The 56,527-nt window shown below is 51.7% G+C and overlaps 3 protein-coding genes and 1 pseudogene across 3 annotated transcripts in view; 3 read left to right on the top strand and 1 right to left on the bottom strand.

The window, feature by feature from the left end:
- Positions 1–5,876: 5,876 nt before the first annotated feature.
- Positions 5,877–17,003, top strand: LOC117436259 (endothelin receptor type B-like; annotated as a pseudogene).
- LOC115946097 (trimethyllysine dioxygenase, mitochondrial-like) lies at positions 16,689–29,778 on the top strand. Its single transcript, XM_034063845.1, has 4 exons — positions 16,689–16,881; positions 19,620–19,963; positions 20,767–20,905; positions 29,161–29,778. The coding sequence occupies exons 2-4, from the start codon at positions 19,902–19,904 to the stop codon at positions 29,302–29,304; spliced, it is 345 nt and encodes a 114-aa protein (XP_033919736.1). The 5' UTR covers positions 16,689–16,881; positions 19,620–19,901; the 3' UTR covers positions 29,305–29,778.
- Positions 29,779–35,980: 6,202 nt separating this feature from the next.
- On the top strand, positions 35,981–41,481 carry LOC117435854 (DNA-directed RNA polymerases I and III subunit RPAC2-like). The gene is made up of 4 exons (XM_034063846.1): positions 35,981–36,078; positions 37,210–37,298; positions 39,804–39,880; positions 41,156–41,481. Exons 1-4 carry the CDS (start codon positions 35,995–35,997, stop codon positions 41,200–41,202), a joined length of 297 nt encoding a protein of 98 aa, XP_033919737.1. The 5' UTR covers positions 35,981–35,994; the 3' UTR covers positions 41,203–41,481.
- Positions 41,482–52,872: 11,391 nt separating this feature from the next.
- LOC117436258 (uncharacterized) overlaps positions 52,873–56,527 on the bottom strand; it is a 16,200-nt gene continuing 12,545 nt past the window's right edge. Inside the window, exon 3 of the mRNA XM_034063790.1 lies at positions 52,873–52,977. Within this exon, the coding sequence (XP_033919681.1) occupies positions 52,873–52,977 (105 nt within the window). The remainder of the gene's footprint in view (positions 52,978–56,527) is intronic.

Below are 56,527 nucleotides of genomic sequence, written 5' to 3'. Positions count from 1 at the left end.
GCACGCCTTGGGCAGAGGCTGGGGAAATGCTTGTGAGTTTGTCTTTAAAGTGTGCAGTTTCAGATGCTCCTTTGCAGGAGCTCAGCTCTTGAGCACCTTGGCGCAGTTTGGTGAAAGCTTGGGATCCTACTGGGTACATGGATATCCCTGAGTGAGGAACTATGGCCCAGGATCCTAGTCCATTCCAATCTGAGACAAGTCAATCAGCAGTCTCGGTGGCTGACTCATCCCAGCTCTCCCATTTGACTTTACTGAGGAGCACCTCTTAAATAATGGTGTGATTTCAGACTCGAGTGAATAAGACTTGATAAAGGTGTCACTCTAGGATTTATGGATTTAAGTGCAAGCTTAACTGCTGCTTTAGTCATTGTCTAAAGGGCAACAGCAAAATACAAAGTCTAAGGCAGCAAGAGACCTGCTACAAAACTCCTCTTCCATTTCATTGCTGCTCACAGAGCTTCACGGCCATGTCTCCATGCTAAATCAGAGCAGTCTGAAATCTCCTGTATCATTATTAACCCTTAGCATGTTCCTCTACACATAGAAAGTCCTTTTGCAAGAGGTAGGATGAAGCCTAGAGAAAAAAGCCACCCTGTGTTCAGCAAGGGAATTCTCTCTGCTAATGTCAGAGCCTTGTTGCTCAAAGGCCCAGTGTGAGGCCAGTTTTTTTCCACGAGGTAGGAGCTGCCATCACTGGAGAGAGCAGAGATTCACCTGACCTGGAGAAGTTGTTTCCATCAGTGCTGCCTGCACCTGCCTGTGCAAAACCCACTTTGAAGTTACAAGCAGGGAGAGCAGGAAGGAACTGAGTTCCATTTCTGGTAGAGTGTGTACCTACACCCTCACCCTGCTGCTTGCTTTATTCTGCTTTGCATTCATTCCTGTGCTTTGCAGGCACAAAACTCAGGTTTCAGGAAGCATCTCATTACATTTTCCATATTTTGAAATGTAGTGACTCACTTCAGCTGAGCCAGCCACTGCTTTGTCCTTACCCTGTGTGCTAAAGCAAGCACATGGCTCCCTCTTACCCCATGACTGGCCCCCGGAGTGCAGGGACCTGGGGGTCCAGTCAGCAGCCAACGCTCATCACCTTCCCCCTCAAAAAATGTCCCTTTGTGCCTTTTAGACACAAACGTGAAGGTACATGAAAGGGCAGTGGGTGGGGGCTTGGGCTGAATAGTAAGCAGCAGACAAACAAGTCGAGCAGGTCTGTGGAAGAAATTCAAGGCGGGCAAGCCAAAAAGATCAGCAAGGTGAGACGTAATTATAATCCCTCTAAGCTGGGACACGAGGAGCCAACGGATGCATGACACAAACATCAGCCGTGCAGCCCTGTTACACCAAGGGGAATTAGGCCCCAAGTAACAACATGTTTACAACTTCACATTTATCCCAACCAAGCCAGCCCTGTGATAATGTAACTGTCAGCACGTTGTACCTTGGCCAGGCTAAAATAGAATCATAGAATCATAAAATAGTTAGGGTTGGAAAGGACCTTAAGATCATCTAGCTCCAACCCTCCTGCCATGGGCAGGGACACCTCACATAAAATCTTTTTGTGTGCAAGATGAAATGAGGAAGAGTGACACAGGGACATAGGGCAACTTCTATTTAATTTTCCTGTCTTGTGTCCTGTCCTGAAAATATTGTACTGGAGAGTGATTTATTCAGGATTTTCCCCCTATTTTCCATTGCGTGTCATGTGCTTTGCTGGTGTATTGATGATGAAAGGAGTGCAGAGCAACAGCTCACATCCAGCAAAAGTAAAATGAAGATTCAGAGACCAGGTGAACGGTCCCTAAACCTCCGCTACACTGTTGGATAACAGAGAGGCTGAAAGGTACTTTGGTTTTCACCAGAAAATAGCTTATGGAAGCATCCTGCTCATTAAGCTATCCCTCATTTTTTTTCCTCTCTTTAGCTGTATGAAGTTTGCAGTCTTCCCAGCATGAAAGATGAAAGGATGAAAGATGGATATTGGAGCCAATTGCCCAGACAAAAGCTACAAGGAAACTCTATGCTATATGCTAAGACAAAGCTTAAACTAAATGAGCATCATCATCAGAGTGAATTAGTGAAAGAAAGCGGGAGAGTTTCAAATTTTCCACTCGCTTCAGATAAGATCTGTTTTTCCACAGCTGAAAAGGGAAATCAAATCAAATGGGAAGAAAAAAAAAATAAAAAAAGAAGAAAAAAAAGAAACTGGGTAAATGCTGAAAGCTTTCAGGCTTTGTTCTTTCATTACAACGAAAAAAAAAACCAAAAACAAACAGGGACACATCTGCCTCTTTATAAGTTATATTTAAGAGCTAGACCCTTCTTCATTTTGAGTCAAGGGAATTGTTGCTTTTGAGCTTGAAAAAAAGCAGAATCAGGGTCATGATTTTAAAAAAGCTTAAATCCCAGGCATGTTTTAGAAACAGATTCAAAAGCACATGCTCACTGCAATTATCTACGCCTGCGGTGTTTTCGGACATGTGGACTTCAGGAAAACAATAGCCAGCCCTGTTATCAGCACAAAGGAGGATCAGTTTGGAATTACTGTACCTGTAATGTCACAGCCATCAGCTCTGAGGGTTTCCATTCCCACTGTTGTTCAGCTGTGAATTTACTTACAACATTCCTGAAATTAAAAAAAAAAAAGGGGGGGAGGGGAAATGGCATTCCTGGCTGAAGTGTGGAGCTGGCACTGTCTAAATGGTAATTCTTAGCACAGCTCTTGCCTAAAACCAGGGGGATATTCTGCCAGTTTAAACTGGTGGCTTTTGGATCAAGAAAATAAAGTCAGTTGGGGAGGACATCTGAGGGTGCTCCAGCTTGAATCTGTGCACTGCCCAAGGATGACAGAGGTGATGGATAAATCTCCATCTGCAATATTCCCATCACTGTTTCCATCTGTTTAAAATACAGGACCATGATGAACCACTGCAGCTCCAGAAGATGGATTAATAGAAAGTTTTGGAGAAAATGGCAAATATCCTGATGCTACCTGGTGTGATCACTCATAAGGCACTCATATCTTGGGTAGCTGGGTTGGGCTGGTGAGGAAGTATCTCTTGGAAGCCCTGAGCTTGTTATTTAGGTTAACTACTTGTGACTCTTATGTATTAGAGTTCAAACACTCCCAAGGATAATATTGTTGAATCTCAGAAAGTTGGGTGGGACACGGCTAGGCATGGGCGGTCAAGCCTTAAGGATTGGGGGAGGGAGGGTAAAGGTACTGGTGGATATTTGGTGAGGTTTAGCAGGTTTTGGCTCCCCAGAGCAGGAGGCTCCATAGGAAGCAGTCCCTCTGTGTTGTTTGCACTGCAAACTATGCTGTGCAGGTGGTAACCTTGCTTAACCAAAGTGCCAGAAACCTCTTAAAAACATCTTTGAGATGTTGGGTCTCTGTTGCAAGGGCTGCAGATCCTCAGTGCCCCAGGCCTCTGTGCGTGACTGCTGCTGTGGAGGCAGAGCACAGGGCAGCTGGTTGGGGGGGGGGGGGGGGGGGGGGGACGACGACGACGACAGGCACAACAGCGGTATCTGCAGCAGCCATCTCGGCTCCTTTCATCATCGATTGGGAGAAACTGGGAGGAAGACATGATTCACCTGACCTGCCTGAGCACCAGAGGGTCGTAGCCCTTCTGCCTGAAAATTGCCCTGCCAGGCTCTGTTTCCACTGCTCTGCCTGTCCCAGCTCACTGCCACTCCTGGCTTTGGCTGGTGGTCCTTGACACCCAGACCAAGGCAGAACACTGGCACATCCCTGCTGGCAGCTTGTGCTGTGAGTGCTGCAATGGGACAGAAGCAGCAATGCAAGACAGCACCCCCAAACCAACACCCTTCCTCCCACATGGGTGATCCCTTGGCACCTTGTCACCTTTATCCACACAATCTCAGCATGCATTTAATTTCTCTTATCTTCCAGAGGAGGAGCTGAAATCTGCACCAGATGCGATTCATGTGCCATCACGGTGGATAAGCCCCATGCTGGTAACAATTAACAGTCACTTACGTAAAACACCAGATTTCTAGGGTCTTGAGAACCCATGAACTCATAAATCACATGCAGAGTGCTCAGGAGCTCCTGGACCCTGATGTCAGGCTTTCTATTGCCCCAGGCTAACCAAAATTGTGACATAGAGTGGCAGAGAGCTAAGGTAACAGTCCTGCCAGCGGGCTTTCCACTGTGTGTGCAGAAGATACTCATACCTTCATGGCAGGCTTATTTTGAGAGAGAACTAAGCCAGTAACACAGGACTTGGGATAGGGAGGAGTTGGGGGGACAGGGGTGTGTATGTGTGATCCTGGAAGGGAGGAGGCAGGACATACTGTACAGAAAGGGGGATTTGGAAAGAGGGAGTGTTTGGAGGCTTGACTGGGGAGGAGAGGCTGTTGTAGGGCGAGAAGGTGACAGTGGAACGTGGAGACTGAGAGATCAACCTCACTGGGCTGATGGGCTGGAGCTGGGGGAAGAGCCAGCAGAGGAAAGAAAACCTGGCAGGCAGTTTCCCAGCTTTCAGTCGCAAATGAGCAGAGGAGGGAGGGGCTCTAAAGACAGATATGCAGATCCACTAACCTCTATCAAGTTAACCCTTCTCTAAAGACCTACAGGAGCCAGCTCTGACGCTTCATCCTTTTGTGCCTGGTGGAAACACACTGCTCATTGCTAACTTGGCATGTGCAGGGACCAAGTGAATAAAGCCTGATGTCAGTGGGAAGAGGGTGCCCGGTGCCAGGCTTACTACCCTGGGGCTCCTGGCAGGGACAACACTGAGTCTTGATGAACCTGGATAACAGGGTCCAGGTGAACCAGTCCTGCAGGGAGCCCAGCAACGCCAAAAAGCCATCTTGTGCCTAGCAACTATGCACTCGTTAAAGTCAGCTTAGTTCTCAGCCAGAAAGACCCCTCTGATAAGTAAGTCAGCCAGCTTCATATTTACCTTCCAAGGCCATCCAGCACTGACATGCTTTGCAGAGCCAGGCCCCGCTCCAGTGAGAGTGGGAGTGCCCGGGAATGCTGTGGTGGGGAAGCAACAGGATTTATAGCTGTTTGCAGCAGGGGTCGGGTGGGTCACCTGAGGGAAGGGGGCCTCCCAGGTCCTTTTTTCCTTTTCCAAGAAAGGCGTTCCTTGTGTAGCCTCCCGGATAGTTGGATCCTGCAGCCCCCTCCCAGCCAGTGGGATAATTTCAGAGCAGCTGAGCCTGGGAAATGGACCCATGGGTCGGGCTCGCATCTCACTGGAGGCAGGATCCTGGGGGTTGCAGGGAGCTCGACAGGGAAATAAGCCAGACTCTGAATGAGTTCTGTATCACAGAGCATTTCCCTCTTGCCAGCTGATCATCTCTTTGCACACCCCCACCTTCCTGGCTGCTCTCACACTAAACAACAAGAAGAAAAAGGGACTTCTTTTTTTTTCTGGTGAAATAGGGCGGATGCCCAACCCGGGAGGGGTGCATAGGGATGGGCTATTTTCTGGGTGCAGTGGCTTAGAGAGACTGTTTTACCACCCAGCGGAGAGCGTTCTGTATCACCCTGATGTCACCCTCCCCGGACTGATAATTAGATCATTCCCCACTTCTACTCAGACCACCATCACATCTACCCACTTACTGGTGTGGGGTTTTGTTTTGGCTCTTTTCTGTACCAGGAACGCGAGAACCTGCTGCTCCTGGACGGCTCTGAGTTTCCGCTTCAGGCACTCTCCCTTCTCTTGCTTCCAAATCAGAGCTGAGAGTGCAGCCAGTCGGGCCGCCGGAGAACTGCACTGATCCAGAGATACTGCTGGAAGCACCCCAAGGCCTGACGGCTACCCCTGCGCCGGGAAAGGACGTGGAGTTGGAAGGGGAAATATGCAGAGACTCCTGCGTCCTTCTTGTGCTGTGCTACGCTACAGGAACCCGGGAGACGTTGCCCTAGCCACTGCTTCAGCTGAGGCTTTGTGGTAGGAGATAGCTCATGGCAGCGCTTTTCCACAAAACCAGAAAACTTTGCAGAATGTTTCATGGCAGTATGTGGCATTTAGGTTTTCCATTGATAATACTTTAATGCTTTGGGAAGGAGGTTTTGCAGAAAGAGATAGAAACATGAGGAGGTTCTAGTATGAACTTCTGCTGCCAGACCCGAAGGACAGGGTCAGTCTTTCTGCATCAGTGAGTACTGAATTTTTATGCTAAAGCCTGGCAAGGTGAAGGCTGCCTCTACGGCCGTGTGTGGTAGTAGTACATCCCTGTCTTAAACTGCGTAGAAGCAAATTTTAGCCTGTTTCCTAAGTGAATGTCCTGACATTTGGGTTAGTGGATGTTGATCTGGGTACTTCTGCTGTTGGCAGGGTTTTATTTTCCCCCCATCTCTGGGATTTCTTGCTTTTTCAATTTCTCCAGTTAGGAGACTGGTCACAGAGTGTCACCAGATTCCTCCAAACATAAAGACTGTTTCCCAGCCTGCTAAGCCCCGACCTTTCCGTGCCAAAGTGCGTGGCCAGGTGAGGGTCTGTGCTCCCCTCCACCCCTGCCTTGCCGCCTGCCTCACCTCACCCAACGGCCCCGCCGTTCTTTGCAGGCGGGAGATGCTGGCTGCTACTTCGCCGTTTCCGCAGCTCCACCTGCAGGTCCTCCCCCAGGCTGTGCCTGCGCACAGCTCCGCTGCCCGGAGCTTGGGTTTCCAGCCAGGTTACGTTGGTCTTCCCGGCTTTGCACAGCCTGTTGCTGTCTGGCCCTTTCCGTCAGGTTCCTGCCCTTGGGTGTGACACCGGGGTGCCGCTCCTCCCGGCTGTCCTGCTGTCAGCCCCATCGCGTCATGCGTTCTCACGCTTCACTCTCCAGTCTCTTTGAACCGGTCTGCAAGATTCTTCTTATCCTCTTTCAGATCTTCCCTCGAGACAGGATTTCGTAGGACACTGAGGAGAAAGTCATCGTCTAGCTATGAGGAGAGGAAGGGTGGGTGGTGGTATCCTCAGCTTCTGTCCCTGATGGGACACCGGCTCCTAGGGTGATGTGAAACATTTGCTGACATACACATTTTAAAACTAGCAGTTTTTCTGCTTGCTAAAGGGTTTCCCTGGAGAACAGAATCACAAAGTCTTGGGAAAGGTGGTCTAAGGAGTGTACAGATTGTCTGTCCCCATCTACCCACACTACCTGCTGCCACATGCAGCTGACCCTGGAGGAGGCAGGAAGGTGTATTTGACCTTGGTACAAAGTCCAGCAGCAGTTAAACCCTAGGCTGTAACAACATTTCATCATCCTGGTGTCCCTTTTCACTGTGTGCTCTTCAGGACATGCAGTGGCTTGTGGCATCCTGCTCCCAGCTTCACACAGAGTTGTAGCTGGTTCCTCTGGACCGTGGCAGTCTCTCTCTTCCAGAAAGCCCATATCATCCACAGACCATCCCATTGCTCCTTTAGTGGCTGCAACAGTTGTGATGGTGGTTCTTGTATACCTTCGAAACCATTGCTATAGGGTTACTGCATTGACTCAGATGGTGGATGCTCAGATTAGCACTCTACAAGGAGAGGATATGAGGATTCAGAAGATCTTAAACACTCTCATCTCCAGCTAAAATTGATATGCCAGGAGCCACCATGACTGAGGAGGTGCCTTCTTGCCTTGCATTATTAAAAACAGCAATGCAAGCGCATTAATAGCAATCCTACAAAACCTACTGTGGGTCTTACATATACCATTCAGATCCTCTTTGCTGTGCTTTGTGAAAGGCACCTGCTCTGAAAGGTCTGTGGACAGGGCTCAGCAAATTCTCCATGGATGAGAATGTTCAGATACTGGAGCAGACTCTGGAAAACTACCTGTGAAGAAAGAGACTCTTCAGCTCACAGCTGACTCACTGTCAGGTAAGGTTTCATGGTGTCTGCTGCTGTTGTGCAAACTTACAAGATAAACAGGAGCACTAGCCTTCAAGGCTTTTAACTTGACAATTTTCCTTGGCACATGAAAACAAAGCTGATAAAATGAGCCAGAGATGGTTGGTCCATCAGGCTTCCAACTCTGTTTGAAGCAAAGTATTCAGGCTGGATTGCTCATGGGATGTGTGTTGATCCTATTATCCTAAGAGAACATGAGCATGGTCCTTCCTGTTGGCCAGATGAGCACTTTGCACCCTGTCTCTTGTGTCTACATGCACAGACCTTGCTCATCCATCCCTGGGGAGAAGATGGCAGCAGGAACAATTAGGCTTAGCACCAGCCCAGAGTCTGGGAACTACTGCCTCTGAATTATAGGCTTGGAGAAAGCTCATCACCTGTCATATATAAAATGGGGGATAATGATGCCTCAGCAAAGGTTGTTTAGAGCTGTTATGGGGATTAATTTGTTAATCCCTGCAAAGTGCTGTAGATATCTGAAATATGATGTTGATGTTACTGCCCTTCACAAAGGCAAACTTCTCTCATCTCTGCATTTGAGAGAATTTAAAGTAGATGACTCTCATTAAGACTCCCAGAAGAGGTTTAGAGGTTTTGCAACCTTTTGGGCATATGACCTTGTCAGGGCTAATGTGACCAGTCTGTGTGAAATAAACCCCTGTGATTCTGTTCACTTCTTTAGCAATCAAACAAGGTTCTTTCATCAGCTCATTTGTGTGATGCGGAGACCAACATATGAGATTTCAGGCCCCAGGACCATGCCTGCTGCCTTTCTTGGCACATCTGGGCTGCTGTTAGCTTGGCTTCACCCACAGGTGTGCAAGCTTTCCATACAAAGTAAGCTGGGAAGAAGTACATAGGTAGCATCAATCCACGTGCATTTTCACAAATGGTAAGTCCAAGCAGTGCAGTCAGGAGTGGAACACGCCTTGATTGCTTCAAAACTAAAAGAGGGCAATTAGGAAGGTACATGTGATGGGAAAACTGCTGTTGCACACAGCTGGGAAAGCCAGCAGAATAAAGATGGTCTCTGTCTCTGAGAAACCCCAGGGGTGTGGAGCTGCTTACCATCCATCTGGGTCTGCTCTGTGCAGTCGGTAGCGGGCTCTGTTGGCACTGCTGCGGGGCCGGGAGGATGCCTCTGACTGCCTCGGAAGCTGGGCCGGGCTGCCGCAGCTGTGCGGCGAGGACAGGCCAGCAGATGGTGGTGTGACCCTGGCATCGCTTCCCTACAGGGCTGCTGCAGCGAGGATGGATCGTGGCGAGGGGAGCCCGAGCTGTTGACCGTATTACGGGGCTCTCAGCCCAAAGTCCTGCCATGCAGAACCCTGTGTCCTCAACTACAAGACGCTCAGAGTTCCAAAAGTCAACCATATCCCAAACAACCCTGTGTGTGTTGCTTACAACTGGTCCTTGTTCTGCTGGGTCCTAGCGTTTGTTAGCCAGCCGCTAGCAGAGTGACCATGTGGAGGAAGAAGGGAGGAATTCGTCTATAAACCAGCTGATTCTGACCTTCCTACCATTGCCCCTTTCTCCCCTGCTTGAATGCAGGGGTGGCTGCTTATCCGCCTTGCAGGGAAAGAAAGGCAGGGGAGTGAACCAGAAAGAAAGCATTGTACACTGCTTAATGCCTATGAGCCAGCACTTGTCAAGAAAAGGCATGACTTTGTTCTCAAAGTTTTCTGCCTCTTCCATACAATCAGGCGATTTTGTCCCCAAAATGCTGACTGGCCTCTTCAAGAGGCTGCCAGCTATAGCTTCAGATGTCAAAATAGGATGACTCAAGTCCTTTCTGCTTCTCCTGTGCTATCGCTCCTCTTTTCCCTGGGTTTTATTTGCATTATACAGCTTCTATATCTGTTATGCAAGAATTATGTGAACTTAACCCTTAACCTTCTACCAATTTAACTTTCCTTTTTCTATTCCCCTATTTAACTGAGATGCTTCCCGGGTGTCATCTTACTTGTCCAACAGGAGATGAATTCAGTGGTGAGGTATTGCTGCATTTTGTGGAAGTGGATGAGATACTGGGTGTTGGTGCAAGAGGCAGCAAAATGTCTCCTGGACATGATACTACTCCGTCGGGATGAGGCAGTGCTGACTGGGACAAGGGCATGGGAAAAGAAAGGGTGGGACTTCCTACCATGGGCTGGTATTTTTTTTTATCTTGTATTTTGGAGGCTTGAATTCTCCAAAATGGGGGCCTGGGCAAGCACTCCCACACCTAGGAGTGGGGAGGTCTCCCTCATGCTCATCTCCTGACTGTTTATCTTCATCCTGCTCAGTTTGTCTGCACCCAACATGAGCCTCACACCCTCCTCTTGACCATCCTAGTCCCTAGCACTCCAGCCCCAGAGAAAGAGTTGGAGGGAGGACAACAGTGTCCTGAGACAAGGGCCTAGGGTAGGAGTTATGGTAGAGAAAGACCAGGGAGACTGTATCTTCTCTCCAGTGGTTCATTCTCCTGCTGTTCCCCCCACTATCACTGCATCTCACTGCATCCCAAATTTCTTCTGCAATACAGACCTCTGGCTTGCTTGCCATTCGCATCAAGCCTCCCCAGCTTCCTCCTGTGCTTGTGGAGCAGCAGTTTAGCTAGTCCTGCCAGAAGGTACTGGCTGAGATTTACAAAGCAGAACCCACTCTAGTGATAATTTTTAACAGTGCTCCAGCCTTGGTGAGCTTGGGTGACTTTTTACTGTGCTCAGAAGTCAAAGCTGCAAATAGCACAGGGAGATTTATATCCCTGAGTATTGAGTTGAATGGACACAGTGGATTTGGAAAGGAAGTGGTTCAACTAACAATGATGATGATGGGGAAAGAGGGACTCTACTGCTTGCACATAAATTGGAGCAAGATGTCAGGTATCAACAGGGCGTTTCTGGAAAATCCCTTGTAGTGTTTTCCCATCACAGTTCCCAGCAAGGCTGTGCTGGGTCTTTCCACTTTGCACTGGAAGGTGGCCTGTGGTAGCCCATGGACTCTGCTGAAGAGAGGGATGTTATTGTGGCTCCAGACTTCCCATGACACGAACTGGAAGGAAAGGTTCTGCTGGGTCTGTGCACCCTGGGATTGGTTTGTGGAATTGCCCAGATGTGTCAGTGTTGACAGGTCGGGTGCCCCAGAACTGCTGCTTCAGACAGTCAGAACTGAACAAGAAGTGTGGGGTGGTCATAAAAGAGAAGCCAGATTTGCCATGTGAGCACCAATATCAAGATCAGAAGGTGCAGGAGCTGATTTTAGAAAAGGCAGGTGCCCTCATCTGCTGAAATACTGAGTAAGAGTCATAGAAGACTGTTTTCCTTGTAGTTTGTTTTACTGAGCAGGTATGTTTAGTTTTAGGAGCAAAGACTCCCACATGCAGGGCTCTGGCTTTGCCCAGATGGGATCTAATCTGGAGTTATTTCTGCTCATTGTGATGACGGACATTCTCATCTCATTGCTCCTTCCCTTGCTCATCCTGTTCTCTTTGTTGTCCCTCTCTCCATCTGCAGATCCAATTGACACCCATGCAGAGGCATCTCACAAGCATTATGAGGACTCTTGCAGCCAGCTTTGATGTTCAGTCCTCAATGGCAAAAATCCCAGCTCCCACCACTCTGGCCATTTTTCTGGCTTGCCTCTTCTCTGGGGCACACAGACCCCAAGGGCTTTCCAGGAGAGCATCATCCCCTTTGAGGTACTTAGCCAGGAGCAGGTTTACATCCTGGTCCAGCCAAGCCTGTTCCAGGATAACAGGCAGTCGAACCACTCGGAGATTGGCTCTGGGAGCACCAGCTCTGAGCCACCTCTGCTGCCTGTATGTGTGAAGCCCACAGATATCAGACACATCTTCAAATACATCAACACCATCGTGTCCTGCACCATCTTCATAGTGGGGATCATTGGCAACTCCACACTCCTGAGGATCATTTACAAGAACAAGTGCATGAGGAATGGGCCAAATGTCCTCATTGCCAGCTTGGCACTTGGAGACCTGCTCTACATCCTCATTGCTCTACCCATCAATGTGTATAAGGTAGGTTCCATGTGGCATGAGTGCTGCAGCAGCCTGGCAATCGCAGCAGAGGCGTCTGGCAGAGGTTGCTCTGAGAAGCTGTTGCTCCCCCATCCCTAGCAATGTTCAAGGCCAGGCTGGACACAGGGGCTTGGAGAAAGCTGCTCTAATGGAAGGTGTCCCCGCCCGTGGCAGGGGTTGGAGCTGGATGAGCTTTAAGGTCCTCTCCATTACAAACCAGTCTGTGATTCTATGATCTGCTCCCACCCGCCTCTGTGCTCTGGAGACAGAGGCATCAAAATGAGCCTGCTCCTTATTGCATTGCATTTTGGCAAGAGAGGCAGGAAGGGTGTTTCTGCTCTCCAAAAGGATGAGAAAAACATAAACAGACAAAAATCTCAGAGTACGTTCCTGGGAAAGCAGAGGTGTTCCCAGCTACAGCTGTGTTATGCAGACACACACACAAGCATACAACCTTCCAGATCTTTTAAGTCTCATCTAAAATTACAAGAAAAGAATCACTTGCACTCTTCTGACATCACACCGCAATGTTAATTTCAGCTGAGCAAAATTCTTGTTCTTGTGCACTGGACACACCTCTCAACGTACAGCTCAGTTAATCAGCCTCAAGCAAATACAGTTTTTATTTTAGGTCAATGTGGAGACTCTTCCTGAAACAAAGAAGAGAGCTGTATTATAAACCAAGGGCTTCTTGCAGGAGCACTGCCTCCTAAACTTGAGAGAAGAGGTACAAAATAGAAGCAGGGGAACCTGAGCTCTGCAGTAGACCTGAACAAGACCTCAGTATAGAGCAGAAGTCGTGTTACAATATCTGTGAGATGCATCTGAGCTATTACAGCTCTTTCTCACCCACTGCTTGAGTTTTTGGAGCCGTAGATTTCTATGAAGGGTTGGAGGGGATGCTGTGAGATGGAGATGGAGCTCCACATTGGCCTTGAAAGTGGAAGCAGAGTGCCAGAGGAGTTCTGGATTGAGCTGGCTGGATGCTTGGGGGAGAAGGCAGAGAAATTTGAAGTAGGAGGAAGTTGAGAACAATCAGATGTGGCTGTCAGAGGGTCTGAAATCACTCTGAGTAAATACCCTTCAAGTGAAAATGGACTGAAAGCTATATAGGTATTTTAGCTCGAAACAGCCATATTCTCCTGATTGATTTGTCTTGCTGCTAAGGCCAAACTAAAGAGCTTGGTTCTGAGTAGGGATAACCTTGGGGTGGGCTCCAGGTATCAGGTTGTGAACCCAGGCTCACTCTCACCCTTATGATGGAGTGCCCTGTATTTCTTTTGCCTTCAGAACATCTTGTCCCCACTGACACCCACGGCTTGCCCCAGCTCAGCCTGGGGCCCCAGCATGTGTTCTATAAGGAATCTAAGTGTGGTAGATGGCCAGAGTATGGTAAGAGTGGCTTTGAAAGCCAACCAAAAGAAGCTGTCCTTGCAAGCCAAAGCCCATTGCAGCATTTAGGATTCAGATCCATTCAGAGTCTGGGGTCAGGTCCTGGTGTCTGGAGACCATCCTTCTGTCTGTCTACACACCTCACAATGAGCCCTTGCGGAAATGAATGGTTCCCAGTTCAACACAAAACACTGGACAGCACACACTGAGTAATCCCGGTGAGGGAACCTCAGAGGGCTTTCAGCTGTTCTTTGTGGGCTTCTCACATCTTGTGGGTAATCACCTGCTCAGCCAGAAAGCCGGACGTGCTTTCCTGAAGCAGCTTGCTAATGCCGTGGTTCTTCCCCAGCTCTTGGCTCTTGGCAAAGGACTGGCCCTTTGGCGTGCAGGTGTGCAAGCTGGTCCCCTTCATCCAAAAGGCTTCAGTGGGCATTAGGGTCCTCGAGGAGCCTTTGTGCTCTCAGCATCGACAGGTGAGAAGCACTTCTACAGCTGCACTGCCCAGCCTGACCCATATTTGACTTACAGCAGGTACCCTCTCTGTAACTAAAAGGCGGAGTGGAGGGCAGCTTTGTCCCGGGAGGTGGGCACAAAGTGCTATCATGTAGAGTTGAAATCCAACAGGAACTGTCTCTGGTGACAGTTTATATCCTGCTGGAAAAGGTTGAGGGGAAGGTCATGATCTGCTGGAACAATTGCTGGGGTGGGGGGGAAGGGTGGCATCTACTCCTGCTGTGTTTCCCCACGCTGGGCAGGTACTGAGCAGTGGCATCCTGGAGTCGGATCCAGGGGAGAGGAATCCCCATGTGGAAGGCAGTGGAGGTGATGCTGATCTAGGCAGTGGCCATTGTGCTTGCAGTGCCTGAAGCCATAGCCTTCGACATGGTGGAGCTCAGCTACTGGGAACAACACCTGCGGGTGTGCATGCTTGCCTCCGAACAGAAATTCAGCTTCATGATGGTATGTACTTTGTTGCACCCCAGCTGCAGTGCGAGGGGGAGAGAAACACAGGCAACAGAAGCACCTTCTCTCCTTGGTTAGAGGATCAGATGCTTCTGCAGATGGCTTCTTCTAGCCATCAGGGTGAGCACAGGGAGAGCAGTATCAGACAAAGGACTGTAGTGGCAAGGGGCAGTCTTGCTTTGAATATCGGGCCAGAAAACAGACCTTATCATCCTTAAGCTATAACATGTCTTCACCATTATCCTGGTTTCAGCAGTAGCAATCATTTTTTCTCCTTCTTGGTAGCTGGTGCAGTGCTGTGTTTTGACTTTCGGGCTGAGAACGGTTGCTGATAGCAAGTATGTTTTGAGTTACTGCTCAAATGTTTGGTTTGTCCAAGGCCTTTTCTAAGCTCATGCTCTGCCAGGGAGGAGGGGAGGCTGGGAGGAGGGAGAGATAGGGTGCCTGGCCTGGGCTAGCCGGGGAGGTATTCCATACTACAGCACATCATGCTTGGGGAGGTAACCGGAAGTTGGCCAGAAGGGGGGGAGTTAGCTCTCTTCCGGGTTGGGCTAATTTCGGCGGGTGGTATCGTATTCTCTCTCCTTGTTTATTTTCTCTATAATTGTTTTTATTAGTGGTAGCAGTAGTGATTTGTGTTATACCTTAATTACTGGATTGGTTTTTATCTCAACCCGTGGGAGTTACATTCCTTTGGTTCTCCTCCCCATCCCTCCGGGAGTGGGGAGGTGGGGGGAAAAGGGGTGTGTGGTACTGCAGGAGACTGAGGTGAGGTTTTAAACCACGCAAGCTGTGTGGATTGGTTTTAAACCACGACAACCATCCACATCAGGAGGTCCTGATACATCTCAAGAAGCTTCAGAACCTGTTTCATTGCCCCAGCAGGGCAAAAAGGGTCTCCACAACCAGTCTGCATGGGTAACCTTTATCACAGGACCACCTAAGGGCAAGCAAGGGAATGAAAACCCTTATACACAAAAGCTCCTTGCAACTGGTTCTCGCAACAAGAGTGCTAAATGGGACTATCAGCCAGATGTAAACCAGCCTTTACTGCTTTATGTTAGAAAACATGCCTTGCGAGAAGATATGTGCACTTAGCACAGGAGCCGACACACTTCCACACATCAGAAGTGTCTGATTTGGGCCAGCATCACCATCAGGGCCTGGGTCATCTCATGCCTCATTTATCTCCCCACCTTTCCCCACTTTCCAGTTGCTTTTTCCTTTGCCTGTAGTTCTATCGTGATGTGAAGGACTGGTGGCTTTTTGGCTTCTATTTCTGCCTCCCTTTGGTATGCACTGGCATCTTCTACACCCTCATGTCATGCGAGATGTTGAGCAAGAGAAACTGCATGAGAACTGCTCTGAATGACCACATGAAACAGGTAAGAAATCCAAGAAGGCAGAAACTGGTATCTTCCAAAGAGGAGGGAGAGCTATTGAAGGGAACATGTGCCTGTGAAGGACATGTATGAGCACAGAGAAGCTGTGGCTGCCTCCTCCCTGGCAATGTTCAAGGCCAGGTTGGACGGGACTTGGAGCAAGCTGCTTGAGTGGAAGGTGTCCCTGCCCATGGCAGGGGCTTGGAAATGGAGGAGCTTTAAGGTCCCTTCTAATCCAAACCATTCTGTGATTCTATGGTTCTATAAGCTAACGTAGCCTGAGGGTGGTCAACAGATACCAGCACACTAGATTAAGGGAGATAGGCCTTCAGCTTTACAGGGCCCAGCTTCAAGGACATCGCAAACCACTAACCTTATGATCATAGACCAGCTTGATTTCCAGCTTCTTATGGTCATTTATCTTTGGCTATGCTATGCCAGCCCAGATCACACCAAACTGGACTGATTGCTTTGACTGATTGGACTGACTGGCTGAATATGCCTTATCACAGAAAAGGGGTACAGGGAAAAAGAGTAGTCTACTGTCCCTTCCTGCCCTTTGCAGAGTGATCCCTTGAGGAAGACGAGCTGGTTGTCACAGTAATATAGAGTGAAGAGTGAATGGATGATGGATATTCCCCTGGATTATGATATACTCCCCATGTTCTGGGAAGTATCACCCCAGCAAAGTCACCAAGAGCAACCGTGTGAGTCTGGTCCATATTGTGCTGCTCATACCCTACACACTACTGCAGCCTGGATCTCAGAGTCTTCTTCATGGTACAGGATTTGGAACCTGCAGATTGTTCTTTGGACTCAACAGGGTACCCAGCATCATTAGACTACAGAAATTACATGAAGGGCCCTTGCTCAGCACGGGGAGATGGTGCTGTGCTCCTGCTCCTGCTCCCTCTCCCTGCCACTGGATCGGCTACTGTAGTGTGACCAAGGGAGCAGCAGCCAAGACACGGCAAACAAGCATCTGAGCCCGGGCTTGCTTGTTTCCTTCTTTTGAATAACCAGATTAAAAAGAGACACAGGGAGAGCCCGCATTGCCAGCACAGCTCCCAGCTCGCAGCTACGTGCGGCTCTAGGGCCGGCTCTGGGGTACACGTGACGCTCTGGCCGCCGCCGTGCGTCTCTGTAGTGGAAGGTGAGCGGCGCGTCCGCTCCGGTGGCGCCGTGACCGAGGCCGGGAGGATCCGCGGAGCGCCCCTGGGACCGCTGCAGCCTCCGTCCACCTCTCCCCGCCGCAGCGCAGGTAACAGCCGTGCCCCGGGCGCACGCGGGGCTCGGGGCTTCAGCCCCTGTCGGGCAGGACCGCAGCTTTCGGCCGCGGCAGCTCCGGCGGAGCCGCTGCGCTCCCGCCAGCAGCAAAGATAACCCCTGCGGGGCAGGGCCGGGAGGGGGCAGTGGCCGCGAACGGGAGCGAGCTGCGGGAGGTGTCCCGAGAGTCGGCTCTTTGCGGGGCAGGAAGTGGAGGTTGCTCTCGTTCGGCTGCGCCTACGAAGGCTTCGCTGGGAGCAGCGGAGGAGCTCCGAGTAGGAGGCTGCGGGAAGCGGCGTCTGGAGCCGGCGCTCGCTGCTGAGCGTCGGGCGAGCAGGTTCTTCCCTTCGCTGCCAGGGCAGCGTAGCGGCTGTGGATGGAGCTGCCGGTTCTGCGGTGCCTTTAACGGCTTCTGAGTTTCTGAGCGGTGCCCACGGGGGAAGGCTGGAAGGGTCTCTGGGTCCTGAGAGCTCAGCTCTAACGCCGTGGCTGCATCAGCGTGCGGAGGGGGCAGGGAGCCTCTCTCAGCGGAGCACAGCGGAGCGCAACTGGGTTGAGGTGTCTTTTGGGTACATCTGGCAAAGCACAGCTTCCCCTGCAGCAAGCGCCTCATGAGCTGTTTTACAAAGTCGCTGCTGGAAAAGGTTTGCTTTGCCTTACCCCTGCCTATTGGGGCGAACCCTCCTCACCCTCATCGGGCCAGCTCTGTCAGCTGAGGAGCTTCAGGAGAGGAGGAAGAGCAGCTCCATTTGGCACAGCGTGGAGAGGTACCTCACAGGCCCTGCTCACCTTTCTCTGCACCAGTTCACGCAGGTTGGGGGGGCTGCATTTTGGCAGGGGTGCAACCCTGCAGGTAGGCAGAAGCCAGGCTTCCCCAGCTCACACCTTTCTGTGCTTTAAAAAGCTTTTTTGTAGCTGCAGCATTGATTCGCAAATGCTGTTCTGCAAACTGCTCTTCTGGTACAGCCTCTAGGGTGTGAGTTTGATACCCAGCTGAAGGTGGAAAGGCAGCAGATCACGGCTCGGGGGAAGTGCAAGAGACTTTAGGCTTAATTTCTAGCCTAAGTAGTGGTTTTGTCTGTTTTTACCTCAGTCAAGAGGGGAAATAGCCTGGGGGAGATGTGTGGAGGTACTGTGATCTGCAAATGAGGCTACAAAGAGAAGTCACTCAGTCGACACCTCCTGTCCCGGGGCAGGATCAGCTCTTCCCAAGTGAGGCTGTAACTTGCTAAACACCTGAATGGGAAAGGTCTGCAGTGCAGAGCTGGAAAAGCAGAGGGGAACTAAAGGGGGAGATCTGTTGACTGCAGGTGGATCTCGGAGGAGCCTGAGCCCTGTCTGTGCCCAGGAAGCTTTTGGGAAGCAGCTCGACGTCAGGAGCAAAGTCAGTGGATTTGACTGCGCGCTGTTGCAGCTGAAGTACAAAGAGCACAGGTCCTGCCCCGCACAGGATGTAGTTGGCTTCTTTGTTTTCACTTAACAGCTGAGTGCAGAACTCATGGTTTGCAGTGACCTGCCTGATGTGACCTGCTTGGCTGACTTGGTTTAGGAGCTCACAAAAATCTCCCCCAATATCAAAAAAGATCAGAACTTTAGCCTTCAAAAGGGCTTTAATGTAACTGCTCGGTGCCAGAACTATAGATCTCATTAGCTCTTTTTGTATCTTTCTTTTCCACCTGGAAAGGTTCTCTTCAGGTAGGGAGCCTTCCATCTGCAGCCAGCTGAAGTGCATCAAGCAAAGGCAACATGGGCTTAATTGGTAGGGCTAACCATTAGTGCTTGTAGTTCTGCAAAGCCAGAGTTGTGCAGGAAGAACATGAATTTCTGGCTTTCCTGAGCCACCATCTCTGCCAGAAATCCTTTCTTCCCAGCCTCTTCCAGACTTGCTTCCAAAACGCTTGAGTCTTTAACCTGCTTCTAAATGAAATGAGGTGTTTTTCAAGAAAGATGTGTTCATTTCAATGTCTCCCGCCTCCCCACTGCTTTGACTGAGACCTGACAAGTCTCAGGTTAAGTTATTACAAAGGGTAGAGGATAGAAAACCCTCAAGTTCTGGGAAAGACTGCAACATTATCCAGCTGCTCAGGTACCAAAGAGCCTGCCCAGAGAAGAGGCTTCTTCAGAGCCCTGAGCTGCAGGAGGAGGTTGTTAACTTTGAGGCACAGAGTGGCCTTTGCTCCAGTGCTCCTGCACTGACTTTGTAAAGGGTGAATAGAGCACCCAGGTGAAAAGGTGCTGGTGAGTGTGGAGCTGGGAGGTGCTGCCCCATCCCCTGCTGTGGGACTGGGTTCAGAGGCCCTGAAGTGAGAGCAGAAGGTAACAGTTCATTTTCTAACAAGGGAAGGTGGCTGCAGGCAGCTCCTGGGTGTTTGCTTCTAACAGCGCAATGCCCGCCTTGCTGGGACAGAGGGAAAGAGAAGTTTCAGAGAAGTAATGGAAGGACAGAAACTCAGGTGGATGATTTCCCACTAGGGAGTGATGTGCCTGTAGGTAAGATGCTGACTGGGGACTCCTCCAGGCTTTCCAAAGGGTCTTTAATGCGTTGCCTTGTGGGAGACAGTAATGTATGTGCCTTTGAATGAGAGTCACCCTGGACACCCTCGTACTTCCTGACAACTTCAACAGTACAACCAGCATTTCTTTACTGTCCTCTTGTTCTGAGAGGGTGTAGATTAGGCCTTAAGAACTGGCAGGCACAGCTGTTAATTCTGGTCTGTCTCCATTCCCTGGCAGGCCTCAGTGAAACCAGAAGGGTGGTTGCATCCACCTGCACCTGATGGGGAGCACCTTCTGGCCACGGGACAGGCAGCTGAGGTGTCTTCATGCTCTGGTTTCTCTTGCCCATGCAGCATCCAAGTGTTCCACTGCCTTCAAACGGGTGGGCGGACGCTGCTGGTGGATGGTTTCTATGCAGCAGAGCAAGTTCTCCAGTGTGCCCCAGACCAATTTGAGCTGCTCACCAAGGTCCCAGTGAAGCATGAGTATGTTGAGAATGTGGGAGACTGCCACAACCACATGATTGGAATTGGGCCAGTTCTCAATGTCTGCCCCTGGAACAATGAGCTTTATCTCATCAGGTAACACCCATGTGAGGCCTCTTGCTAATGGGGAGGAGAAGAGATTGTGTTAGACAAGGGAAGGTTTTCAGGAGGTATCCTAGACTGACACCTAATGGGAGGTGTCCCTGCCTGGGACAGGGGTTGGAACTGGATGAAATTTAAGGTCCTTTCCAAGCCAAACCAGCCTGTGGTTCTATAAAAAAGCAATCTATATCTGTGGGGCAGTGGTGAAGCAACAGGAGCAGTCCATGTTTCCTCCTGAGCTGTGCACTGCTGCTTTAGAGAAAGTGTCAGAACCACCTAGCCAAGGATGGGTGTCAGTGCTCAGCTCTGGCTTTTCACTCCTCACCCTCACTTCAGCTCCATGCCCTCATCTCCTTTCATTTGAGAGGCAGTAGGATTCAGCCCTTCTTTAAAAAAGCCTCTAGGAATCAGCCTGGCATACAAGGAGAGTGTTGGACTGCGCCACTTCCAAAGGAAATTTGGGCTGCTTTCTGGAACTCCAGCCTGGCTGAGTGCAGGAGCCTGTCCAGCACTGCTTTGCACTCTTATTCTCACAGCCTGTGGCCTTGCCCTTTGCTGTAGCACATCCTTCTATAGGACACCAACAAGAATAGTTTTACACTTGATAGTAAACTCCTTGCTCCCAGTACTGGGTATTCTCCTGACAGTCCTGCACTTGCAGTGTAAACTCTCATGTCATCTCTCTGGCCTCCCTTAAATACTGCCTAATCCCCGGAGCTCTTGTGCTTCCCTGTGTGAATACCTGGCTGTGCTCATGGAGCCATGTGGGCAGTCCCTGACCTCTTCTTTGCTTGTAGATACAACAACTATGATCGTGCTGTCATCAACACGGTGCTGTACGACGCTGTGCACCGCTGGTACGCTGCTCACCGCACCCTCACCACTGAGCTCTGGAGACCAGAGAATGAGCTCTGGGTCAAACTGAAGCCAGGCAAGGTAGGGCTTGGAGCTGGGAGACCCACCTGGGTTTTGTGCAGGGAGGGAAGCATAATCCTTTGGATGTGCTTGCTGCCACTAAGGTGACTGCTTCAGGCAAGCTCCACATACTGCAGCTTTCTACGCAGCTCTTGTAAGGTGGCCTGTATTACAGTACTGGTATCTGTTGTGGGGGGGATGTGTTCCTCCTGTTCTAAAAGAATATGAACTTCCAGGTAAGGCGGAAATGCTTAGTTCAAGCCCTGCCTCAGGGTCAGGTTAGGCCCAGCTAGAGAAGAGGGGAAAGATGTTCTCAGTCACTGCAGTGAGGATCCTCAGAAGCAGAGGGGCTGGGAGCACTTGGTGTTCAACCTTTAACTTCTTCCAAAAGAAACTTCCAACATGATGAAAATACAGAGGTGTAGGAAGCTGAATTTTCTTGTGCTCTTTGAACCCTCACGTTGCCAATGAGTCACAGGAGACGTGGGCAGTGTCCCAGAAGCAGCTAAGATGCCTTAGCACGCTTTGGTATTGGAAGGAAAGAGCTCTGCCCTGTGCTTTGAAAGGCTGATGCTGGGTTCAGCATTGGAGGAGCTTGAAGAGCTGGAGCCATAGTTGTAGACCTGAAGGTGTTGCAGTGCATAGCTTCTTCATTCAGCCATGTCTGCTTGAAGGGGTTTTATTCCTCAGGGGCTAGATTCAGCCTGAGGCCAGTGTGGAGACAGTGTTCTCATAGGAGAATGGATATTTGGTACATGAGCTCTGAATAACTCCGAGGGATACAGCAAGGATGTGGGAGGCCTGAGGAAGCCTAAGCAAGCAAGATAAGAAGAAGCTGGAATTCACTGACTTATGAGAACTGTGGACTGTTGGCAAGCGTTCGATGTCAAGTCTGTGCTTAACCAATTATATGTTAGTCACTAAGGGTCTTCAAGACAAGTATCCAATCATGATATGCCAAATTGCTGTAGGTGTGTGTAAGCAATAGTATATAAGGAGTTAATGCTTTGCAATAAATGGCTTTTTGTCTGATCATATTGATCTCTGACTGAGTCCTTTCCGTGGCAGGCCAGGGCCCAAGAAATGAAAGGATCCAGTGGGGAAATGGATGATTTTAGAATCCCCCTTCTGTTCCTGAGGATGCTGGGGGGGAAGTGACACTCTAGAGGCAGGAGATAGCTCCTTTGTTGCTGATGAACTGTTGCCCAGCCTCTCCAGTAGAAAAGCAAAGAAACAGCCCAGAATGTGTCTCTGTGCTTTGCTAGCCCTCGTGTTTTAACTCCTGGTGAGCAGCAGAGCAGAACGGCTGCTTCAGGTGGAGCAGCTGTGCTATATCACATGAAACATCTGGCTGTGGTCTTGTGCTGTGTGACAGTGATGAGCAGGAGTGGTCATGCCCACCCTGGCAAACCCAACAATGTTGCACATACCTCAGACACCTCCACCCTCTCTGAGCCATTCCCGGTGCCTGCTAAGGAGAGGGAGCAAGTGGAAGCCAGAAGTTGTGGGAGCTCTGTGGGACCCTGTTCTGCCTCTGAGCACAGCCACCCCTTGCTGTCTGCACCCAGCCTGGTTGCTCCAGCCACTCAGACTGCTTTGGCTCTGCGCAGGAAGGGCTAATCACTCCATGGGAAGTGCTCCTCCAACCTAGTGCCTTCAGGATTTGGACTCTTTGCATTTATCCCTGCTGTTCAGCCTACTGCCAGCTGGAGTTCCAGGTTTTTGGGTTGTTTTCTTCAGCAGAGCAGAACGGAAATCTTTGGGGCTTTGTCTCACCCCAGGCTGGACTTCACCTCTTCTAGAGAAAAGGAAAATCTGGCCCTTGTTTGATGTGAACATGCCACTACTCAAACTGAGGGGTGTTGGCAAATTTCAGTGGCTCCTGAAACATACCACGTATCCCAAGAGCAGTGACTGATACAAGCCATACTGCTGGAGAGGTGGCCTGCAAAGGGATAACCCCCTCTTGGGAGGGTTTTTCTAAAGAGCTTTAGGTTAGAAGGAACAGGGGAAGTAGCAAGAGCAGTATGTTGGGAAGGAGAGCTGTGTTAGATGAGGGATGTAGGTCTCGTGTTTCCTTGACTTCCAGTAATGCCATTTGTGTGTTCTTGTGCTTGAATTGAGGGCGAAGACTCAGCAGCCACAGGATTTGCTGTCAGATCTCCCCTTGTGCCTGCTCCTTCACCTTTCCTGAAGAAGGGCTTTGTGTAAGGTTGTCATTTCACCAGCTGCTGGATGGGGCTGACCAGTTTGGGTGGTGTTTTCATCAGATCCTCCTGCGTCTGGAGGCAGTGAACACGGAGGTGCCTTTTGCCTCCAGCTAGCTGGGGGATAAACTGGTCTGGCCCATCAAAGGGATGCAGTGTAAAGAACAAAGGCAAATCCTGTTGTTATTAGAAACACTGGAATGCCAGAAACATGGGAGTTTAAGAACAAAGAGGGGATTATTTTAGGAGTTGTGGCTTTGGAGGTTTCTGCTCTGGTATACTAGACCTTAAAGCAGGACCGGTCCCTTTCAACCCTGGCCCTCCTGTGCAAGCAGGGTGCTCTTGTGTCTGGGGCACAAGTGCTACATTTGCTGCCTTCATTTAATCTAAACACTGAGTATATAGATTCTAGTGCTGAGAGACTCCTGCAAATGTGGCCTGAGCTGCCTGAGGTTGACTTTCACGGTATTTCCCACTGCCGCAGGTGCCAGGAGCTTCTCAGTGTTGGCTTGGCAGGGAGCTGTGGATCAGAGGGGAGGGGGGTGAGGAAGGGAAGCATGAGCCATGGTAGGAGGTAACAGCAGCCTGAAGTGAGCTGGTTCTGCCAGGTTCATCTCTCCAGGATGGGTTCCCACCTCTGTGAACAGCAGCCTCAGGCACAGGCAGGAATTGAGTATTCCTCTAGGCTGAGGTAGTGAATTCCCTGAGCAGCCTGCAGCATCCAGTCTGTTACTTTCTTTGCCAGGTTCTCCTTGAGTTCCAGTTACATCAGCACAATGTAGCTGGTGAGTTTTACACATCTTCATTGATGGTGTGGAAGTAGCAAACCCCAGTGGTTCCATACACGGTCCCACTCTGGTGCTCTGGGGGTGGCTTTCCCCTGTGCTGCTCGGTGAATCCATGGCTGGGAGTGTGGCGGTGACAGCAAACCATCTCTGTGTTCTGAGCTAAAGGATCCGTATTTGAAAGCCTGGTGTAGTGGGGTCTTCTCACAAGTTATTTGTGGGTACCGAGGGTTCCTGAGCTCTTTTTGCCTCCCTGTGCCTCCACGATGTGAGGGGAATACTGTGGACATCAGCTTTACCTGCTGCTGCCCTGAGCTGGAGCGGGCAGCTCTGGGGCTGGCACCAGTATGTTGGTGACAGGTCTGAGTGGCATAGGTGCCTTCCTGCCAGGGAACGTGGTGGCTCTCACTACTCACCCTGCTGTTGCCAAGGGCTGTGCACTTCAGACGTCAGCCTTCTCTTAAGAGCCAACCCCAGGCCAGCACACTCCTCGAGGGGCCTGTGTAACCTCTCTGGGGGGAATTGCTTATGGTGAATGTAGAAGAATACATTTCCTCAATGGTGTTACTCTAATGTAGCCACTCCAGCACTAAACCATGGAGTGGAAAGGGCTTTGTTTAAATCCTGAGTTTCATCTTCCCCTGCTTCCCATGAGGGCTAAATTCTTCCTGTGCAGCTTCATCTGGAGGACCAGGGCTTTTTGGCAGTCAGTGCCTGGTGAGCCGGACACCTGCGGTGCACGTCAGGGAACAGGCTCTCTCTGCTCTAATGCCACTGGATCAGGTTTCATAATCTAGTTCTTTCAGCCAATAAATGATGAACTGCTTCCTTCTGTTTCCCCTTCCCTGGTGATCCCATGGATGTGTTTAAGGCATTTTCCAAAGCTAAGCGCCAAGTCTCTAGATAAATTATTTATAAAGTGATCATCTTAACAAAATACACATTTCAAGCAATCAGGAGCTTGAAACTTAAGTCTGTATTGCCCATCAACGTGGAATAAACGTGAGGAGCAGTAACCGAGGCAGCTCGGTTGCATTCTCATCGGTCGTTCTTGCATCGGCCACAAGGTGGCAGAAGAGGCAAGAAATTGCCCACCCGACGTGGGTTTGGGATTAGCGGTGCCCCTTTGTAATCCCAGCCTGATTTGGAACGAGGGGACCTTAAAGCCCATCCAGTTCAGACCCAGCACTGGTGTTTTGTCTCCTCCGGGTGCCCTTGGGACCAAACTCCTCCCTCTTGGCTGTGCAGCACAGCCCCTCATTCAGCTCTCAGTGCTCCCAGAGTGCTCAATGTGGTAAAACCAGAGCCCCCCCCCATTTACCTGCTGGTCGCACCAGGAACCCCATTTGCCCCCAGTACACCTCAGAGCTTCCTGTTCCCCCACAGTGTGCCCCAGAGCCCCCAGCTCACCTGTGGGTCACAGGGCTGCGCTGGTGCATCCCCCACCTCAGTCCTCCCTGTTAGCTCTTGGGTCCCACTGAAGGCTTTCCATGGGGAAGAGAAGCACAGGGACTGTGCACAGAAGGAATGGGAGGTGAGGGGTTTGGGAAGGGGTGTCTTTGTGAGCAGTGAGAACTGACTGGGCTCTCTGATAGAGTGGGTTTTTTTTGAGGAGGAAGTCAGCAGGAGCCTGCTGCCAGTCCCATTTGTGTGATCCTCATAGGAAAAGATACCATTGGTTGCTGTCTCTTTCTAGGGTAAAAGGAAAAGGAAGGAACTTCACTCTTTCCAGTCTGTCCTTCCCCAAAACTGGGTGTTTTTTGAGACCTTCAGCTTTCCCTGAGCAGGGAAAATCCTATGGAGCCATGGAGGCGTCCAGGGGTTGTTCTGCCCACCCTGAGTGGCAAGTCTGCTTCCAGAGAGAGGAAGATGCCTGGTGCTGACTCCCAGCTCCTTCCAGGGCCCTGCAGAGGTTTGTGACCAGCAGATTCCACCCTTGTGACCGTGCCCTGGGCCAGGAGATGTGGGCATTTCCCATGGGGATGGCCGCTTGCTCCATCCCACTCCTCCCCAGTAAGTCCAGGAGGGTCTGAGCACAGGGCTGGGGACCAAAGAGTGCTGAGAAGAGGGTGTTCAAAGAGGCCTCTCTGCAGCACCCATGCCCTGGCGTTTGGGGGCTATTCCTGGGCATGTGAAAGGAGGCATTTCCTGCTGGGAAGAGTTCTCTTGTGCTGTGCTTTCATGAAAGCAAGCACCTCACTGGCTGTTTGCCTTTAGGTATTAGAGAAGTGAGTGGTTTCCCTGAGCTGGAGGAAAGACAGATTGATTTTGGCCATGCAAAGCTCTTCCCTGCTGCTGCTCACAGACAATGTCACCTTCAGGTGCAAACCCAGACAGGACACATCACCCATCCAAATGCAGGTGACGTGAGTGGAGGCAGCAGTAATTAGGCTGACAGCAATGGCCCTGGCCATGCTCACGGGCAGGAAGGAAGGGGTGAGAGCTGGGACGTGTTGTGTTCACCTGTAGGTGATGGGCTCTGCTATGAAGGTCGGTGGTTCATGGTGTCATGGGCATTGCTTATAGAGTTGCATTCTACCATTTATGCACTCTTAATCCCTGTTTGTTACTCTTGGTGCTTTGCAAATCCTTATCACAGTTCTCTTAGGGCTTCTGAAGCCCTGCTGGAGCTGGAGGAATGCTTAAATCCTGAATCTTCCACTTCCCAGTGAGCCTTGTCCTGCCTTTGCTGCAGGTGCACAAGGTCCCCATTTCAGAGCTGGGGGGAGGCTTCCCCTGCTGCTGATGGGTGATGCTGCTTTAGCGGCATTGAGCCCTGGTGCTCTCACCTCCTGCCCCGGCGTCAATCGAGGCTCTAAGATAAGATCATAGAAAGGTCACAGACACTCCCCCTCTTCCCCAGGTCCCACCACCAGCAGTTGTAGCAGCCTGTGAGCTGAGGCAGGAAGAAAAGCTGGGCCCACAATGAACCCCTGTGCTGCACTGGGGCCTGAGGAAGAGTTGCCAGCTTCCTCCCTGGCTGAGCTGACAGCGCTGGCATCAAGCAGAGGCGTGGTGACCATCAGCTCGAGCTTCAGCTCCTCTGCCCTGACGCAGAGATGCTGTCGTCCAGCTGGTGCTGATGGAGCCTGGGCTCCATCCTGCTGCTACTTGGTGCGTCTGGCCTGGGCTGGGGATCCCATGGGATGGGTTGTGGTGCTGGGAGCAGCCCAGCAGAGGGGTGACACTGATGGGGCTCCTTGGCTGGGTGACAGTGACAGGTCAGTGGTGACCCCAAGACTGCCATTCCCATGACAGCGCCCTTGGGGACCTGCCCTGGCTTCAGTCCCAGCAGGGTCATGGTGGCAGTGGCTGCTCCAGCCACTGGTAGATGAAGAGCAGGAACAGGGTTTGCTTTTGCCTTCCCACTTCCCGTTGGAGCACAAGGACTGAGAGCTCCTTGACATATAGGTGGCTAGAGGGGCAAACCTGGCTGTGAAATGGTGCAGTGCAGTGCAGTGCCAGGGGTCAGATAACACTGAGAATGTTGAGTGATCAGAGCTCATCTCTCAGCCCTCTCTGGGGCACTGCCATGGTTCACAGCCAGCTCCCTGCAAGCCCTGGAGAGGCAGACCCCTTTTCTGCCAGAGCTTGGATCCCCTATAAAGCATCAAACCACAGGGTGGTTTGTGATGTAAGGGACGTTAAAGCTCCTCCAGTTCCAACTCCTGCCACAGGCATGGACGCCTTCCAGTAGAGCAGCTTGCTCCAGGCCCCTGTGTCCAACCTGGCCTTGAACACTGCCAGGGATGGGGCAGCCACAGCTTCTTTGGGCAACCTGTGCCAGGGCCTCACCACCCTCACAGGGAAGAGCTTCTGCCTAAGAGCTCATCTCAGTCTCCCCTCTGGCAGGTTCAAGCCATTCGCCTTGTCCTGTCATTCCAGGACCTTGTCCTGTCCTTCCAGGACCTTGTCCAAAGCCTCTCTCCAGATTTCTTGCAGCATAATACAAGAAATTTCTTGCAAGCCTCAGGCAGCAGAAGCACATCAGAATGCAACGCTGGTACATTGATTTTCCGGAGAACTTCTAGCTCGAAGATGCTGCCGTGTATCTAGGCTGTAAAAGTGCAATTTCATGCACTCTGAAATGCGCCCTCTAAGTGTGGCCATGACTGTTCTGCTGCAGTTCCCTTAAACCTCCAGCTGGGGAGAGGACCCTGGGGGGTTTCCACTTTAAAACAAGCCAACAAGCTGTTTCCATCAGGGATGTCTTCAGACCCTTCACCCCTGAGGGTGCCCGTTTCAGGTAACAAAGTAATTTCTTCCCGGGGGAAGATTTCACTTGAACTTAGAAAAGTAGTTACAGAAATCCCCATCTTAAAGACAAAATCCATGTCAGCCCCTGGTGAAAGTGCCATAGAGCCTCCCTGGTGTCCCAGTGCTGGCAGGCAGGAAAGTGCAGACCCGCAGTGTGGCTGCCAAAGTATAAAACTTTCTCTTTTCCTAGGTGCAGCTCAACAGCAGAAGGGGAGAGTCGATGACAAGCAGCAGGTACAGGGGGAAATGTGGCAGCTCATGGGCACAGGCAGCTGAGAGATGCCCACTGCTGGCTTGAGGAAGATGCACTAAGCTCCAATAACTGGGTGCTGGGTATAAAAGCAGGAAGTTGATCCATTGTTGTATGGGAAGGCTGCAAAGTGTCTGCCCTTTCTGAGCTGCACACACACTTCCCCTCCACCTCCTTCCTAATCAGAGTCAAAGGCAGTCTGACCCTCCAGGGCTGTGAAGCCCTGGGACAGGTTGGGGCAGCAGCAGCAGCAAGGAGACTACAGAGAAGCGTGCGGATAGTCACAGAATCCCAGCCTGGTTTGTGTTGGAAGGGACCTTCAAGCTCCTCCAGTTCCAGCCCCTGCTACAGGCAGGGATACTTTCCACTAGAGCAGGTTGCTCCAAGCCCCTGTGTCCAACCTGGCCTTGAACACAGCCAGGGATGGAGCAGCCACAGCTTCTCTGGGCACCCTGTGGCAGCGCCTCAGCACCCTCACAGGGAAGAGCTTCTGCCTAAAGAGCTCATCCCTCCCTGCTTCCTGGGCTCATGAATCTGTGTGAAGTACTCCCTTAGGACTGGGTGTACCTGAAGGACTGAGCCAGTTTTGTATCCATGGGGTGCCGGAACCAATGTTCCCTCACCACTGTGGTGGGTAAAGCCACCTGGGCTTTATGCAGCTGCTGCCTCTGCCAGCTCTTTGTTGCATGCAGATGGTCAGCAGCTCTGGACCCCTCCTGATCCCGATACAATCTCTGGAGAAGTCCCACCTTTGGTGTTTTCTTTGTACTTCTCTAGGCCTTGCATGTGGAGAAGTCCCACGTGGAAAGCACAGAGGTGGAGGATGTGGTGAGCATTTGCTTCCAAATTGGAGGGAGCATTGACCAGCCACAGCTGAGGATGACACCAGAGGTCATGTATGCACCCATCAAGGCATCCTGATCCACCAGAACCAGGTACTGGACCTCCCACCTCCTGCTGTGACTGTGGGAGCTGCCTCAAGGAGGAGCCTTGCAGAACATCATTGTGCCTCCAAGCAGAGAGGATGTCGCTGATGCTGCACCCCCAGGGCTCCCCCTCCAGCAGCTACACATGCTGAACCTTGGCTGGAAAAGATTTGGAGCAACAGGAATGCATTAGTTTGCCTGGAAATTCCCTCTTGAATTTGAAGGATGAGCTGGTTTCAGTTTCTCCTTGAGACTTCTTGGGAATACAGAATCACCCAAAGGAAAAGATGTTGAAGGCAAATCAGTGGGAGCCCCGAAGGAAAAGAAAGATGTTGAAGGCAAATGAATGGGAGCTTGCTGCCACAGACTCCCCTTAGTTACAGGGTAACAGAGAACATTACATGGATTTTAATCATGAGTCCCGGGTTCACTACCCCAAGTCTTGTCATTAAAAGAACATATGAAGATCCTTTGTCCTGAGAAGTTGTCCACATTTTTGTAAGTATGTGAGTAATTGCTGAGTAATGCAGTTTGTTTGAGTTCACAATCCCAGGACAACAGTTCCTCTGTTGTTCTGAAATGTCCCCATTGTAGCGCAAGGAGAAGGGTCTTCTGTGCAGTGGAGTTCCTGGCACATAATGCCACTTGCTCAGAAGGGTGGGATGCACGTGTGGAAGGCAGCTGAGCCATATAATTCCAGCTTAAAGGGCTGCATCTCCATCAGCAGCACCAGGATTTTCAGGCATCTTTAAAAATGCAGGGAGGGCACACAGAGAATGTTGTTTCCCTCTGACTTTCAGGGAAAGCCAGGCACTATGTACCCTGCGTGCTATGGAAGGGTGAGAGCCTTGGGCATCTCCTGACCACAGCTGCTCTTGGCACATACCGTGATGGAGAGGGGTGATGGGCACAGGTTACTCCTGGGGAGATCCCAACTGGACACAAGAGGATCATGTTTCACCATGCAAACTATCAGCCATTGAATCATCTCTCCAGGGAAGTGGTGAAATTCCCAGGGGAACTGGACCCTGTTGAGGTCCTGCTGGACAGGGTGCTGGGCCAAGCCATGCTCCAGATAGCAGCATTGGTGGCATCATGCTCTCGGAATGCTGCACCTGGGGCTGTAGTTCAGCCTGGGGAGAAGCAGCTCTCACGCAACTGAGGCCGGGAAGTGCTCTCAGGGAGCCACGGGGCTGCAGCCGGGCTCTCACCTCACTGTGCACAGAGCAGGGAGGAGCCTGCAGGACTTAATCTGGATGGAAGAGGTGAGAAGAGCCAAGGCTGGCCCCATGTGCTCCACAGTGCTCACTGGTCCCTCCTACTTCCACCTTCTCCACTTCTCTGCCCCCCCCCCCCCCGCCCCAGAGTCCCACCACAGATGTCTCCTTCACCTACACTGTGTCCCCCACCTGTGTGTTTAACCCACACTGCAGTCATACCAGCTGCCTCTGCTCTGTCACTTCCTTCTCTGAGCAGCTCCATGCAGGGCTTGCCCTGCCCTGGCCCTTCTTTGCTCTTTGGAGCTATTAAAAGTCAGTGTGGCTTTCCTTGTGGCTGCCAATGGCTCAGTGCTGGTGGAGATCAGGCCCTCTCTGGCTGTACCTCAGAGCAATCTCCCTCTCTGGATAAGTGTAGCTTGGTATGTGAGACATCAAGTGTCACCCTGGTTCTCTTCATGGCCTTGCTGCTTGACATTGTTTATTCCTCCACATTTTCATCCATCCCAGGTGGCTAAATATCATCTTTTGAAGCTAGTGCTGAACGGGGGGGGAGACCCAGTGACAAAGGACATGGTCAAGGCACTCAATGTCTTCACCTTGGATTTTGCCAGCCAGACTCGCCTTCAGAGAGCACCCACAGGATGGAGAGCTCCCTCAGTGGGACGGGATCAGGTCAGGATCAGCATAGGACATGCCAGTGGGCCCTGATTGGATGTGCCCCTTGGTGTTGAGGGAGCTGACAGCACCGTGAGACCGCTCCTGGTAACCTCTGAAAGGAGGTGGGAGACACCCAAGAGCTGCAGCAGCATGGGAAAGGGAAGAGAGAAGGGCTCATGCTCATCAGCTTCATGTCTGCTGATGGTCACCTGCTCCTTTCACCTCTCCTCAACCACAAGAAGCCACTGGCCCCAAGCAGCAGGCGAGCAAATGCTTTCTGGCAGCTGCTGTGAGCAGGCTGATGCTGCTTTATCTGTTGTGTTCTCCCGGCCCCTCAGAAGGTGCAACACAAGAGCCAGAAAAGCTTTTAATATACTTGTGAGAGGAGTTAACCACGAGCAGGAACCTGCCCTGGTCTGGCTTGTAGCTCTTCTGAGATTAAGAGAGAACGTGGTTTTAGAGTTTCCTTCCAGCAACCTGGAAGGATTAATGTGGCCAGAGTGGCCTGACTGATAGAAACTGCTCCTTGGAGCAGTCAAATTAAGAGGGGGACATGGGTGATGGCAACATGGTGGGTGGGCAGGCCTCATATACACCAGCTCATCCTGCCTGCTAGCAAGTGAACTATGAGCCTGGAGAGCCAAAGCTTCATCCTTCAGTGTCTTTCTGAAGGTACCTTTGAGTGAATGCTTACCCTGAACGTTGCTGTTGCACGGTGGTGCATCCATTGCAGCTGCCAAGGTCTACCCAAGAAATGTGCTACTTCCAGGGAGGGGAGAGGGCTGTTCCTTTTCACATGTCCTGCTCATGTGCCCAAATTCCAGTTGCTTTTAACTCAGTTACTGCATGCAGAACATGACATGATATGACCCTGCAAATACCTGGCACGGTACTGAGGAATCACGTGCCTGGAAACAGAGAACCTGCTGGGCACGGGGAGAAGGGGAGTTTAAAATAGAAATGTGAGTGCCCAGCTGGCCACAGCCAAAGGGAGAGGCAGGGTCTGAGTGGAGCAGCCTCCCCTGTAACACCAACCTCCCCAAGAAAAGTGTCACCCTCTTTGTACTGGGCCAACTGCAAGCTCCACTCACCTTAAAGGTGAAATCCAAGAAAAATCCAAGTATAAAACTTAACCATCAAAACTTAACCATTGCTCTAATGACACATTAATCTCTTACACAGTTTGGGTCTGCTCTTAATGTCCCTCATCTGTGGTGATGGCCCCATCCTGAAGTGAGACAGCCCTCCACATACTGGGCATATGGGATTTCTATTTTCAATGCCCATGAATTCAAGCAGAATGAGGCTGTGGTCACCTTTTTGCCACTTCTCTTAAGCCTCTCATCTGTCTAGAAATAGGTAACGGGGTCAATGTCGCTGCAGACATCAGTTCCTTGGTTCTTCACCACAGCAGTGTCACAGCCTGATGCACTACAGCTGGGAGACAACCTTATTAAACACTGCACTCTTCCAGAGATATTTTGTTCTTTATCTACCTTTAAACAGATGCTCAGTAGCCATTAAATAGCAGAAGCTGTCTCGACTCAGGAGCCTGCAAGGAATTGCTGGTGTGCTCTTTATGGGGGCCATAGCCCAAAGCTAAGACAACTCAATAGGAAGATCAAACTTCTGGGATCTGCTGCTCTGTCTTTGCTCTGTAAAGGGGGAAAGTAAATAAATAAATTCCCTATGACTCAGGTTCCAGCTTTACCAATAGAGCAGGTTCTGGAAAAGAACCTTCTCCATAAAGGAAAAGCTTGAACAGGGCAGTGCTGTAAACCTGCAAAACTTTATCAGGGGGTAGAGAAAAGCCTGTTGATGTGGAGTTGTCTGTGACACACTCACGTGTGGCAAAGAGGGGTTTGTGCTTGGAGAATGAGCTGCTGTGAAGCTTCCTCTTTGCCACTGGTGTTTCCTCTGTTCTGTTGTGCTTGGGCAACTTATGGATGGTTTTTCTAGAAAAGCCATGAAACAAGGGCTGTGAATGGAGTTTTCCTTTGCTAGCCCCACCTCATCCTGATAAAATCCAAGAAGATTAAAGGTAAATATCAGCACTTGCAGCACATGAGACTTCCTCTGAGTCCTATTTACCTGTGCAGAGTGGTAGAGATGAAGTGCAGAAGACAACTCCTGCAGGCTCAGAGTTGCTGCTCATTCCTAGCACAAAACCAGTCCACAGTCAGGCTCAGTTTGAATAAAGCAGATTGTCGTGGTTTAAACGAAATCTGCCCAGTTCCCCCTTTGTTTCCCTCCCCCCCCCCCCCACCTTCCCACTCACGGAGGGATGGGAAGGAGAGCCAGAGGAATACAACTCCCACGGATCGAGGTAAAATCAGTCCAGCAATCAAGGTATAACAGAAATAACTACCGGTACCAATAACAAATCAATGTTAGAGGAGACAGACAGGGAGAGAGAATACGATACCACCCGCCAACACAAGGCCAGCCCGGAAGAGAGCGAGCTCCCCCCTCCCCTCCTGGCCAGCTTCCAGTTGCCTCCCCGAGCCCAGGCCAGAGTGTTAACCCCTTCCCTCCCGGCCAGCTTCCAGTCCCTCCCCGAGCAGGACGTGCTGTGGTATGGAATACCTCCCCGACTAGCCCAGACCAGGCGCCCTATCTCTCCCTCCTCCCTGGCAGAGCATGAGCTACTGCTGAACCCATGACACAGATCTATTCCAGCACCATAATATTTTATTAAGCTGCACTATCACAATCACATTGATGGCAGGGAGAACATTGCTATCAGTGCGTATTTCCTCTACTAAGGCTGCCTTCAGAGCATCCAGCACTTGCTGAGAAGAAGGACACTGGAGCAGAAAACTCTGTCACAAAACCCAGGGCAGATGGGAGCTGGCTGGAAGAGAGAACACTTCAAGCCAGATCAAGCAGGGAGGGTTATTGTTAAAAAGCTCACTTTTACCTGTTATTTAACTTTTCATCTGCGTTAAGAAGCTGCTGAATGGCAGGTTTTAAATAGCAGCCCCTCTGCCTGCAACTGCCTGTTCAGAAACACAAATATTGTGTACTGCTCCTTCATTTGTGAACAGTGACACACGTTGACCACAACAACTTGAAGTGTTACTAGTTATAAAAACCTGCTTTGTCTTCTAGAACAAACAATAAAAAGGAGCAGGAACACATTCTATACAGAAGTAAAAAAAAAAAAAATCAAACCAAAAACCAGTTGAGTTTCAGGCAGAGTCAAGAGAACATGAGGTTGAGTTTAAAAAGTCACTTCCAACATCTCTATAACTAGTTCTAGTCTCCCCGAGCTGCTGCTGCTGTGGAACAACACATCGACAGCTCCAAGCTGGAGCAACAAGTGTAATGCAGGTGGCAAAGTAGTGTTAAGAACAATTCAGGATACCAGGCCTCTTAAAGTGTCCTTAGGGTTGTTAGACAGAAGGGAATCGGCTGCAGGATGCACATAGAGGGCCTTCACACTGACTTCCTGACCGCTGCTGGGTTCTGAGAATTTGGCAGCTTGGCACCTGCAGATCTGACTCCAAGCTCAGACTACTCCTTACGGACTCCAAGAAGCGGAAGCTGGTCCTGGCCAGGTTGGGAATGCTGTGCCTCATCTCCTCTGAAACCAAGAGCAAATTCTCTGTTGCTGCTTCTGGTAGCAATGGGGATGTGGAACGGGTCAGGCCCTCTCTTGTAAAACATACACGCTTAAAAGTAGACAAGCACCATAAAACACCAGGTTGGAAGGGACCTCAAGGATCATCTGGTCCAACCGTTAACCACTGGGGTATAACTAATCCTAGAATCCCAGACTGGTTTGGGTTGAAGGGACCTTAAAGCTCCTCTAGTCCCAACCCCCTGCCACAGGCAGGGACACCTCACACTAGAGCAGGTTGCTCCAAGCCCCTGTGTCCAACCTGGCCTTGAACACTGTCAGGGATGGAGCAGCCACAGCTTCTCTGGGCACCCTGTGGCAGCGCCTCAGAACCCTCACAGGGAAGAGCTTCTGCCTGAGAGCTCATCTCAGTCTCCCCTCTGGCAGGTTAAAGCCATTCCCCTCATCCTGTCCCTACAGGCCCTTGTCCAAAGCCCCTCTCCAGGTTTCCTGTAGCCCCTTTAGGCACTGGAGCTGCTCTTAAGTCTCCCCTTAAGGAGCCTTCTCTTCTCCAGGCTGACCCAGCCCAGCTCTCTCAGCCTGGCTCCAGAGCAGAGCTGCCCCAGCCCTCTCATTCACATACCAAGTTAAAGATTAGCACCCTCCTTGCCCGCAGAGCTCAGTGCAGGTACCTCACTTAATCCTTCCGGGAACTATTTGTAGGATCAATTCGATTTCTGTTCCAAGCCCCTCGCCCATTCCGGGGGACAGTGCACCGTGTTTTGGAGGGGGGCACGGAAACAAGCCGCTGTACAAACGACTCTCCAAGGAAGCAGCAGGTGCGCCCCAGCACGCTGATACCCCCCAGCTATAACCGCAGGAGGTTACCGCGGTCTCGGCGTTCAAACCATGCTCCAAGCTCCGCCACACGCCGCTCCGGGGCCATCTGCAGTGAGGGCAGCACTGACGGCCTTTAACACTCCCCACTTCCTCCAGCCGCCCCAGGCCCTCAGCCAGTGCCGGCCCCGCCGCAGCCGGACGAGGCCGAGCCAGAGCCGCAGGCTCTGACAGCACCGGGCAGCCCTGCCGCGGGCCCCGCCCACCAGCGGCAGCAGAGGCCACTCCCTCGGTACCACCGCCCGCCCTGCTCGGGAGACGAGACACCGTGTCGCCTTGACGTCACTTCCGTCGGCGCCGCGCTGCCTGCTGGGAGCTGTAGTCCAGAGGCCATGGCGGAGGAGACGGGATGGGACAGGGGCGGCCGTTGCTTTTCGCCGGCAGCGGCAGCCAGAGCTTCCCTGACCTGGACCACTCAGGCCGGACCCGCTGGGTAGGAGTTTGCTGGCGCCGGGATAAATCGCGACAGTGAGAATAGATCCAAGAGAAAGGGGACCTTGAAGCTCCTCCAGTTCCAACCCCTGCCATGGGCGGGGACACCTTCCACTAGAGCAGGTTGCTCCAAGCTCCTGTGTCCAGCCTGCCCTTGAACGCTGCCAGGGATGGGGCAGCCACAGCTTTTCTGGGCACCCTGTGCCAGCGCCTCAGCACCCTCACAGGGAAGAGCTTCTGCCTTAGATCCCCTCTCAGTCTCCCCTCTGGCAGTATCGCTCAGCACTGTGTAACGTTAGGCCTTTGGGTGGCTTTGTCAGCACCGGCTTCGTCTCCTCTATTTCACCCCATTCCTTCAGGCCGCTGGGTCCCGCTCCAGAGCCGCTGCAGCAGCAAAAGACACTAGATGGCACTGCCCTGCAGGAAAACTGCTGCCGACTCCCTGCTGGCACTTCACTGGGTCACAGCGACAGGGAGAGCTGGCACAGGAGCACCGGGTGCTCTCTGCGCCTGTCTTTGGGAATTGGGAAGAACTGAGCTCCAGGGTAGGCAGAGAGGAGGGAAGTGGTCTCCCACTCCAGGGGCTGGCTGCTGGCATTGTGGGTTCATTTCACGTGAGCTCAGCAGCCTGAGGCTCACCAGCGGCTTCCCCAGGCACCTCCTAGGTGTGTGAATTTGGGCTTAAGAGTTGGTTTTGAAGTGGGGTAAGCTTTCCCTGCTGACAGCCGGCACGCATCCCTGGGGAGTTTTTGACTGTCCTTCTTACTGCTGTCTAGCCCGGTGCTGGTGGCAGGACCTGGAATCACACCAACCTGAACAGTCGCTCCCATCTTCTTTCCACCATGGGTCCTGAAGCTGCAGCTTTCTTTGGGCTCCTCGCCTGTGAGGAGCAAGGGTGCACAGGCACTTCATAACGAGGGGGAGGTTTGTCTGAGCTCTATAATTTTGCCACCTTTCCACCTCTATGAAATTGCTCTTGGTCATATTCCAGCACTTGAGACATGAGCCACAGCAATGGGCCAGCCAGAGCTACAAGTTCTGCGCTGAAGCTGAGCATAGCTGTTGATTTTTCACCTTGGGGCCGGTGTTCAGAGAACCTTACAGCATTTATTCTCTTCACCATTCATGGCAGGTCCGGACAGGTGGGAACTGCTTCACATTTACGTTGCTCAATGAGGACCACATGCTTGGCAATGCCCTCCAATACATGGTCATGAAGAAGTAAGTGGAGTCTCCACAGCACCTGATACCACTGGGGGTTCCTCTGTCTCCTCTTCTGCCCATCCCCTCACTAAGTCGCACCTCAGTTGCTGCTGGAAAAAGGCAAAACTACCTCTGTCCATGCCTGTTGGAGTATTTATATCAGAGCTGGTGCCAGAGGCTCCTTACCTACCCCCTCTCTTAACAGAATTAACTTTCTCCTTGTGCTGTTAGCCCCAAGAGCACTAATAGGCCTTGATGAGTCTGAGCAGCCTCACCTGGGGCCCCCACACACAAAGGGTCAGGAGCCCCATTTAAGTTCAGCTCAGGGCTTTCAGTCCCTCCTGAGCTATGTTGTATGACTATGGGTCTTCAGCTTAACCTGTACTGGGCTGTTGGATGCTGACCCATGGACTGACTTCCTGACTTGACATCAGCCTTTCCTCATTGTTGTGCATTGTATAGCTGCTTCCTGGTCATAGGTTTTGTCTGACCCTCACTACCTTCAGCTGACCTGCAGATTGCCTTCCTGGCCTGGCCTCAGACCTATTTCACCCCCACAAACCTGCCTGGTGACCTGGACCCTTGGCTGGCCCTCGCTACCACGTTTGCACCCACCTTACTCCCTTGCTTGGGTGCTGTGGGGCAGGGCTGGCCAGTGAGTTCTCTGCCCTATTGGCTGGCTTACAGTTCATGCTTCCAGCTCCCCATCCCTTAAGGAACAGGCAACCCTACTGCACTTATGGTTAGTTACAGAGGAAATTGGATGGCAGACATGTGACAGACTTCTGAACATTTTACGTGGCTCTGGGTAAAATGATGTGCAAATCTGTAAGTACAGGGGGTCAGGCAGTATCTGTGTCACCTCTGAGGCAAGTGCTGTCAGAAAAAGAGAGTAGGAACAGCCAGTATTAAGCAAATTGATCATCTTTAATACTTCCATCAAGATGCAGAAATTGATGCTGGAAATTAATAATCCTGCTGCCCCCATTAAAATATAAAAATGGCTTCACTCTGATTTTATCGAGCTGGGAGGCATTGGGAGTTTGTGAACACGCACTGGTAAGGCTCAGAAGAATTCCAGCAGGAAGTTCAATGCATCATCTCAAATGACAGCTGCATTGCAAATCCCAGAATCCCAAGGGTTGGAAGGGGCCTCGAAAGATCATCTAGTCCAACCCCCTGCAAGAGCAGGGTAACCTAGAGTACATCACACAGGAACTTGTCCAGGCGGGCCTTGGATATCTCCAACGTAGGAGACTCCACAACCCCCCTGGGCAACCTGATCCAGTGGTCTGTCACTCTTAGAGTAAAGAAGTTCTTCCTGATGTTAACGTGGAACCTCCTATACTCCAGTTTACACCCATTGCCCCTTGTCCTATCACTGGATATCACTGAAAAAAGCCTAGCTCCATCATCCTGACACCCACCCTTTACATATTTGTAAACACTGATGAGGTCACCCCTCAGTCTCCTCCAAGCTAAAGAGACCCAGCTCCCTCAGCCTTTCCTCATAAGGTAGGTGTTCCACTCCTTTAATCATCTTTGTGGCTCTGTGCTGGACTCTTTCAATCAATTCCCTGTCCTTGAACTGGGGGGCACAGAACTGAACGCAATATTCCAGATGTGGCCTCACCAAGGCAGAGTAGAGGGGGAGAAGAACCTCTCTTGCCCTACTAACCACACCCTTTCTAATGCACCCTAGGATGCCATTTGCCTTCTTGGCCACAAGGGCACATTGCTGGCTCATGGTCATCCTCCTATCCACCAGGTCCCTTTCCCGTTCACTCCTTTCCAGCAGGTCAACCCCCAACCTGTACTGGTACATGGGGTTGTTCTTTCCCAAATGCAAGACTCTACACTTGACCTTGTTGAATTTCATCAAGTTTCTCCCTGCCCAACTCTGCAGCCTGTCCAGGTCTCGCTGAATGGCAGCACAGCCTTCTGGTGTGTCAGCCACTCCTCCCAGTTTAGTGTCATCAGTGAACTTGCTGAGGGTACACTCGGTTCCCTCATCCAGGTCGTTGATGAATATTAAATGTCATGTGAATTTCTCTGATAGATCACCATGACAAGAAAAAGAGCAGCCTTCTTGTGAGGGGCTGTGCTTTCTGCTGTGTGCACAAAAGTTCTAGCAACCACCTCGGCTTGTGAAGGCAGATGTCATGCAGTCTGCAAACGTTTTGTGGTGCCCTAGGCCCATCTGCCTCCTCTGCCCAGCAGAACTGCAACAGGTCTGTGTGGAGGGAGGCTTCCAAGCACCCAGGATCCCCTGCTTGAGCAGGATGCCAGACATGTCTTTCCCCTGCAAAGCTCCAGCTGCCTCTCAGAGATAGATGGAAGGGTGTGCATAAGGTTACACAGGTAGTGTCCTTTCAGCATATCCCTCCCGTAAGACCCTCAGTCATGTTAGAAGCATCCTGAGCCCCAGCAGGTCTGAGGTGGCCCAAGCCTCCGACTTCCCTGAGATTTGCTGTGGGTTGCCATGGGTTTCACTGCTCTCTTCTCCTTTCGCCCTTCCTGCAGCCCTGATGTGGAGTTCTGTGGCTACTGCATCACGCACCCCTCTGAAAGCAAGATCAACTTCCAAATCCAGACCAGAGGTATGGGATGTGCATTGTTTCCATGTTCAGGCCCTTCTTTTGTGGAATCCCCTGTGCTCATGTCAGGTTTCCGCCATGAGTCATTTCAATAAAGAAAACCACTCCTCTCCCTCTTCTCTGCAGGCACGGTACTGTAGTGCTGTGGTAAGGTAGATCTGCTACGTCCTGTCAGAGGTGATGGGTGCTTCATCTGCCCTTAAATCAGCAGAAGTTTTGGAAGGCCAATCCAAAGTGTGCTGGCATACATAGCTGCAATGAGACAATTTGCTTCTGCTTCTCCTTTTTTGCTTGCCTGTCAGCTTTGGTCATCAGGCTGTGAACCAAAGCCCTCTTGAAAAGCCACATCAGTCTATGCTATCTTTTGACTTGCCTCCCAGAGGGGTCTGTGTTCGCTGTTAATAGGCAGCACTGACAACTCTGAGCTTCAGGCCATCACTCACTCCTCCCAGCACACCGACCCCTTCAGCTCAGTCCGCTGCCCTCCAGCTAGGCTCCACAGCTTTGTCGGCTGCCACAGGAGGACAGTGTTATTTCATTCCTTCCTTATGGGGCTGTTCCCCTGAGTATCTAGTTTGTGCTTACTGGCTCTTTAATCTCCTAAAAATGAGTAGTGCTGAGGCTCTCCTTGTCAAGGGAACCCCTTCCTTGTGGGGCTACCTGCAGGATATGGCTCTGCCCTTCCTGCACCACAGCCTGGGCCTGAGCTCAGCTCTCAGGGTGCTGATGGTGGGCTGGTAGGAAGGAAGTGTGTGGCATGTGCCTGGTGTAAGAGCCTGTTCCTATCATGGGGGAACAACTACTCTGCCCAGAGCGGTGAGGGAGAGGGCCACCAACCACTTTGGAAACCACTGACCCATCTTCTTTCACAAAGGGGCCCTTCCTGCTGTTGAGCCATTCCAGAAAGGGCTAAACGACCTGATGGGTGTTTGCTAACATATACTCAACACCTTTGAGGTGAGAGTATTCCTGAAGAGTTCAGGGGGCTTTTCTGTCTCCTGGTCTCAGAGGTGAGAGGAAGGGGCTGACACCTGTGTTGTAGGCATAAAGAACCTACAGTTATCTCGGACCTTCTCTGTGTGACCTGCAGCATGGCCTGGCTTCCTTTTCCTTGGAGTGAATGTAGAGCTCAGTCACTTCTGAAGGTCCCTGGAGCTCTGTTGGAGCTGCTCAGGGTCTTCTGTGCTGGGCAGAGAAGTCACAGCAGGCTGGTGGCATGGGATGTATGAGCCGCTCAGGTATATGCTATTAACATTTGTTCTTTGCTCTTGCTTGCAGAGGAGCATGAAGGAGTACAGGGCACAGAGGGAGGAAGAGATATTTAGGGATGCCATTTAGGAATGGCAGTCTCCATGGACGTGTGTAAGGTCTGTGTGTTGAATTCCCTGTGCCAAGTATTTCTGGTTGTGTGTTTGTCCTGGGTTCAGCAGTGGCAGTCATTTTTTCTCCTTCTTAGTAGCTGGTGCAGTGCTGTGTTTTTTGCCTTTCAGCCTGGGAACAACGCTGATAACGCCGATGTGTTAAATAGAGCGTTATTCGTTTGCAGGCCAGAATCCCTCTGTGCTGGGCTGCATCCGCAGCGTGTGAGCAGCAGTCAAGGGAGGGGATTCTCCCCCTCCGCTGTGCTCTGGGGAGACGCCCCTGCAGTCCTGATCCAGCTCTGGGGCAACACCACAAGAGGGATGTGGAGCTGCTGGAGTGAGTCCAGAGAAGGCCATGGAGATGCTGTGAGGGTTCTGGAGACAGGCTGAGAAACCTGGAGAGGGGCTTTTTACAAGGTAATGTAGGGACAGGACAAGGGGGAATGGCTTTAACCTGACTGAGTGGAGATTGCTGCTTAATGAGGAGCACCCAGGAGAAAGAAAGTTTCCTTTCAAACACCACCATGTTTTAGTAACATACAGAGGAATAAGAGGGAGCGTAAGAGAAACAGTGTTGTTTTTGCATAATTGGGGATGGGGCTTTGCAAGATTAAGGCTTTCCAATATTAAGATTTTTCAATACTGGGGCTGGGGCTGTTACTCAGGGAACAAAACAAAGGGTTTGAGATACCATAACTTAGAAAGACACACTCTGTGGTTAAAGACAGTATCATCTCTGGATGAAAGATACACTTTGTGGTTAAAAAGAATACTACCTTTGTACAGCCTATGACTAAGCAGGTGCAGGTTGGTTAAACATAAGTCGGGGTACCACAGGTCTGCCAGAGAGTTATGAAATCGAACCATAAAAAGAGATAAACAAATGAGAGGAAGGGGCATACAAAATCAAGTAAAGGGAGATGTAACCAGAGGTGGGACAGTTGGCATGTAGATTATATGCATCCGATAGTCTGTGAACCTTGGAGTACCCAACCAATGGGGAAACAAGGGAGGGAACTTGTGGACGGGATAGGAAATATAAATCCTTGTTCTGCCTTTGCTGTGCATGCCTACTTGCCAGGACACCTTTTTTGCAATAACATTAATAAACAGCTGCTTCACTGCTGTGTCTACCCTGAGCTTTTAGAAGAAAAGTTTTTTTTTTTTCTCACAGTTTCCTCCAGAGCCCAATGTCCCTACCCAGAACCACTTCACAGCTCTGCAGGGGACTAACAGGGGAACAACCTGTTCCCGCACCAATGAAGAGGAAAACTGCTAGTGCAGCCAAGAAACAGTGGCTGTGGATAGCAGTAGGAGATTCTGCTTTGAAAGGTAGAGGCACTGCATCAAGTTGTCCAAAGAAGTGGTAAAGGCTCTGCCCCTTTCAGATGAAGAGACCAGGGTTAGAAGGGACCTTAAAACTCATCCAGTTCCAAACCCAGCCACAGCCAGGGTCAAGCACACCAGGCACACCCAGGAGTTGCTGTGAGCAGACCTGCCCTTAGCACAGCTCACCTATGAGAAAGGGAGAGTGACCGAGATTTGCAAATCATATATTCATAGATCCCAGAGTGGTTTGGGTTGGGAGGCTCATCTATTTCCTACCCCCTGCCACGGGCAGGGACACCTTCCACTAGAGCAATTTTCTCACAGCACTGTCCCAACTGGCTAGGAGGGGAATTGCCTGCAAGTTTATAAGCGAAATAATTAAAAAAAAATCCTTTTACTAAAGTGTCTGCACTGGGAGTTTTCAGTCTTCGTCATTTTTCTTTATTAACTTCGCTTGTCCTCCAACACAACGCAGCCAGCTCTGGGGCAGAGCACAGCAGCAGCGCTGCGGCATGGACACAGCCACATCTGCTCCTTTGGGTGGGTTGGGTTATGAAAAGGTACTGGTCTAGCTACTTGTCAGCCATTCTGCTTTCCTTGAAATGCATTAGTCTTTCAGAAATGTGATTTGTTCGTAAAACATTTGCATTTTGGTGAGAGCAAAGCTAAAAAGACCCAACCCTTGGAAAATGTTTTGCTTTATTTGCAAGGATGCTCCCCTTTTGTCCTCTCTTTGATTTTTCCCTTGGCAACAGGAAAAGGGGAATGAGGAAAAGAAAGAGAGAGAGGTAAAAGAGAGAAGGGGAAAACAACAACAGCAATAAAACCTTGGTAAGTAGAACTTTCTCATACAGGTTTTAAAGTTTTGGTGGGATATGCAAGCATGATTTTTTAGAAAAACACACTGGGAAAGCACTTGGAAATTAATTAAATAATAAATTTGTGAACACTCTTTGCCATAGTTTGGTTAGCTCTAGCAGCTCTTTTAGCTGAGATTGAACATCCTCTGTTGCCTTTTCCACTGCAGTTTGACCATGAGGATGAACAGCAGTGTCACCCTTACAAATGGATGAACATGGTGTCATGGTGCTGTGGCCAAGAGACATCAGGGTCCGGCTCTGCTACCCCTTTGGAGCTTGGCCTCGTTGGCAGCAGCAAAATGCCCCTTGCCCTTCAGAGCTGTGCTCTTTCAGGCAATCCCCCTCCCCAGAGCCAGTGGCTGAAGGAGCCTGTGGACTTTCCAGCAGCTGAATACCGCAGAAACTGAAGGCTGCATGCTTTTCTGGAAGGGCCCAGTTCCTGGATCCTCTCCCTTGCATCCTGTGTCAGGGAGAGAACTAGCTGCTGCCAGGTTCAGCAGAGGGCAGAAAAGGTGGGGGCTGGTTCTTTGGTTGCAGCCTCATTCGCATTTGAGCCTTCCCTTTCCTGGGTTTACACACTCTTCCCTGAAGGACAGCCCCTCTGGCCAGCAGCCGTGCCATGCCCGGCTAGCAGGAGCTCACCTGCCCTGGGAAGGGGGAAGATGGAGCTGATAGAAAGCCACTAGCTTCCACCAAGGGTATCTGCTCCTCTAAGCCATGCGGTCCCATACGATCCCTTTCTTGTGCCATACATGGGTGGGGTGAGCATCATCCTTGGTCGGGGAGCCTGGGGAAGAAGTGAATTGGGGAGGACTTTTAGGGCTCCTTAAATCAGGTTTGTTACTTAAGCAGTGACAAACAGTGAAGCAACGTTGCTGACCATCTCTCCCTACTATGAACAGGAGGAGATTCCACACAGTCAGTGGGTCTACCAGACATACATGGGGCCAGGATCTTATCCTGGCTCTCTGTGCAGGGACAAACTGTCCCAGTCACAGAGGGAGATGATAAGGGATGTTACCAAACCTTTATTTTGGCTTTTTCAGCTGGAAATTGTCACTCATGGTCCCCTCCCCCTCATCCCACATTCATCTCAATGTGACCACATCTCAACCTCCCTTTCCTTTTCTAACACATCTCCCGACCTCACACTTCCAACCAAGACAGATGGCCAGAAGTCATTTACTTTTTCTGCAAGGAAATGAAAAATCATGCGAGGATCTGCATCCTTTTCCCTCTCCTCCAGAAGTGGCTCAGACCAGGGGATGGATCAGAATGGTACAGAGCCTGTGTTCAGAGCTAGTCCCAGGGGTCTAGTGAAATGCTGCAGCTCCTTTCAGGTGGGTTATCACATGAAGACAAAAATTTTTCAGGCCCAGCCAGGAAACAGCAATGCGAGAGTAATGGAGGAGTCCTGCCATTCTGGCACAGAGCCTTCTCCTCTCAGCCCTGCCAGAGGCATGGCTTTAGGAAGAGCTGTACTTGTTACTCAAGCGGGAGCTGCTCCGGTCCACCCCAAGCTCCTGCCCATTGGCTTTCCACTTCCCAACAGAGCCCTTGTCATCCGTTGGTGTGATGTTCAGAGTGGGTCTCTGGCACCAGCAGCACAGGCAGGACTGCAAGGAGACAAAAGTTGGGAGAGAGAGGTTTCAGGTCTGGGCTACACGGTAAAACAGGAGGAAATATTCCCTTACTGATGTTGGCAAGTCAACCTGCACAGTGCCAGGCTGGGGATCACAGCCTGCACTTCTGAACTTTGCCGTCCTGCAGATCTGCTGGGAGCAGGTTTTCCACGGTAGGGCTGGTGTGGTTTGGAAACAAAGACACCAAAATCTTGGGTACTTTTTGCAATTGTCTTTTCTTATCCTTGGGGGACAGAAAATACAGGTAATGCTGTAAATACAGCTCTTTTTGACACTGCATCTAGGAAATGATTCCCTTCCCATCCATTTCTATCCCTTCTCATCGCATCCCCTTCCTTTCTCAGGGCTCCACTACTCCTGAATCTGATCTCTCAGTAACTTGGGATCAACGTTTAAAGCACCCCCTGTCTCTGGTCTAATAGTCTGTGGGGATGTTTCTGATTCAGAATGAGAGGGACTTTTTTTGCTTGTCCTGCACTGGCAAAAGCATTCCCATCAGAGGGCAGCAAGCTCTGGCATACTGCAAGCTTCAAAGAGAGGCACTCAGCAAGGGGAAAAACTGGGAGAACTGTGATCAGTACATGACCAAATGGGAGAACCCTGTGGGTTGGTTGCAGCTCCTTTCCACTCATCTCAGGAGCACAGAAGTCCACTGCAATGGGGGTGCCTCTGTCTGCACTGTGTCTAGTCCATGGGAACTTATGCCAATGTCTGGGAACGGTCACTGTAGGCAGGAGCTCTGGAGGGATCAATCCTACGTGGAAGCGGTTCTTGAATTTCCGGCTGACAAAGTAGAGAGCCACAGGGTTGATGCAGGAGTAGAGGGAGGCCATATTGATCCCAAAGTAATCCATCACAAGGAGGAAACTGAGGCCAGAAGAAATGCTTACAGGCTTAACCGTGGTCTTAACATTTTGTTCTATACCTTATATGGTTATTTGCCAAGTACCTGAGTTTGCAACATCCTGTAACAAGATGTATCTCTTGGTTATCTAACCTCCTTAAGCCAGTCAAACCGTCAAACAAAAGCACCCTTTGAAAAACAAAGCGATTGATTAGGAGCTATTATCCCCTTTGTTTCTCCTTCCCTTTCATCATTGTATTGACAGGAGCACTTGTGGTAATCATGGTCACAAAGGAAGGCTGTTTCACACAAAGTGCAATGGCGACAAGGACTCCTAAGTTCCTGACAGGAATCATTCCTGCGTGGGCTCTGCATTTTCTAGGGGTTGTTGGTGTTCTGTGTTCATTTCTACGATCTATTGTCTTCTGTACAAACACATTTGGAAGCAAATCCTTCCTTTCCTTTTAAAGGATGCACCGAGGCATCGGCATAAAATCAAAAGTAACTTGGTTTAAATAAATGCGTCACGGCTTTTCTAGAAGAACGTCCAGGAGTTGCCCAAGCTCAACAGAACAGAGGAAACACCAGTGGCAAAGAGGAAGCCTCACAGCAGCTCATTCTCCGAGCACAAACCCCTCTTTGCCACACGTGAGTGTGTCACAGACAGCTCTACGTCAGTAGGCTTCTCTCTACCCCCTGATAAAGCTTTGCAGGTTTACAGCACTGCCCTGTTCAAGCTTTTCCTTTATGGAGAAGGTTCTTTTCCAGAACACATACAAGGGATCCCACAAGCACACTCCACACAACTACAAGACTTAAAACACAAACAAAATCCTGACAAACAAGCATTAATAACACACGTGAACATACAGTACAGCAGTACTCATATCATATCGTCAATACCAACATCGTTACCGTGATAATCCACAAAATTAGGTCAAATACCAGCAAGTCACAGACAGAGTTCCAGACAAATACTAACAGCAAAATCCTTACCGTGATAATTTGCAAAACGTGGTCAAACACTGATGAGACACAAACAGATCCAGATGTAAACCAATTGCACTAGTCCGGTTCTGGCTGATTCTTGTGAAATATTTACCTAAGATACTTTCCATTGCTGTTGTTACAGAGCCACCAAGCTTAACGTTACTTAGAAGTGAATTTACTTATTTACAAAGGATTATATTTCATTTTGTACGTGCTTATTTCAGTTTACCACTTCTTTGGGCAACCTGTGACAGTGCCTCTGCCTTTCAAAGCAGAATCTCCTTCTGCTATCCCTCGCCCCTCTTTCTTGGCTGTACTAGCAGTTATGCTCCTGACTGGTGCTGCAATTGGTTGCTCCTCCCTTGTGGTGCCTTTTGCCTCGTTAGCCCCTGCAGAGCTGTGAAGTGGTTCTGGGTGGGGACGTGTGGTCTGCAGGAAACCCCTTGCTCTGTATTTGTTCACTTCCTCCTCTTCCTGTGTATTTTTCTGGCACCAAGTCACCAAACCCCTGGATTAACATCCTCTTTCCTTTCTGTGTGTGCTAGGGGAGATGCCTGTGGTCCCTGCACAGCTTGGGCTTGGAGCCAGCAGCCCAGCTCTCCCTCAGCTTTCCTAATGTCTCTCGTCTGTCAACAAGACCGGTCGCTACTGGTGTCCCCCAGGGCTTGGTATTGTGGCAAGCGTAGCATAACTTCTTCATTAGAATCATAGAATCACAGAACCAGATCATCGATGATCTAGATGAGAGGGTCAAGTGCCCTCTCAGTAAGTTTGCGCACAACACCAAGTTGAGTGGGAGTGTTGATGTGCCGTAGGGCAGGCAGCTCTGCAGAGGGATATGGACAGGCTGGATCAATGGGCCGTGGCCAGTGGTATGAGGTTCAACAAGGCAAAGTCCTGGGTCCTGAATTTGGCTGGGAGCATCCTGGCCTGTATCAGCACCGGTGTGGCTAGCAGGACTAGAGCAATGATTGCCCCCCTGGACTGGGCCGCCCCTCGAGCCCTGTGTGTGGAGAAGAGAAGGCTCAAAAGGGACCTTATTGTTCTCTACAGCTACCTGAGAGGAGGCTGGAGCCAGGAGGTGCCTGGTCTCCTCTCCCAAGGAGCAAGGACTAAACCAAGAAGAAATGGCCCCAAGCTGCACAAGGGGGAGGTTTTGACTGGAGATTAGGAGATCACTTCAGGTGTAGTCAGGCATTGGAGCAGGCTGTTCGGGGCAGTGCTGGAGTCGCCATTCCTGGAAATGTACACATGCTGTGTAGACGAGGCCCTCAGTGCCATGGGTCAGTGGTGGCCTTGGCAGTGCTGGGGAACATTTGGCCTTGATGATCTGAAAGGTCTTTTCCAACCTGGCTGACTCTATGACTGCCTGCAGCAGCCCTGCTGTGCCCAGTGGCCACTGACACAATGGCACCAACATCACAAAGCCTCGCTGGTCACTGTGGAGATGCCCGTCACCAGCTGGGACTCGGTGGAAAGAGTCAGGGGCATGGGCATCTCCCTGGCAACTGCCAGGGCTTTGTGGTGTAGGGAGGGTTCCTCATGGCCAGAGGCCATTGTGATGGGGGGTGACACGTTGGTGACCGTGGGGTACATAAGGAGCGAGAGCCCTGGAGTACCTCAGTCCAGAGGAGCAGCCTCCCTCAGGAGGCAGCAAATCCCCTGGAAGCCCACGGCAGTTCAGCGTCCAGGACGTGGAAGATGCCCGTGGGTAAAGAGGCAAACGCCCGTTCCCAGCCCGCTGAGGGCAGGCCAAGCAAGCAGAGAAGGCGCCAGGTGAGGACCAGGGCAGGAGGGAGAGGCCGGTGGTGGGACGGGGCCGCTCGGAGCTGCCTCGGTGACAGGGCCAGGCTTGCTCGCACTGCACGGGCCCCTGTGCCAAGGCAGCCGCCTCCATCACACACCTTTTCCTCCTCCTCCTGCCTGCAGGTGGCTCACAGGCAGCCTGAGGAAGCGCCGCAGGGCAGCCCGAGACAGGCATCGTCCCACCATGGGATCACGCTGCCACGGGTGCCCTACCTGGAGAGGTTTCAGCCTGTCGTCACCCAGCAGGCACAGGTAGGGAGCCGCAGGGAGATGGGGCCAAACGTCTTCCCGACCCCGGGAGATGCTGACGGGCGGGCGGGAGGTGCAGGAGGGAGCAAGCTGAGCCCCGCATGCTGAGCCCCACAGCCTGCCCGGGCATGCCGGGGGTGCTCTGGGCAGTGGGCGTGGGCTGCGGGCGGCCAGCCCTCTCCCCAGCCGGCTCTGAGCCCTGCCCTGGGGCTGGCAGGGGAGCCCAACTGCCTGAGCTCAGCCAGCTGGGATGTGGGCACAAGGGACACTGTCACACAGCCTCTCTGCTCCGCTTCTTTTGCAGATGGGCAGCCTGGGGCACCGAGTGGTGCTGCCCAGCCTCAGCGGCTTGAGACAGGAGCAGATGCTCCAGCTGCCACCATTGGTCACAATGGCAACCGCGGGCCGCCACCTCGCTCAGAGAGAGCAGTCGGCAGCTGCCGCAGGCTGTCACCTGTAACACCAGCAGCCTCTGCAGCTTCTGGCAGGGTGAGGAACTCGGCCGTTGGCAGCGCAAGCAGCAACCAAGAGCAGCTTCTCAAAACTGCTGCCCAGCTCCACCGTGTCCCCAGTTACGGCAGCAGAGGTGCACGGCCAGAGACCTGTCAGCCTGCCCTGCACAGGTCCAAAGCCTCTGCTCCCACAGGTGAGAGCTCAGGCAGCATGAGCACAGTGCTGCAGAGGTGCAGCACCGGGAGCCAGCGACGTCACCAGCAGCCAGTGGCACGGCAGGAGCCAGCACAAAGCAGGGCTGCAGGGACACAAGCAAGAGCAGACACTGTCCGTGCAGCCAGCAGCAGCAAGGGCCCAGCCACTCAGCCCACACTCAGAAGCAGTAGGCGAGCAGCAGAGCAGCTGCCAGCAATTCCAGCAGAACATATCACTACGTGCATCAACACCGAGATCCCCAGTGTGCACTACAGGCCTGTTGCACAGCGCTTGCCCTCTCTGCCCAGCAAGATCAAGCCTTTGGAGCCGCCGAAGAGGAGCTGCCTGGTCAGAGCTCCTGAGAAAGAGGAGCACCAGGCACGTCTCACTCCCATGCCACGGGCGTGGGCTTCTAATAACGCTGTCCAGAAGGAAGCAGCACCACAGAGACAGAGACATGGGCCTGCCCTGCAGAACACCAAAGTCCCGGATGCAGTTTTGCAGGTCACAACAACATCTGAAAAGATGAAGCCACTGCTCCTGCCTGTGGCTATGGTCCAGAGAACCAACAAGAAGCAGGTGGAACAGCAAGGGATAAGCCAGAAATTGCATGTGGAGATGGCAGAGTTGTCACAGGCAGCACTTAAGGACAATGAGTTTCCTGTGGCTGCAGAGACTCGGGGAGAGGCAGCTGGAGACCTGGAGAGTGTGTGTCCTGTCCTGGCCGGTGCCACAGACACCGAGCTGGCAGCTCCTCCTCTGGCTGGAGCTGCTGAGGAAGAGCAGCACCCTGCACCTCTCACTTCCGTGGAACAAGAGCAGGAGGAGGCACCGGAAGCACCTTCCCACGGCTTTGACAAGGAGGAGGTAGAAGAGGAGGAGCGGAGAAAGTCATTGGCCCTGCTCAGCCCCACTGCCTTGGAGTTGGTTATGCAGGAAACAGCCAGGTGCTTTGTGATGGACGTTGTGCACAAGGCTGTGGCTGCCATGCAGGCAAGAGCTGAGCAGGAAAAGGAGCAGGAGGATGTGGCCCAAAGCCACGGGGATGTGTCAATGGCACCAGTGACACCAGTAACACTCGAGGACATCGAGACTCCTATGGCTGTAGAGCCTCAGGCAGAGCCCAGCTCAGCCCCTTTCTCCCCTGCAGCAGATGAGGCTGGAGAGGACACAGTGTCGCCCATGTCTGCCAACCAAAAGAAGCCAGGAGAGCCATTATCCCTCTGACAGAAGACAAGCAGGAAGATGCAGCTGCATTGACAGAGATCCCTGGGGCAGAGGGTCAGAAACCCCACCTTGCCACAGGGCAGATGTACAGACAACATCTGTAGCACAAGAGCAGGAGGAGGCACCGGAAGCACCTTCCCATGGCTTTGACAAGGAGGAGGTAGAAGAAGAGGAGAGGAGAAAGTCATTGGCCCTGCTCAGCCCCACTGCCTTGGAGTTGGTTATGCAGGAAACAGCCAGGTGCTTTGTGATGGACGTTGTGCACAAGGCTGTGGCTGCCATGCAGGCAAGAGCTGAGCAGGAAAAGGAGCAGGAGGATGTGGCCCAAAGCCACGTGGATGTGTCAGTGGCACCAGCGACACCAGTAACACTCGAGGACATCGAGACTCCTATGGCTGTGGAGCCTCAGGCAGAGCCCAGCTCAGCCCCTTTCACCAAAGCTGCAGATGAGGCTGGAGAAGTCATGGTTTCTCCCGTGCCTGGAGATTATCAACAGGAGGCCGGCAGAGCTGTTGTCTCCCCAGCACAACATGAGGAGGAAGTTCTGGCTGCAGTGACGATGATCCCTGGGGCAGAGTCTGGGATATCTTACCTTGCGCCTGGAGCAGATGATGAAGGAGAAGCAGCAGCTTCACCTTTGAGTCAGGGCTCGCAGCCCCAGGTGAGTGACACCCCTGTGACTGGCATTGGGGATCCCAAGGTGCTGGAGGCAACCCCAGATCCCAAAGTGCGTGTGTCAGGGGCATTGCTCGTGTTCCCTGTGCCTTCCAGCTGACAATCCCTCCTTCCCCTGCCTGTGTTCTTGCTCTCCCATCCGGCACCCCTCCTCTGGAGGAAAGGCACTGAAGGAGAGCAGCCCGTGAGGGACCTCCCCAGTGAGCAGCCACCAGCAGCAACCCCAGAGCCCAGGTGACGGCCAATGCACCACCCAGGCCTGGCGCTGGACACAGGTCTGCAGGGGAGAAAGCAGCCCATGGCACAGCACCCACACAGCTACCTGCAGCCCTGAGAGAGACACATCTAGGGAGAGCTGTCATCTCCTGATGTTCTGCTGTATGTTTACAGGAGGAGCCAGCGGCCTTCCCTGAGGAGAACGATGAGGAGGCCAAGCAGGAACTGGACTGTGTTAGTGACAAAGAGCTGTCCCAGGGGAAGCCCTCACCATGTACAACATCTGCGTCAGCCCTTTGGTGCCAGAGCTCTTCCAGGACGCCCGAGCAGACATCCATCTGGAATCCAGCATCCGCAGCAATGTGGGCACAAATGCGACATCAGAGGCAGCTGGAGACCTGCAGAGTGTGTCTCCTGTCCTGGCCGGTGCCACAGACACCGAGCTGGCAGCTCCTCCTCTGGCTGGAGCTGCTGAGGAAGAGCAGCACCCTGCACCTCTCACTTCCGTGGAACAAGAGCAGGAGGAGGCACCGGAAGCACCTTCCCACGGCTTTGACAAGGAGGAGGTAGAAGAAGAGGAGTGCAGAAAGTGGTTGGCCCTGCTCAGCCCCACTGCCTTGGAGTTGGTTATGCAGGAAACAGCCAGGTGCTTTGTGGTGGACGTTGTGCACAAGGCTGTGGCTGCCATGCAGGCAAGAGCTGAGCAGGAAAAGGAGCAGGAGGATGTGGCCCAAAGTGAAACAGAGGCACAGAGAAAGCCATCTGCCCTGCTCAGCCCTAAAGCCTGTAAGATGATACAACCAAAAAGAGACAGGAACTTCGTGAGAGGCGTCCTGCACAAGCCTTTGTCTGTTATCTGCAAAATGGACAAGCAGCCAACACCAGCACAGGCCCAGAGAGAGGCACCAACACAGGCCAGGAGCCTGGGCACAGATAGACAGGGACCAGGACAGGCCTTTACACAAGGACTAGTACCACCACACGCCCAGAGACAGGCCCCACGAAGGGTCTCAGTTATCGACAGAGCTCTGCAGGTTGTATTCAGGCGCAAAGTGAGGAAAGCACCTGAAGAGCATCTAGGAGAGGCCAGCAGAACCTTTGCCTCCCCGCGATTCTACAGGGATGAAGAGGCAGTGCCTGCAGCAGCTCAGGACACCGAGGAGGAGCCAAGTACATCATTTATTCCAGTGGCACCCAGGCCAGGCTGGTGGCACCGGTTGCGCCAGTCTGAGAATGCCAGGGCCTCCCCTACCTGGGAGACAATTGAAAGCCAACAGGGGAAAACCCCCATGAAAATGCAAAAGTGGCAGCTGCAATCACGACGTAACCTGCCACCCGTTGATGCCCATTCCACCACCTATGCTTGGGGAACCGCCAACCCAAAAGAAGGATTGCATGGCACCAGAGATAAACACGTCCGAGAGCAACAACTATCCTTCTTCAGAAGGGCACTGAAGCCTCTGCGCAGGGCTTTCCACAGATCCTGCATCAGCCCGCAAGAGGAGGGATAATGCCCCACTGTCAGCTCCAGGCCCGAGGTAGCTGCGCTGAGAACGTCGTGCTCGCTGTGGACACTTCTTGAGCCAATAAACCAGATCCCTTTCTCCCCAGTTCTTGCTTCTGTCTGCTCCAGCTTTTCCCTTGTGTCAGTAGCAGAGAAAGCTGCGGAGCGACCTCTTTCCTTGCAGCACTTTCCAGCTGCTGAGCTTGCAGTCCTGCTGGCTCTTGGCAGCACATGTTGGCCAAGTAGGAAAAGCTCATCCTGATGGGATGAAACAGTGTGTGATGCAGTGGCTCCCACATCAGCTGGCTTTTGAAGCCCGGTGCCTGCTGCAGCCCGGTGACTGGAGTGACAGGGGTGTAGAAGGGATGGGAGGAATAAGGAACAAGGCTTAGGATTGCTAAGGCCAGAGATAAGGGACGAGAGATTGTGATTCTCCTGCTCCTCCTGCACACGCAAGCTCTGGAGCAATGCAGGGAGAAGCTGGCGATGTTTCCAGAAGCAGAACTGTAAATGGACAGCAGAGGGGTGACTCCACTCAATCCCCCCGCTCCCCATCCTACAGCTTCTGACCAACCGAGCAGGGGGGGCTCTTGCAGCTGCCCTGAGCCGTGGCCTCGGGTCCCCAGGGCTGCAGCAGAGGAACGACAGGGAGGTGGCCCTGAGGCTGCAGAGGTACTTGTGCAGGAATGTGCACACTGCTCTTGGTTTGTGTTTGGGATTGGAAAATCACCGTGCACTCCTGGCCACCCTGTGAGCAGCTGGCACACAAAGCTCCACAGTGCAACTCAGCCCACACGTCATTCTCATACCCATGGCAGCAGCGGTGCTTTCCAGGTTAGGAACATGGGGCAAGCAGCAGAGCACCTGCCAGCAATGCCGGCAGCGAGCATCAATTCCTGCATCAACAGCAAGTTCCTTAGTGTGCACTCTTGCAGGCTGAGTCCCTTGTCATGGGTTCAGCAGTAGCAGTCATTTTTTCTCCTTCTTGGTAGCTGGTGCAGTGCTGTGTTTTGACTTTCGGGCTGGGAACGGCTGCTGATAGCAAGTATGTTTTGAGTTACTGCTCAAATGTTTGGTTTGTCCAAGGCCTTTTCTGAGCTCGTGCTCTGCCAGGGAGGAGGGGAAGCCAGGAGGAAGGAGAGACAGGACACCTGACCCAGGCTAGCCAAAGGGGTATTCCATACCATAGCACAATCACACCCAGGATGTACTGGGAGTTACCCGGCAGGGCTGGGACTCTGGGGGGATGGAGGAGGTATCGGTTGGTGCTCGGTCGGGCAGGGTGGGATGAGTTATGGGTTGGTGGCTGGTGAGGTGTTGTATTCTCTTCACTTGTTATTTCCTTTATCATTATTGTTTGTAGTAGCAGTAGTGATTTGTGTTATACCTTAGTTATTAAACCGTTCTTATCTCAACCCGTGGGGGCTACCTTCTTTGGGATTCTCCTTTCTAACACTCCGGGAGTTGGGGGAGCAAGGGAGGGAGTGAGTTAACAAGCTGCATGGCTGGTTTTAAACCACGACACTCCTGTGACACCAGCAGCCTCTGCTGAGCGCCCCTGCATGGAGGAACCTTTGAGCTGCTCCCAGCCCATCACCCCTTTGCTCCATCACCTGCTCTCCATCAGAGCTGGCTTTTTAATTCTTGTTGTGCATTTTCTGCAGTGGGATGTGCTGGGGAAGTGATGGTCCTGTCCCAGTTCCTCCTATTGCAAAAGTAGGCATCAGCTCGTGCTGTGGTTTCTGGGAGAGGGGAACCTTGCCCGGAAAGGAAGCATTCCACTTCCCAAGAAGCCACACTCTGGTTTCCACTAACACTTTCCAGAGTGGCAGGAAGAAACCTGCCTCCAGGGTGCAGCAGATGCAGAGCATGAGCAGACCCACTCTGAAAAATGCTCCTTATTGGGTGGGTTGTTTGGAGCTCTCCAAAGGGCTCTGGAGGTTTCTGGAAGTGAGTCTCGAAAACTTCTCAGGTTGTGCTCACTCTCTGTGACCACAACAAACTCAGGCTGAGAGTAAGGACAAGGTGTGATCCCCTAAGGATGGAAAACCACACTGTGGCTAGCTGAAAATCAGAGCTCTCAGTTGTCTTGTGCAGCCAGGTCACAGGTAACTTCTCCTGGAGATAAGCTGGCCAAGGTAGCTCCTGGAATTTGGAGTAGAGCACAAGCCCAGACCACTGGCAGTGCTGGGAAGTCACCAATGGGTGACTGGATGAATGAATGATCTGAGTGAATGGATCTGCACCCAGGAGATGCCTTGGATGGAGATGTCTCTTCTCCTTGCAGGTAGAGAGCTTGAAGAGCTGTCACCTTGCTGCCTTCTGCTGATGGTGGGTGCTGCCTGCAGGGCGCCGGACGACCGATGCTGTCCAGCCTCTTCTGGGCTCACCTCTGAATTGCTCAAAGTCTAAACCCCACAAATAGTTTTTGTGTAAAACCCCAGACTGGGCTGTTCCTGTGCTGTCCTGTCCTGCTCCTCCCCTGGCACCGAGCACCTCCTTGGCAGGGCTGGATGTGGCTGATGTACTCCAGAGCTCTTGACCTCGCCTGCCTTCCTCCAGAAGCCATGTGGGCTGAGTGCTTGTGGGTGAGTTGATGGTTCTGGAAGGAAGCACCATCCCCACTGGACACACACCTGGTCCCGGGAGTGCCGGGTGTGTGCTGCAGTGCAGTCCTGCCTCCCCAGGGCTTGGGCCCCTCACCTTGGCCTCCCACGGTGCTGCCGTATGCTGTGCCTGGGACTTGCTAGGGGTGGATCAGGGGCTGGGACCACGGGCATTCTACTCAGCTTGGTCTTTGGACAGAGGGAGAAGGGCAGGATTTTGATGTCATGTGACTGGGGAGTCCGGGAGATGTGTGAAGGTGGCAAGGGATGGAGCAACAAAGTTGTTTCAGAAAGCAAAACTCCCCATGTGGGTGCTTTAGAACAGCAGTGTGCCTGGAGGGGAGATGCAGGGATGTTCCCCAGCCTCAGCTCTTCTTCACCGGAAGGGATGGAGTATTTTAACTTTAGAACTCATTAAGAACTCACCAACAAAGTTTAAGTTGACAAGCAGGTATTCTTCATTGCAACCCTGGGAGACACAGGGGAGATCTCCTCCTAAGGTGCCCAATCCGAGCATCAAATAGACCATGATTATATTGTTGCTCTATCTACACACATATCCATTACATTTCTGGTAAATATCATACATATTCAGTAGTTTTCCAAGAACCTTGTTGCATAATTCCCAGCCATTTTTGCATGTGAAGTAGACAAATGCTTATGCCAACTTAATCGGCTCAGAAACACTGCTG

Source organism: Melopsittacus undulatus, chromosome 6 (genome assembly GCF_012275295.1).
Source record: "Melopsittacus undulatus isolate bMelUnd1 chromosome 6, bMelUnd1.mat.Z, whole genome shotgun sequence".
Lineage (NCBI taxonomy): Eukaryota > Metazoa > Chordata > Aves > Psittaciformes > Psittaculidae > Melopsittacus > Melopsittacus undulatus.
This window is presented reverse-complemented; position numbering and strand designations above follow the sequence as displayed.

Excerpts from the sequence above, each read along its gene's own strand:
- LOC115946097 (XM_034063845.1), top strand. The coding sequence starts at position 19,902 with ATGATTGGAATTGGGCCAGTTCTCAATGTCTGCCCCTGGAACAATGAG. Across the intron at positions 19,964-20,766 it reads AATGAGCTTTATCTCATCAG|ATACAACAACTATGATCGTG; the intron begins GTAACACCCATG and ends CTTTGCTTGTAG. Across the intron at positions 20,906-29,160 it reads TCAAACTGAAGCCAGGCAAG|GCCTTGCATGTGGAGAAGTC; the intron begins GTAGGGCTTGGA and ends GTACTTCTCTAG.
- LOC117435854 (XM_034063846.1), top strand. The coding sequence starts at position 35,995 with ATGGGACAGGGGCGGCCGTTGCTTTTCGCCGGCAGCGGCAGCCAGAGC. Across the intron at positions 36,079-37,209 it reads ACTCAGGCCGGACCCGCTGG|GTCCGGACAGGTGGGAACTG; the intron begins GTAGGAGTTTGC and ends CATTCATGGCAG. Across the intron at positions 37,299-39,803 it reads CAATACATGGTCATGAAGAA|CCCTGATGTGGAGTTCTGTG; the intron begins GTAAGTGGAGTC and ends CCCTTCCTGCAG.